Genomic DNA, 72,089 nt, shown 5'->3' with positions numbered 1-72,089 from the left:
AAAATTAACGTTTTGTTGGTTTCAATTACATTTATTTTGGAACAGAACTAAAAAAATCACCGACTAATACGGTGCCGCCAAGTGGCCTAGGCCACTTACGGCACCAAACTCTTTAATTATATATAGTAATAATAATTTTTTATGACTTTAATAAATAATAACTAGTTTCAGTATTTATGTGTCCAACTAAACTTTATGTTGTTGCTTGTGAAGTTTGGATCAAATACTAACAAAATTAGCATGCTAATTGTGATAATTAAGTAGAGTAATTATATATACAAACACAATAATTATGTAATTACATCTGTAAGGCCCCGTTACCGGTAGCCCTACTTTGGTGTTTGATTTACTCATAAACACAGTTTATAATATTAGAGTTAATTAAAACTTTCGCGGAATAATAAAACATTCATAAAACATTACATATAAATCCATAACTTGTCATAGTAACATATTGTCTTTCCATTCAAATATAAATACTAAAACGTCTTTAAGTCTTCAGATGCCAAACTCTTATTCTTCTGTCATGTGCCCCGCTCAAGCCAGCTGCTTCATTCTACTCACCTGCGTGCATACTAAAAGTCAGCTACGCTGAGTGAGTTCTAGTTAATCACATAACTTACTTTACATACACATACGTGTGCCCGTAGGTACGCATTACATACTTAACATGTCCATCAATCTTTCATACACATACATATCTAACCTTACGCTATAACATCCTCGGATATTATTAGGGTCCGGTACCCTTCATCCTCGGATATTATTAGGGTCCGGTACCCTTCATCCTCAGATATTATTAGGGTCCGGTACCCTTTCTTTCATACCTTTTTAACATACTTTTCTATACACATAATCGTAAGTTTCATACATACATCATTTATTCTTCATCTCACAACATACATATAACTTCATACCATTTCCTGGCAATACATGCAATTCCGAAGATCGTTCATGTACCGACAAGAAACCATTCATACATTTCCTATAATACACATATGGCATACACTTATCACTTAGGATAAGTGTATTAACTATTCACATCGAGTATGCACACAGCCCCGAAAACATAACAAGGAATGAGGCTAGAAACTCACCTGAATGCGGTTACGTTCACCGTTTATCGTAATTCCTTTCTTGAGTTGTGCATGACTAACTGTATAACAATTACACGTATCAATTATCTATCACTACGTATGTCGCATTTCTATCTTTATATAACCCACAACGAACGGGGGTCCGGGGGTAGCGCCCCTGGCAGCGGGGTCTAGGGGCGGCAGCCCCTGGCAGCGGGGTCTAGGGGCGGCAGCCCCTAGCAGTGTCCAAGGGGCAGAGCCCCTGGCTGGGGTCGAGCTGCCAGGTCAGCTTGGAAAAATTTTATGTCCATTAACTGTCGTAACACATTTTCCATTAGGATTTTAAATAATTATTTAATTTGCTAACTCAAAGTTTAAGGGCTGATTTGTAATTAATTCATTCTTTTCTAAGTTAAGGGACCATTCTGTCATTCTTTCAAAGTTCTGATTCGTTATTGAGTCCTTAACGAATAGGAGCTCATAACGAATTAACTATTATAGCGAATCTGTCTTGGTAACGAATCAGGCCTTATAGCGAACTGGACCTTATTCGTTTGGTCTGGTTAACGAATTGAACTGCTTAGCGAATTGAACCCTTATAACGAACCAGTCTACATAGCGAATTGGACCTTTTAGTTCGTTATCTCCTTTAACGAATGGCTATAACGAAATGAGGATTAATTCGTTATCTTTTCTTTAACGAATCAGGACACGAACTAAGGCTAGTTCGATATCTTTCCTTAGCGAATCAACTTAACGAATCACCATTAATTCGCTAAATTCCCGTTAGCGAACTAGGGTTAGGTCAGAGAATGTCGGAACATTCTCTGACATCCCCTTAACCTCGTACCACTTTCCGGAGCCGCCTTTCCGGCGCCGCCATTGCCGGAAAGCCGCCGGAAAACCGCGAACTCGTTGGAAAAACGCATTTTTGCTCGTTTTTCACCTTTTTTCATCCCGTTTGATCCAGATCTGAGCTAGGGTGACCCCTAAGCTCATCATAGGTTCGGTTTATACCCGATTCCACCCGGATCTCGTGACTTAAACGGTTTAACGGTGTCGGCTCGTCGTTTCGTGACTATATCTAACGGTTTAAGTTAATAAATCATCATACTAGTATTACCTTGGGTCGGTGTTCGGATTCTTTCTTGTTTTCCTCCTTGGTTTCGGTTTAGATAGGTAGAGAACTAGAGAGAAATCTTAAGTGTGTGTTTTGGGTGGTGTATGGAATATGTGTAAATGAGGGATTAATGGGTATTAATGACTTATATAATTATGGATCATGGGCTTAAGCCCATGGTCTTTGCTTCTTTCATTCAAGCCCAAGTCCATAGCACATATCCAATTAACCCAACACTAGCCCAACTCACATTCTATTATCTAAACCGATAACGGCCCGCTATAAAATAGACGAAATTTATTTTATTAATATAATCGAAAATAGGATGTTACAACATCATAGAGTAATTATATAATTACTCTACTTGATTCTCATAATTAGCATGTTAATTTTATTTGTACGTTAACTTTTCATGTTGTTTGTGATATTAAAACTTACATATAAATCAAATGACATAACTTACATGTTGTCACATAATTTACATGTTAAATCTAATACTTGTCAGAAAAACGAGCATTCGAAAACATGGGACATACACGGAATCAAATTAAGTAAAAGTCGCATAATAACACAATGTGTGATAATCAAGAAAACCTAGCATGCAATATCAAGTTTGGAATCGGTTAACATCTAGGTTGCTCGTTAATAAAGTTTTTAAACTTAGACTTGAAGACTCGAGCTTGTTTAAACTAGTCTTTACACACTTGATTAGTAACAGTTGTATAGTTTTTTTAGTTGTTATTTTTAATTATTTTTTGTTGAACATAACCTATCGGCAATCGGTATATTATTTTATGTAGATTCTCAAGCCGATTTAAATACTAATAAGGCATGTGAGACACCCATCAACAAACACGAAATGTGGATGCATAAGAAAACAAATAGTGGAAATTTTCTATAAATAGTAAATGATGTCATCTTGACTTTTGGGTATCAACTTATTATGATTTTGTAACGCTAATGAGATTAATTTTCTCTAATTAATAAATCAATATTATTTATTTAACTACTTCAATAACTCATTTTCTTATCTTCTTTTCTAATTTTCATCTCTTAATCTTGTAACTATGAAGATGTATGGGTGTGGAGGGCGTTCTCGGGTTAGAGCTCCAGGTAGCTTGGTAAAACATTGACACTAATGTTTCGGCTTGGGAGATTAGGTTGAGAAATCAGTTTCGTAAAGCCAGGGAGAACTTAGGCGTTAGGGAGGGGCAACGGTCATACAATCGTTTGACTGAATATTTTTAAAATCAAATTAAGTAATTTTATTTATAACACTATGTTCATCATTTTCTCTACAATTTTTAAACAAAAATACGATTTTTTCTCTTATATTTCTACCAACAATATTATACTATAAACACTAAAAAGGAATCGAGCAAAATAACGAGAACTGGTTAAAAAGAAGCCTCTAGACTAAGAGGCAATTCTCGCCAAAATGATCCAAATTTTCAACAATCACCATCGGGTTATGCTCCCCAACAATCGTATCAATTTTCATATCACTCACATCACCCTACACAACCGAACGCGTCCACTCAACTTTCATCCGATCGATTTATGTATTCCTTACAAGATGATAACCCACCCATATTTTAATCGGCTCTATTTAAAAAAAATTAATACCAATTTTGAAAGAAAATAAAATAAAATCTAGTGACATCGAGATTAATAAGTTCCAATCCTCACGTCAGCATTTGACTAATTTAAGCGTGTTTATTTCCGTAAAATTGATGTTATTTCCAAGATAATTTATAGCCAATGCTGGCTGCATTAATCAAATATCAGTTTTTTCATGGCACGTGCAATTTTATTAAACGTACAATAGATTTCTACCGTCTATTTATATATATGTTGTTGTGTATAACATCAAGATATTCCTTGTAAAATAACGAGTAACAAAAAGATATGCATATTAATCACACGTACGCGCGATAACTTTAGCGGTCATCAAAAGACGCAAATCCCACAATTTGAGTGTCGCTACTAGAAGATATTTATACATGTTGTCGAAACTAATCTCCGAAGTTTATCGTTAGTTTTCATGTATTTTGTAAAAATATATTTTTTTATTTTAAACAATAAATTTTTATTTCTAAGATTAACTATAGTTTTAACAAAAAGTTTGTCAAAAAAAATATGTTTTAACAATAAGGAGAGTACATATTTTAAGAATATTACATAAATTTGTCATATTTATATGTTTGAGTTTATTGCCACCCTCAAAGTTTTCTCATAGTTAGGTCACCTTTATTTATTTTACTCGTAACTCATTGGACAACCTTCAACCAAAAACTCATTTGAGGATTTGTTGAACAATTAATTTAACCTCGCTTTTAATTAAAACATTCTTAATATGCTAAACAACCGATTATAACCAAAGCCACCCTCCTCACCGCCATATCCATATATCACCGGTCATAGTGCACCTATCTTGCCTTCCCGGCCTACGGCTATGGATGTCAATGGGTGAGTATGGGAAGTGTTTTGATAATCCAGTCATATCTGTGATGTGTAACTTCATTTATACATTAGATTCATGAGCAACTGGATGTGTATAGAATATCTTTGTTGATTATTTTGTGTGTGGTTAAAATATATCTCTTGGGATGTCTATTACCCGAAACCTAATCTTAATCTCACCATAAAATCGATTTAAATTTTAAGTAGTCGACTACACTTATAATAATTATTTAAAATTTAAAGATTTCAAACTTTTAACAACGTCAAATGATTTCTATGTTTTTCAAGACTATATAATATATTTGGTTTGATACGGGTAAACGAATTCAAGTAAATAAACTAAAAAGACACATGTATTATTATAACTACTCCAATACACAATCTCATTTTCGAATACTTCTCCCATTAGCCATATTGAATACTTGTTATATGTTTGGTTACACCTCTTAATGGTTCATCGATCCTCTTAATGGATAAGTTTTAGAAACATGTTGACTAATTAAGATGCTACCTCGTAATCATTCAAAACTTTTAATAGCTACACAATGTTGCCAAACAACCCCATAAGAGATTCTCTAAGAAAACCGGAAGCTTTCAGGACAACAGTCAAAGACCTAGGTTCGGCATACACAAATCTAAGATCAATTGTTATAACCACCAAAAACTTGGGCACTTTACAAGAGAGTGTAGATTACCAAAGGTTGCCTAATTACTTACCGAACAACAATTGTTACAACAATAATAAACAAGGTGGTGGTGTACTAATGGATTTGAAAATGCCCAGACCAACAATAATATAACTCTCATGGCAGACGCTCGAACTAAAATTCATGTTGATAAATTAGTTACACTTGACAATTTCAAAAGTTGCTAAGTGTTCAATTTCGGAAGTAGCTAGTGTTCACTTTTTGATAAAAACTAGTATTCACTTTTCGTACGTGAAGGCGGCTTGGTTTTGAATAAAGTTTACTCTAAAATGTAGGTAGAGATAAGCACGCCGCAACGTTACTATCAAATTTTCAGAAAACAAACTTTTTGAAAAAAGATTAAAATATTTTTATTTGACCAAGACAGTTTTGAATAAAAATGATATTTTAAATTATTTTAAACATTATATTATATTTGAAAGTTTACCAAAATTATATTTTAAAGGTTACAAGAGAATAAATGAAATTAGATAATTATAATATGAAAAATATTGTAGTTTTGTGAAGCTTTACTCTTGTTATTATTGGAAAGCATGTATCCAGATCAATTTTGAAACATATTTATATTGTAACATAGATTAAATAAACATGTCATAGTGAGGTATTCGAAATTTTTAAAACATTACATTTTAAAGGTTAAAAAAGAAAAATAAAATATGTTCAAAAGTAATTATAATACTAAAGCTACAATAGCTGTAAAGAGTTGTACCTTGTAATGGGAGAACTTGCACATAATGTGTATATTTATATTTATATTTATATAATATCTATTTATAAAATAAAAACAATCAAAACATTTGTTGCTAAACAAAGTATCAAGACTTGTTCATTTCTTCTGCTTAAACTTTAACGACTTGTAACTCGTATACATTTGTGTGGTGTATGTATATATTTTATACGTTGTGTGTAAGTGTGTTAATATTCAACATAAGTACTATATTAGAGCATATATAAATGTAAAAAGTAGATAAGTGTCATGAAGTTTATTTTTTTTATAGATATATAAAGACACTCATTTTCGACTTATAAAATTAATTGAATAAACATAAAGATTTCTTAAATAATAACCGTTCTATGTTTAGATACTAGCGAGTACGTATTTCATGATCACATTCACATATAATCCTGTTTCATTTTCCAATATCAGTAGTTTATGACATGAACACATGGTTCATGTTATGGAAGAAAGAACATGATGTCACATTTGTTGTTGACATCCTAACAAACTTGTACAAAATTTATGAGCCTCAAACCTCAAAACATGAAACAATATTTCCTTGTAATCACACACGTGAAGTCATGGTTAAACAATTTAACTGGATGATGAAATTTAATGTTGTAAACTTGTGATTTTGTTTTAACGACTAAATATTTATACACTATGAGGGTTGAACCACTAATTGTGATCTTATTTAAAAAAAAATAAGATTTTTCTTGGGTTGTTATTTCTTTCTTTTAACAAATTAAATTTAAGGTTGTCCTCTTCTCATGAAAAAATTGTATAAAAATTAAACGTTTTATAAATGATCTTACTTATTAAATGACAATTCTCGCAATAAACTAGTAAAGATGCTAAACCACGCGATAAACGACATTTAAACCCATCCTTTACAGTGCGATGTAGTGGTAGGAATCATAAGTTTCTCAATGGAGACTCAAGTTCAATCCCCACTTTAGAGGGGACATGGACGGCTCAATGAAACAGTTTGATCCTGATGGCATCCGAGTTTTACCACCAGTGTGCTTTCGGACGAGTGAGTTTTCTTCGGAGTTAAATATAACTTAGAGACGCTTAAGGGCTCCGTACGGCTGAGTTAGTTAGGCCAACAACCTTTTGCCACTAGGTCACCCCGTACGGAGTACCTAGGCATATGCCAACGAACTCCTAGCATCTTCGTAAATCCCTATGAGCCCGAGGAATAGATTTCTTTTACCTTTCATCGATTGTTCTTGTTGAAGTGATTTCGAGTTTTCAGAGTAGGGTTGACGCATTGCTTACAAAAAATAAGCAAGAGACTTCATTACCGTGTACATACATGTTTTGTTTGTTTTTTCACTGAAATAAATGAATGCTAAAGAGAGATGCATATATATTTTATCAGTGAGTCAATGTACTGATAATTTAAGACTAGGACTATATAGTCGCTAGTACTAGTAGCATCAAAATGTTATATTCAAATAGCACGCGGTTTTTTTTTTCTTTTCTTTTTACGTTATGGTTTAGCTATTATGATGCGTTTTGATAGTACATGTACCGGATATTCTAAGTGATACGGAAAAACTTACGTTAGGATTTAATTTCCGAAACCTTATGACCTACAAAATACGTAGATACTAGAATTCGATATTCAAGGTTTTTGAACACTTTTTACTAGGATCCTCATAGGTTCAGTTTAAAATTTTTTGGTCGAAACCAAAATCAAACCCAACCCTTCTCGTATTCGGTACAGTTTTGGATTTTTTTACTAAATAACTCTTTTTGATTTTCTATTTTTTATACCATTATTCTTCATTGGATCGGGTTGGGCTATAATAAGATCAAGCTAGAGTTGTAATCGACTGGGCTAATGAGTAAATGACACAACTTAAAAGAAAACCATTGTTTGATATTTGATTTGTACTGAATCCGGATTTCATACCAAAAACCCAATTCGGCTTCAACCAAAACCGGAACTGAAATTCCGACATGTTAATCGATTTGTTTTAAACGGTTTCCATTTGTTTTGTTTTCGGTTCAATCGATTTGAAACTGAATAGTGAACATCACTCGGGATCTTAGGCTTAGAAATGGGTTTATGTGAAATATTGGGCAAAATTCAACGTGGGCTTGTCATCCATAGGCTCAAACATTTGGTCCGTTAAAAGACAACAAGTCAACAAGAACACTCATTTGTTTTTGACATATATTAAATTAATCGAACTCTTTTGTTTAATAAATCCGAATAATATATAACTCACTAATTTAAATATTATTTAATTTATATAAACTTATTTATTAATCAAATATATACAATTAATCAATCAACCGTTTGTTAAACGAATAAATGTATATTCTAAATAACGTTTCTCTGTTGTTGAATTTATCATTAATAATAATTTTTGAATCAATAATAATCAATTGTTATTCTAGGAGCAAAACTCCTAAACGTGATTCGCTTGGACGTTTTAACTTTTAACTCTTTTAAACTATCCAATCATTTGTGTAATTCGTTGTATAAACTTAAAGATATAAACCTACTAGATATTTATGAAATACATTTGGTATAATAACCTTTTTCTAGTTATGTAAAATTTAAAAATATTTTACTATTTTTAACTTTGTAATATTTGAATGTACTTATATACTTATCAATTTGGAAAATCGATGGAAGTTGCACAAATGACGAAGACGGTAATTAGTATTTTTTAAGAGTGTCATATATTTTATCAATCTCACGTTAAAAAGTTTGTTTTGTCTTAAATCTGTAAAAGTCCCATAACGTCCAGTTAACATTAAAGTTAGGACTTAGGACTAACTATACAATAAGAAAATAAAATATAAAAAATTGTGGATTTCATTATATTTCGTAGTGTCCGAAAAAATATCTTATCAGCCCATGTCACCAATATCCTAATTCACCGATACTAAAAATCTAAAACAACTTTAAAAAGTTAAATAAATCTTCTTTAGTGGGTTAACTCATTTATGTCATTGGAAACTTTTATGTTTCTTGAATTTACTAGACACTTCATACATGTTATTATACATTTGTTGACATATGCTTAGTCGTTAAAATGATATTTAATTCTATATTATCATGAGGTTGAATTTCTGTGTTTACCATAGTATAATAAAAAGTTTTTTAAAGTACAAGTGAAGTTATGAAACATCCTATAGTGATACAAACATAGGAAATTAATATACGTAAATAAGTTGTTTGATGAATTTGAGTCATCATAATTATCTAAAACAAATCCAATAAAAATATATAATTATACACCGGTCCTCGTTTAAACGTATGATCTACTACTAACTTGAACATAACCGAGTAATCACTAGGCCAACGTAATAATTTTGTTTCATTTTGATAGCCAGGCTTTTTATAGTGTCATCATCCAGAAATCCAGAAGTATACAGTGTCACTCGTTTTCGTATAGAAAAAAATTTCCACCGATGTCACACATCTACTAGAAATAAATAAATAATAAAATAATAACTAAAAATTCTTAAAACATTAAACAAATAAATAAGAATCTTCTCATCATATAATATTATTGCTAAATCCAAACACACAAAGTTAGGCAATAAAAGAAACACAAGCTCCTACTATTTGGCAGGCCTTCAAATAGACACAAAACATAGCACATTTGTTGACCCTTATATAGGATAGACAACATGATGACTTTTAAAAAGTCAAAATTAACTAACACCCACTTCATTTGACCAAATTCCTTCTTTTTAAATCTTGATCATGGCCTGCAACTTCTTCAAACTTCATCAATCATCAACCTTTGACTTTTATCTTTGACCAAGTTCATAACTTTTTGAAGAAACACTAAGTGACCCGGGGCAGATTATGGATAATCTGGGGGTTAAGTAATGTTTCCCACGAGGATGAGGTCCAGCAGAGAAGGTTGTTCTTCAGGGGACCTGCAAAACAGACACCGTAAGCTCGTCACTGAGAAGGGGGGGTTCCTCCTTGTGACCACCCTCCGGCGTGAGAATCAGACTAGATTGCTCTGAATATAAGTGTATATTAAGAGATTGCTAGATAAGAGTGAGATATCAGATGATGTCCTTACCATTCCAAGGTGTTGGAGTATTTATAGCCGAAGGTAGGTTTCCTAGAAGGTACAGCCGGCTGAATAGTATTCCTGTTCCACCAACAGTGGACTACGCACAGGCCATGCTGGTTGGTGGATAGGCTACGGCCGACAGTAACAAGGTCGGCTGTACACTGTTCCTTTACTGCCGGCTATGCACTGTTCCACCAACTGTAGGCTGCGCACGTCCCCATCGTAAGGGTTGGTGAGTAGGCAGCGGCTAATAGTGACAAACAGTACTAGAGGGTGCTCCTCATCGTACTGTTGTCTGTGAGCTGTCACCCTGTGATTGGTTCATGGGCTGTTCTGGTCAAATCGTCTGTTCTGCCCATACCTTAGTAGGTATAGTACAAAAGATCTTCCAGAAGCATACGGACTGGCTCATTTAGGCGGGAGTATTCCCGCCTTGCTCATTCCTTCATGTGACTACTGAAGTAGCTAGTGCCTTGTGCGTGTAGCCTTGCTGTTAGTGCGGGTAGCCTTCCCTGATGGCTTGTATCCGCAACTGCGGGAACAGGCGGGGTACTTCACCATTGGGAGGCTTTCCCTGCGGGTACAGCTGGCGTACTGTGCGTAAGGTTTTCTCTGAGCATGGTGGGTCCTGCGGGAGCAGTTGGTCGTTGCGCAGACGTCCCTGTTCAAGGTGAGTCTTGCGGGTCCAACTGGGCTCTGCTGGGACCTACCTCTTCAAGTCCCCCCAGTCCAATGTTCTTCTCATGAATTATTAATAAGTGAGGTGAACTTTTGGACTTAGCAAGGGGTTTTGAAAAGGGTTTAGTTTTTAGGTTTTCAGTGGTGATTCTTCCCGCGGTTTTCCTGATGTCACGCATAAATTCTCGACTTTTCTGCTTGATCTTTGGGCATGAAGCGGGTAGGTTTGTAACCTCGCAAGTCAGGAGCGTTGAGTCCCACTTGTGTGGATTCTCCATGGGGTTTTGGTAGTTTTCAACATACTGATCAACTATGCTAAAACCACCAATTCCATCTTGGAGTTTCAAACAATATAGTTCTCGACGTTCCCGTCACGCGGGGATGTTATTCCCGTTTCCGTAAGCATGGCCCAGAAGATCCTTCTTGGTTTGAATTCCCTGCAGAGTGCTAAGTATGTGAAGGGTTTTGCCTTGACACTGTACCCGCACTCGTCTTATGGTTACTTTACTTCCAAGGTATTCCTGGCGTCAATTCCCTGCGGGTGCTAAGTATGTGAAGGGTTTTGCCTTGACACTGTACCAGCACCCGTCTTATGGTTACTTGGTTGCCAAGGTAAGGGGTATTTTCCCGCTTACTTTTGAATCTTTTTGAATTTTGAAATTCGAAGAGTTGGTGAAAGGATAAGAACAGTCCAAACCTCTGAAACGTCGTGCGACGGTTTCTTCTGACTGTGTCAGGACGTGCAGGAAGTTATGGTGACGTGACAGTACCTGGTCATTCCAGACGCTTTTTCAGGCGCGTGGGCGCGATTTTTCGGGCGCGTGGCCGCGAAATTAATGGTACGCGTCCTTTCAACAGCTGGTGCCAGCTTGCTTTTTGCCACGTGTCATAGTTTCATTGCACCTTCGATTTCTCTCTCTTCCGCATTAAATTCATCGCATTAATTGCGATTAGTATATAAAGGGGGAGAGGGTCCTTTGCAATTCACACTTTCACTTCTCTCTTCATCTTTAACGATTTCCGGCGAATACTCACCTTTTCAGTCGATCATTCTCTTGAAATCGTTTTCTTCTTTCATCTGCAAGATGTCTTCTCACGATGTCGAAGCTACAGCCGATGACAAGAGTACTGCTGGCGAGTGCCAGTGTGCTCTGCCTGTCGATCTGTATCAGTACGTCGTCAGGAAGTTCATGCTCGAGTCTCTCGAGCCTGAGTTTCCTGAACCCCATCAGACGGTGTACGATGCCCCCAGAGGCAAGATCGGGGTATATGCTGCATTCTTTGTTTATGGGAATCTTAGGTTCCCATTGACAAAGTTTGTGTACCGTGTCCTGGAGAGGCACGGTGTGCACCTGACCGAGGTGCACCCGATGGCGATTGCTAAGATTCGGCACTTCGAGTGGGTGTGCCGGATTCTGGGCATTGAGCCCTATGTTGACCGCTTGATGACCTTCTACTCTTGGAGGTGCATCCAGGGGTGGTATACCCTGATAACCCGGATCAAGGGTTTGAAGATTTGCGCAACCGAGCGCAGTCTTCGTTCGTGGAAGCGGGAGTTCTTCTACATCTCCGCTCGTGCCATCCCCCTTGCCATGAAATTCAAGAATGGGCAAGCACTTCCCAGCCTTCACGCCTCCAACTATCAGGAGGCGGAATGGTTCTCGAAGATATCCCGAGTCCAATCTCCGGTTTACCGGTTTGCGGAGTCCGGGATGGTGATGCTGGGGATGAGCCGGGTGTGGAAGGATGCGGATGCGCAAAAGATCCCAATCGTCCTTGAATACGGTTCGAACTCTGTTCCTTACGGTATGCTCTGTTTCTTTTTGTTAATTTAGAATCTCTTCTAACTTCTTTCCTGTTTATTTCAGAGGGGAACGACTTGCAGTCGCTCATGTACCCGCGGGAAGCTGACGGTCCCGCTAGGATGGGTACTCGCGCTCTAGACGAGAACGAGTTGCCCATCCTAGAACAAACGGCGGATCGGTTCGTGGAGGTCTACCCGCTAGGCCACGAGATCCTGAGCGCCAGGCGGCCAGGTAAGGCGCTATTCAACCCTCGACCCCTCAATGTTGAAACCTCTGCTGGAATTCCTCTAATCGTATGTTCTGATGAGGAATCCGCAGATGGTCCTCCGTTGGTGCGGAAGAAGAAGGCTGCCGGCGGAAAGGGGAAGGAGAAGGTGGCCTCCACTGCCGATCCGGTGCCTCGGTCTGATTCGGAGACCGAGAGCGAAGAGGTGGCGGGGAATCCCGGTGGTGATAAGACCACCGCTCCGGAGGCTGCGACGATTGTTACCTCCGGAGGGCCCAGGATGACAATGGTGACCGGCGTGAAGAGGCCGGCTCCATCGGGTTCATCCCCGCCCGTCCGCACTTTCAGGCTCAAGAAAACCCGTAAGTACAAACTTCCTTTTTCTTTAACTTCATAGTCTTCCATCATTAATACTTATCCTCTTTGTGCAGGCGTGGATGTTGACGCATTCCAGGGTGGAGCGCAGAGTACCCCTCCGCCTATGACGGTAGGCTTGGTCAGCCTACCTGAGGCGACGACCCAGGCGCCTGCGCCTGCTTCCGCTGGTTCAGTTGCTCACTTCTTTGAGCCGACTGTTCCAGCTGTGATGACGTCACCGCCGGCTGTGAGTGCCATTTTTACCGCATCTTTCACCGAGCCGGCGGTTACTTTTGCTACGGACTCCGCAGCGGCGACCGCGGCGGACTTCACCATGCCTCCTCCGTCATCGGCCTCGACGGCCGATCCTTCAGGTATGCATGGGGCTTCTCGCCAACCTCTGCCTCCTTCCCATCTACCTGACCTCTTGGACGGATTTCCCTTGGGTTCAGGTGACGGGTTTGGCGACTATCGGCCTGTTATTGACCCTACAGGTGCGTAGGGTCCTTTTGGCCTATTATTATATATATATATATTTTTTTTATATATCATCTTTTCCTAACTGCTTTTTGTTTTTTGCAGTGTCGGATTCCAATGAAGTGTATGTTCCACTATGGAACATCCGCCGAGGAACAACCCTTCGCACCCCTGTGGAGTGCGTGGATTGGGCTCGTCACGCAGCTCCCAGTGGTGCGTTGGGGGAAGCCATGGCTAGCTACCAGGAGGGTAGGCTAACCAATGAGCTTCGGGTTCTCCTGGCCCGGATGCAGCCGCGCGTCGAGCTGCTTTGTCATGAAAACGACAAGTTAAAAGCAGCTCGCATTCAAGAGGTGGCTCAGGCGCGGGCTGTCCGGGAGGAGAATAGGAGGCTCTCCGCCGCGGCTGCAGAGAAGGAGAAGGCGTTCAAGGCCCTTGAAGTTGAGGTTTAGGCCCGTCTCGAGGCCCGTTCCAAGGCTGCCCAAGCTGTTAACGAACAGCTTCGGCTGGCTAAGGAAACTACTAGGAACGCAACTGAAAGGGCCACCAAGGCTGAAGCTGTTGCTGAGCCTCTACGCCTCGAGAATGAGGAACTTAAAGCTAAATTAGAGGCGCTTCAACAGGCTCATGATTCCTTGGCGATGGAGGACGCGAAGAAGCTCCAAGAGATCCTGGACCAGAGGGGCGTGCTTGACCACACTGAGCGGAAGCTAAAGGGCGTCGAAGAGGCTGCTGCAAAGGAAGTGTTGCTTGCCAACCTTAATAAAAGTGAAGCCGAACGCGCCTGTACCCAAGCTCAAGCCGCCCTCCAAGAAGCTCTGGTTGCCAAGGAATGGCTTCTTCGAGAAGCGTTGTCTCAGGTAAGCTTTTCATGTCTTTACGCTTTTCTTTGTAAATAGAAAAGGTTCTGATATTTGTATTTTTTCTTTGTAGGTTGTGCATCGGGTCTTCTCAGAGACGTCTTATAACGATGCTATGAGCGCAGCCCTCAACGCTTCTCATGAGGATGGGGAAAAGGCCGGCTTCCTGCTTGGTCTAGGGTTCGTTGAGAAAGGCATCCCGCCTTCCAACTTCCCTTTGTATGATGTGGATACTGAAGCTGTTTATGACCAAGCAGTGAACCAGTATGCCGCCTTCCCGCATCCGGTGGTGGAGAAGGTGAACGAAGTCGCTGCTGCTGATGATGGGCTAGCTATCCTTAAAGCTTTTCTTGAACCACCACGCTCTACTGATGGAGCGGGACCAAGTGGAAGTGGTCCTGAAGCTTGATTCTGAAGATCCCTTTCCACCATTAGCGTAGATTTTTGCTTTTGTATAGCTATCTTTGTAATATTTGAATTTGATGGAATAAAGATTGTGTTAGTTCTTTGCCTTGTTTATTTTACGCATGTTTTGATCTAACTTAGCAATTTCTTTAGTACTTAGATAAGTTAACTTTTTAACGTGGCAAATTATAAGTTTGTTTCGCTTCCTCTTTCATGATTGTGCGGGTATGACCGTCACCTACACTTAGTAGGATGGCTTAACTTTACTTATATCCGACCTGCGTGGAAGTTTTCCTCATCTTTTCCTTTGAAATTTTCTAAGTGTTCAGAATAAGTTAACCTTTGGACGTGGTAGATGATAGGTTGAAGTTTTGCCTCCTTGTTCGTGATTGTGCGGGTAAGACCGTCACTTGCACTTACAAGGATGGCTAAACTTTACTTACATCTGACCTGCGTGTAGGTTTTCCTTAAAACTTGAAATTTTTACCGTGTGTTTATGCGGGTTTTGCCGCCTTCCACACGTAACGACTTACTTCTTCCCCTATTTATGCGGTGAATACCGGCACATTAGTGTGGGAAGTTCATAAGTATAAAGGTAAGGCTATTAACACACTGTGAAAGGAGAATCATTTCCATTAGAAGTGGCTCTAGGCCTTTTCTTTACAAGTTTGGAATTGATCTACATATAACATTTGCGTAATTGAGCTCCATTCCATGTTCTTGGGATGGGAGTGCCATCGAGCCTTTCGAGCCGGTACGCGCCCTTTCCCAGAACTTCTTTGATAAGGTATGGCCCTTCCCAGACCGGGGCCAGCTTTCCTGGGCGTTCTTGGTTCGAAGCCTCGTTGTTACGCAGTATGTAGTCTCCTACATTGAAGTTGCAGAGTTTTACCCGCGTGTTGTAGTACTTTTGCATTTGTCGCTTGTAGTTCTCTTCACGCACTGCGGCTAAGTCTCTGCGTTCCTCGGTTAGCATAAGATCTAACCGTCTTTCCGCATCATTGTCTTCTGGCTGAATCAAGACCCTTGGTGAGGGTAAACCAATTTCGACCGGGACCATGGCTTCAGTGCCATAAGTGAGGCTGAACGGGGTTTCTCCCGTACTGGCCTTTTTCAGCGTTCTGTTTGCCCAAAGGACGTGCGGAAGCTCGTCCACCCAGCCGGATCTGTGTTCCAAGAGTCTTTTCTTTATGCCTTCAACGATGCTCTTATTTGCTCTTTCCACCTCACCATTACCTTGCGGGTGTGCCACTGAGGTAAAGGTGTGGGTGATTTGAAGTTCTTTCAGCCACTGTTGTTGCTTCTTGTCAGCAAAGTTGGTGCCGTTATCGCTCACCAAATTCTGTGGAAGTCCAAAACGATAAATAATAAATTCCCAAATAAATTTTTTGATATGTTTCGCGGTTGTTTGGGCTAAGGGTTTTGCTTCTATCCACTTGGTGAAGTAGTCGATGGCTACCACTAGGAACTGAACATTTCCTGCTGCTGTAGGAAATGGGCCTGTCACATCGATGGCCCACTTCTGAAATGGCCATGAAGAGGTGACTGGAACAAGTTCATTCTTCGGGCGGTGCGTGTTGGGTGCGTAAAGCTGGCAAGACCTGCATTTTCTGATGTATGCCAGCGCATCCGTATGCATCCCCGGCCAAAAGTATCCCGCGTTGTTTAGCTTAACTACAACAGCGCGGGGACCTGCGTGTACTCCACAGATGCCTTCGTGTACTTCCCTTAGGAGGTAGTCAGCATCTTGGTTGTCCACGCATCTTAAGAGTGGGCCAAGAAAGTTACGTCTGTAAAGGATGTCATCGATGAGTTGATAATTCAGTGCTTTACAGCGTAGTTTTCTTGCCTTTGTTTTTGACTCTGGCAGTGTACCTGCCGCAAGGTATTTTATTATTGGTGTCATCCATGTTTCTGTGCCGGTTTGGATGACACAAATTTCCTTGTGCGGGACCGAAGGTGTCTCGAGGAGTTCAATGCGGATGTCCTTTCCTAAGTGGGTGAAGGCTAACGATGCAAGCTTGCTTAACGCATCCGCAGATTTGTTTTCACTTCGCTTGACGTGTATGACTTTGCAGTCGTTGAAATCGCGCATAAGGGATTTTGCTTATGCGAGGTACAGGGCCATTGTGTCGTTCACGGCCGTGTACGTCCCATTGATTTGATTGGCTACTAACATTGAATCCACGTGGGCTTCCAAGTGTTTCACTCCCATCTTACGCGCAATTCTCAGCCCAGCCAAGAATGCCTCATACTCGGCTTCGTTATTCGTACTTGGAAAATCCAGTCGAATAGCGTAAGTGTATTCTTGGCCTGCTGGGTTGGTTAGTTTCAGCCCTGCGCCTGAACCCTCGTTACTGGCTGCTCCATCAGTGTAGAGTCGCCAGACATCATTGATGTCTTGTGCTGGAGAGGGTTGAGCCTCTTCCTGGCACTCTTTTTCCCGCGATGCAGGCACTTCTGCAATAAAGTCGGCCAAAACCTGGCCTTTTATGGCTGGTCTTGGCTTATACTTTATCGCGTACTCCCCCAACTCAATTGCCCATTTGGCTAGGCGTCCCGATAACTCGGGTTTGCCTAGAACGTTTGCAAGTTTGAAGTTGGAGAGAATGGTGATTGGGTGACCCTGGAAATATCGTCTTAGCCTGCGTGAAGCGTGTATAAGTGCTAAGACTAATTTTTCGAGGGTAGAGTACCGGGTTTCTACGTCTGTTAGGATACGACTGACATAATAGATTGGCATCTGGATGCCTTTTCGCTCTACTAGCAGGACTGCCCCGGTTGCTCTATCTGTTGCGGAAAGGTATAGGATTAACTCCTCTCCCGCTTTTGGTGCTGTGAGCGTTGGGAGTTCGATCAAGCGTGACCGAATCTCCTGAAAAGCTGCTTCCGCTTCTGGTGTCCAGCGGAAGTGCGTTTTCTTTAAACAGTTTCTCAACGTTGACACGAAGGGAAACGACTTATCCGCGTGGTTTGCCAAAAAGCGATTAAGTGCCACTAGTCGTCCATTCAGTGTCTGATCCTGTTTGATGGTGGTAGGTGATTCCATTTTGATAATGGCTTCGACCTTTTCAGGGTTCGCTCTGAAGCCATCTTTAGTGACGATGACCCCCAAGAACTTCCCTTCTTCCATTCCAAAGGCACACTTGCTCGGGTTGAGCTTCATGTTTATCTTCCTGAGCGTGTTGAAAGTTTCTTCGATGTCTTTCAACATCGCTTCTGGGTCAGGGCTTTTGATGACCAAGTCATCCATGTAGACTTCCAAGTTCCTCCCAATTTGGGCATGAAACTGGTTGTCCATTAGGCGTTGGTATGTGGACCCGGCATTCTTAAGTCCGAATGGCATCATTTGATAACAAAATGTGCCATCGGGCGTCCGAAAAGCGGTTTTGTCCTGATCATCAACTGCCATGTGGATTTGATGGTACCCCTTATACGCGTCCAGGAAGCATTTAAGGCGGAACGGTGCCAACGAATCCACCTTAAGATCAATTTCAGGTAACGGATAACAATCTTTGGGGCATGCTTTGTTCAAGTCCTAGAAATCTATGCACATGCGCCATTGTTTGTTATTCTTCGGTACCATAACGGGATTTGCAACCCAAGTTTGATATCTACTAACGCGTACGATGCCCGCGTCAAAGAGTTCCTTGACTTGGGTTCTACACGCGTTAGTTTGTTCTGGTCCCATTACTCTGCGCTTTTGTACGATTGGCGTAACAGCCGGATCGCATTTGAGCTTATGCTCTGCCTTACTTCGGGGTACACCAGTCATGTCAGCTGGTGTCCACGTGAAGATGTCAGCGTTTTTTTGTAATAAGCGCTTGAGTAAGGTGCGTGTGGGATCAACAACTGTTGGGCCAATGGAAACGGCCTGGTCAGGGTATTTGCCGTTGAAGGCCCATCTTTCTGGTTCGGTGATGGTTGGTTTAGCCATCTTTGGTTTGGGTTTAGATGAGACAGATGCGATGCATACCTGGGGAATGCCGGTGATCATCGCTACACCCTCAGCTGTTGGCCATCCCATCATGCCGTGGACTGAGGATACCACGGCGTTGAATCTTGCCATCCCGTCTCTTCCGAAGAGAATGTCGTATGTGTGGTGTGGCTTCCTCATTACGACAAAATCCACGTCTTCTGTGCGTGAGTGATTCCCGTCCGTAAGAGTGACGGGGAAAGATAGGATACCCAGGGGGTGTTTGTGCTGCCATCGAACCCTTCCATCGAGGCGCAGATCGTTTCCAGGCGTTCCTTGTCTTCGTCATCTAGCTTGTCGAAGAACTGCCTGTACATCACCGTTAACGAGGCGTCGTTGTCAGCAAGAGTGCGAGAAGTGATGTAGTGCCCCAGCTGGCTTTTGATGACGATAGGGCCTTCTTTGCTGGGTCCTCCTGGCACTCGCTGGAAGCGCACCTCAGCTTCCTTCCACGCGCATGGTTCTGTCGTTCGCCTTTTTCTTTCTCTGATCTTACCATGAACCATGTTGATGCTGATGTCAACAGGCTTTCGTCCGTTGCCTCGGTACCGGTTATCGTTCCTTCCTCCCTTCTTGATTGATGCCACCAGGTGTGCCAGTCTTCCATCCTTGACGAATGCTTCAACAATATCCTTCAAGGATGTACACTCTTCCGTACTATGACCTTTTGTCCCGTGGAAGTCACAGGATTTGCTCTGATCTGCATTAGGTCGCTGCCGGATCATTGGAGCTTTTGGCCATGGTAGCTTTTCAGTGGCAAATATCTCCGTGACGCTTTTGGTGAGTGGCGTCCACCGGTGTTTTTGGCTTGAAGGGTGTGTGTTATTTCTTCCGCCAACAAGAGGGTGAGAGCTGGATGAGGTGTCAAAGTTTACCCTTGACTGCCAAATACCTAGCTTCCTCTTTTTGTTCTGCCGGGCGATCCGAACATTGTTTTCTCTGGTCCTTTGCGTGTAGAGGTGTATACTCTGGGAAGATCCCTTCCCAGTTGCTTCTCCGTCTCGGCAAAGCGCTTGGCTGCCGTCATGATGGCATCCCATGTGGATGGCATGCCGTCTTTACCCGTCAATGTGCGGATAAGCTCTGGGTATTCGGCGCCCTGGATGAAAGCGGCGGGAACAAGATCTTCACTTATGTTGCCCAGACTTAGCTTTTTGGAGTTGAAGCGAGTGATGAAGTCTAGTAAAGATTCATCCTCCTCTCTGACGCAGTTGAGGATCGTCCACTGTTCTTCAGTATATTTCCTTTGTTGGCTGAAGTGTTGGCTGAACTTGTTTTGAAAGTCCGCCCAATCATATATGTGGTGGACCGGTAAACGATCGAACCATGCCCTGGCCGCTCCAACCAGAGTCATCTGGAACATATAACACCACGTGGGTTCCGTCCAGTTACTGACGGTTGCCCCCGCAATGAATCTGTTCAAGTGGTCGTCTGGGTCGGATAGGCCATCATAAGTGCCAATGTTGGACATTTGTTTGGCACTCTCGGGGCGATTGCTTCCGCAATGTCCCTTGCAAACTTTGACTTTCCTGCATTTGTAGCAGTTGGTCTAAAGGTTTTGGAGAAGTCACGCGGGTTTCTCTCCGCATTCGTTGGTTTAAAGGCTTCCCCAAAATTCCTTTTCGGTTGGAAGTCCGTTTCCTTACGCTTCCCTTTCGCCTTATGGCGATGGTTTGCGTCGGTATCGGATTCTTCCCTCTCATCGTCTGAGTACTCGCACTCACTGTTCATATTGAGATGTTGGCGAGTACTGCCGAATTCGTCAGCCTGTTGAACTGAACGCAAGCGTTCATCCAATTCAGCTTGGAATTCTTTTTGACGTGCTTCGGCCCACGCCTTAACTTGATCTAGTGTTTGGCGAGGGACCCTCGTTCGTTTTTCCAACTGGGCATCAGTGAACCCCAGTGGAATATTTACTGCACTTGCCTCGGCTTGGGTAACCGGGGTAGTGTTCGTAAGATTTGTATAACCGCCGGTGTTCCCCCCAGTTGCTGGGGTTGTGGTTACCGGGGTTTCTTGGTCGATTACTGGCCTTGGGACCGGAGTAACGTTAACCATTTCTTCAGAAATTTGGAAAAAACTAAGAATTAGTTCTAGCTTTTATGCACAGATGGCGCCAATGAAGAAACACTAAGTGACCCGGGGCAGATTATGGATAATCTGGGGGTTAAGTAATGTTTCCCACGAGGATGAGGTCCAGCAGAGAAGGTTGTTCTTCAGGGGACCTGCAAAACAGACACCGTAAGCTCGTCACTGAGAAGGGGGGGTTCCTCCTTATGACCACCCTCCGGTGTGAGAATCAGACTAGATTGCTCTGAATATAAGTGTATATTAAGAGATTACAAGATAAGAGTGAGATATCAGATGATGTCCTTACCATTCCAAGGTGTTGGAGTATTTATAGCCGAAGGTAGGTTTCCTAGAAGGTACAGCCGACTGAATAGTATTCCTGTTCCACCAACAGTGGACTACGCACAGGCCATGCTGGTTGGTGGATAGGCTACGGCCGACAGTAACAAGGTCGGCTGTACACTGTTCCTTTACTGCTGGCTATGCACTGTTCCACCAACTGTAGGCTGCGCACGTCCCATCGTAAGGGTTGGTGAGTAGGCAGCGGCTAATAGTGAAACAGTACTAGAGGGTGCTCCTCCTCGTACTGTTGTCGGTGAGCTGTCACCCTGTGATTGGTTCATGGGCTGTTCTGGTCAAATCGTCTGTTCTGCCCATACCTTAGTAGGTATAGTACAAAAGATCTTCCAGAAGCATACGGACTGGCTCATTTAGGCGGGAGTATTCCCGCCTTGCTCATTCCTTCATGTGACTACTGAAGTAGCTAGTGCCTTGTGCGTGTAGCCTTGCTGTTAGTGCGGGTAGCCTTCCCTGATGGCTTGTATCCGCAACTGCGGGAACAGGCGGGGTACTTCACCATTGGGAGGCTTTCCCTGCGGGTACAGCTGGCGTACTGCGCGTAAGGTTTTCTCTGAGCATGGTGGGTCCTGCGGGAGCAGTTGGTCGTTGCGCAGACGTCCCTGTTCAAGGTGAGTCTTGCGGGTCCAACTGGGCTCTGCTGGGACCTACCTCTTCACTTTTTAACACCCTTTTGAAATCTTGATCCAAGTTTGACTTTTTTGGGTCAAATCAAGAAATCAAGAAATGGGTTTGTGTAGTAGCAAAAGGCAAGAGTGGTGGAGTAAACAATAATGCACATAGATCAAGATTTGATGAACCCAATATTATTTACACCAAATCATCACCTCCAGAAGCTCAAGCAGCCCGAATGCCTCCCAGCGCGAAACGGGCTATCAAAACCGATACAATTCTTGGAAAACCATTTGAAGATGTGAAGGAGTATTACACAATGGGGAAAGAATTGGGTAGGGGTCAGTTTGGTGTCACATATCTTTGCATAGAGAAGTTGACCGGTCAAAAGTACGCGTGTAAGTCGATATCGAAGAAGAAACTTGTGACGAAGAGCGATAAAGAAGATATGCGAAAGGAGGTTCATATAATGCAGCATTTGAGTGGGCATGCTAATATTGTGGAGTTTAAGGGGGCTTATGAAGATAAGCAATCTGTGCATTTGGTTATGGAGGTGTGTGAAGGCGGCGAGCTTTTTGATCGGATTATTGCCAAGGGACATTATAGTGAACGGGCTGCAGCGTCTATTTGTCGGTCCATTGTGAATGTGGTTCATGTTTGTCATTTTATGGGTGTGATGCATCGCGATTTGAAGCCTGAGAATTTTTTGCTTTCGGATGGTAGTGAGAAGGCGATTTTGAGGGCTACTGATTTCGGGCTGTCGGTGTTTATGCAAGAAGGTATTGTTAAAATTTTTGTCTTTGATGTTAGTTAGTGAGCCTTGGTTATATATTTATGGACCTTTAAGCAAAACTGATAAACATAAGATGGTTAATCATGCAAGTTTGTGTGAATTAGACGTTGAAAAGCTGCAGGGTTGACGGTTACTTGTGAATAAGTTATGGCAAGGCAGTGTCACCCGGTCTAGATTGTTAGGACCCGTGTATAAAATGACCCGTTTCAGCCCATACAAAAATAGACCAGAAGATTGAAATCGGGTTGTAGCCCTATACTTTGAAACGTTTTAAACCCGGTCAAACCAAGCCGAACCAGTTGAATCCCTTTTTCAAACTGGTTAAAATCGATTTGACTTTTGGCCACACATCGGTACCATACCTAGCCGGTTTGACCAGAACTTGGTTTTCACTTTCCTTGACCCAACCCGGCCCAGCTTCAACCTAAACCGGTTTGGGCCCGGAACCCGATTTGTGCAACTCTAGTTTTCGGGTTGACAGGCTGAACATGACATGAATCAGAAATTTAATTAAATTTTTATATTAACACTACATATTACCTACAAACTTGCAACCAAAAATGCAAATGTATATAAGTTACTTTCAGTCTTTCATTTTAACTAACAGACTTCATGAATCTTTCTTTTTAATCCTTTTAATTTTGGCATAAAAGTGCTCGGTCAACTTAACGATGACATAGAGCGAATTTCATTTCTTAGAAGAAACGGGTCAAAGGTTGATCGGGCAGGACCTGTTTAGCTAAACGTGTTCACAGGTTTGACCTGAAACTGACCAGACAACCCGCAAATTTGGTGTACTAATCTTTATAATGACAATGTGAACAAACATTTGCAGGAAAATCATACTGTGATGTTGTTGGCAGTGCGTATTATGTCGCACCAGAAGTGTTAAAACGGAAATACGGGAAGGAAATAGACATATGGAGTGCAGGGGTGATGCTATATATCTTACTTAGTGGTGTGCCTCCCTTTTGGGCAGGTAATAATGCTTTTTTAACCATCTTTATAAGTATTTATGAATTTTATATAGTCAGTTATATTATAAGTTAAAACACAAAAACCGATTGCAGAGACGGAGAAAGGAATATTTAATGCTGTACTAGAAGGATACATTGACTTCGAAAGTGACCCGTGGCCATCTATTTCCCCAAGTGCCAAAAACCTTGTCCGAAGAATGCTCACACAGGACCCCAAGAAGCGTATAACTTCTGCTCAAGTTCTCTGTATGATCACAAAAAATAAACACTAATTATTATAATGATAAAATTTTAAACATAACCCGAACGGTGTCAAATGGGTACAGAGCATCCATGGATAAGAGAAGACGGTGAAGCATCAGACAAACCGATCGATAGTGCGGTTCTGTCTCGAATGAAGCAATTCCGGGCTATGAACAAGCTCAAGAAACTTGCTCTGAAAGTCATTGCAGAAAATTTATCAGCTGAGGAAATTCAAGGACTGAAGTCAATGTTTGCAAACATGGATACCGATAACAGCGGGACGATTACGTATGAAGAGCTTAAAACGGGTTTGGCCTGATTAGGGTCAAAGCTCACGGAGGCTGAAGTAAAACAACTCATGGAAGCTGTAAGATGTTTAGAATGTTGAAAACTTCAAGATTCTTGTATTTTAAAGAGTTTTTGTATGTTTCAGGCTGATGTTGATGGAAACGGGTCGATTGATTACATCGAGTTCATTACAGCAACAATGCATCGACATAAGCTGGAAAGAGAAGAACACTTGTACAAAGCGTTTCAGCATTTTGATACTGATAATAGCGGGTATGTAAATTATTAAGCACCCGAATTTACTACCATTAAATATTAACGAAAACCACGAACGGGTAAATATGATTGTGATACTTTGGAATCAGGTTTATTACAAGAGATGAACTAGAAACAGCAATGAAGAACTATGGAATGGGAGATGAAGCCACCATTAAAGACATAATAGCAGAAGTGGATACCGATAATGTCAGTTCTTTGTTTTCATTGTTGAAGAGGTAGGTCCCAGCAGAACCCAGTTGGACCCGCAAGACTCACCTTAAAGAGGGACGTCTGCGCAGTTGGACCCGCAAGACTCACCTTAGAGGGACGTCTGCGCAAAGACCAACTGGATCCGCAGGACCCACCATGCTCAGAGAGATGACGTCCTTACGCGCAGTACGCAAGCTGTTCCCGCAGGAAAAGCCTCCCAATGGTGAAGTACCCCGCCTGTTCCCGCAGCTGCGGATACAAGCCATCAGGGAAGGCTACCCGCACTAATAGCAAGGCTACACGCACAAGGCGCTAACTCTCAATAATTCAGTAATGTCACCTGAAGAAGGAATGAGCAAGGCGGGAATACTCCCGCCCAAACGAGCCAGTCCATACGCTTCTGGAGGATCTTTTGTACTATACCTGCCAAGGTATGGACAAAATAGACAAGATCTGACCAAAGCAGCCCATGAACCAATCACAGGGTGACAGCTCACTGACAACAGTACAACGAGCAGCACGCTCTAGTACTTAATGTCACTATCAGCCGCTGCCTACTCACCAACCCTCATCGTGGCACGTACATAGCCTGCAGTTGGTGGAAAAGGAATAGTACACAGCCGGCCATGTCACTATCAGCCGCTGCCTACCCACCAACCACCAGCATGGCACGTGCGTAGCCCACAGTTGGTAGAAAAGGAATATTATACAGCTGGTTGTACCTGCTTGGAAACCTACCTTCGGCTATAAATACTCCAACACCTTGGAACGGTATCATATCTTATCTTACATCATATATTATCTGATATCTGCTCTAGCAATTTCTCTTAATATACACTTATATTCAAGAGCAATCTAGTCTGATTCTCACGCCGGAGGGTGGTCACAAGGAGGTACCCGCCCCTTCTCAGTGACGAGCTCACGGTGTCTGTTTTGCAGGTCATCAGAGGAATAACCATCTTTGCCGAACCTAACCCTCGTGGGAAACATCTATTTAACCCCCAGATTATCCGTAATCTACCCGGGGTCACTTAGTGTTTCTTCATTGGCGCCATCCGTGGGACAAAACTAGAACTTATTCTTTCAGTTTTTTCAAAACTTCTGGAAAGATGGTTAAGCTTACTCCGTTGCCAAGGCCAACGAGTGACCAAGAAACTCCAGTAACCACAACCCCAACTACTGGGGGGAACACCGGCGAGTACACAAATTTTACGAACACTACCCCGATTACCCAAGCCGGCGCAAGTGCAGTAAATTTTACGAACACTACCCCGGTTACCCAAGCCGGGGAAAGTGCAGTAAACAATCCACCCCTGGGATTCATTGATACCCAGGTGGAAAGACGACAGACGAAACTCCCCCGCCAAACACTTGATCAAGTTAAAGCGTGGGCGGAAGCACGTCAGAAGGAATTCCAAGCTGAGTTGGATGAACGCTTACGTCCACTCCAACAGGATGACGAATTCGGAAGCACTCGACAACAGCTCAACATGAGCAATGAGTGCGAGTACTGGGACGATGATTCGGAGGAGTCCGACAGCGACGCAAACCCTCGCCATAGGGCGAAAGGGAAGCGTAAGGAAACGGACTTCCAACGAAGAAGGAATTTTGGAGAAACCTTCAAACAAAGGAACGCGGGGGGAAACCCACGTGACTTCTCCAAAACCTTTAGACCGACTGTTGCAAATGCGGGAAATTCCAAGTTTGCAAGGGACATTGCGGAAACAATCGCCCCGAAAAGTGATAAACAGATGTCCAACATCGGCACTTATGATGGTATATCTGACCCAGACGATCATTTGAACAGATTCATAGCGGGGGCAACCGTCAGCAATTGGACGGAACCCACGTGGTGTTATATGTTCCAAATGACGCTTGTTGGGGCAGCCAGAGCGTGGTTCGACCGTCTACCGGTCCACCACATCTAAGATTGGGCTGACTTCCAGCAAAAGTTCAACCAACACTTCAGTCAACAAAGAAAGTATACTGAAGAGCAATGGACGATCCTCAACTGCATCCGAGAAGAAGATGAGTCTTTACTAGACTTCATCACGCGCTTCAATTCAAAGAAACTGAGTCTGGGCACCATAAGCGAAGATCTTGTTCGCGCAGCTTTCATCCAAGGCGCCGAATACCCAGAGCTTATCCGCACATTGACGGGTAAAGACGGCATGCCATCCACATGGGATGCCATCATGACAGCAGCTAAACGCTTCGCGGAAACGAAAAAGCAACTGGGTAGAGATCTTCCCAGAGCACAAACCTCTACACTCAGAAAATAAGAGAAAACAACGTCCTTACCGCCCGACTAAACAAAAAGAGGAAGCTAGGCATTTGGCAGTCAAGGGTTAACTTTGACACCTCATCCGGCTCACACCCTCGGTTAGGCGGAAGGGATAACATGCAGTTGTCGAACCAGAACTACAGATGGACGCCACTCACCAAAAGCGTCACCGAGATATTCGCCACCGAGAGGCTCCCATGGCCAGAGGCTCCAATTATCCGACAGCGTCCAAACGCTGATCAAAGCAAATCCTGTGACTTCCACAGGACAAAAGGCCACACCACCGAGGAATGCTTAGACTTGAAGGACGTCATCGAAGCATTTGTCAGAGATGGGAAACTCACGCACCTCGTGGCGCAATGAACGCTGAGCAGGCTAATGCGTGTAGAACCCCAGTTGGGGAAAACACGAATGAAACTGCAGCTTCAATGTTGGAGACTACATACTGCGTAAACAACGAGATTCCGAACCAGGTGCATATCGGCTCGAAAGGCTCGATGACACCCCCATCCCAAGAACATGGTAGGGAGCTCAATTACACAGGTTGCATGTACATCAATTCCAAACTTGTAAAGAAAAGGCCCAGAGCCAATTCTAATAGAAATGATTCTCCTTATTACATTGACGCTGATGGTCTTACATTTATACTTATGAACTTTCCACACTGATGCCGGTATTCACCGCATAAATAAGTGGGGAAGTAAGTCGTTGCGTGTGGACGGCGGCAAAACCCGCATAAACACAAAAAACGGCAAAAATTTCTAAGAGATGAGGACAACCTTCACGCAGGTCAGTTATAGGTAAAGTTTGGTCATCCCACTAAATGAAAGTGACGGTCCTACCCGCACAATCATGATAGAGGAAACTGAACATTAACCTATTGACAACTGCGCGTCGAAAGGTTTAACTTATTCAAAACACTGATATGCCGGTATTCACCGCATAAATAAGTGGGGAAGTCGTTGTGTGTGGACGGCGGCAAAACCCGCATAAACAAAAAACGGAAAAAATTTCTAAGGAAAAGATGAGGAAAACCTTCACGCATGTCAGTTATAGGTGAAGATTGGTCATCCCACTAAATGAAAGTGAAGGTCCTACCCGCACACTCATGATAGAGGAAACTGAACACTAACCTATTGACAACCACGCGTCAAAAGGTTAACTTATCCAAAACACTTGGAAAATTGCTAAGTTAAACTAACGTATGCACGAGCGAATCATATATTGTTTGAGGCACAAGTGCCAAATTAAACTATAATATGCATGAGCAAGTCATATAACGTTTATAAAGCAAGTCATTAAGTGAAAGTGACGGTCCTACCCGCACAAACATTTATATTTCATAAAAAATTCAAACATTACAAGAATGGCCAGGTATCTACCCGCCTACAATAATGTAAATCTATCCTAACGGTGGGAAGGGATCTCAAGGTTCAAACTTCAGGACCACTCCCTCCAAACCCACTCGAACCCGCACCATCAGTTGGCTGTGGCGGTTCAAGGAAAGTCTTGAGAATGGTTAGCCCATCATCAGCAGCAGCAATTTCGTTCACCTTCTCCACCACTGGATGCGGGAAGGCAGCATACTGGTTCACTGCTTGGTCATAGGCAGCTTCAGTGTCCACGTCATAAAGAGGGAAGTTGGAAGGCGGGATGCCCTTCTCAACAAACCCCAGTCCAAGCAGGAAACCAGCCTTTTCCCCATCCTCATGAGAAGCGTTGAGGACTGCGCTCATGGCATCGTCATAAGATGTGTTCGTGAAGATCCGATGCACAACCTACAAAAAGAAAAAAAAATATATCAACTTTTCTAAGTATAAAGAAAAGCGTAAAGACATTATGAAGCTACGCATACCTGCGACCACGCTTCTCGTAGAAGCCATTCCTTGGTGATCTGAGCTTCCTGGAGTGCAGCTTGAGCTTGGTCACGGGCGCGTTCGGCTTCACTTTTGTTAAGGTTGGCAAGCAACACTTCCTTAGCAGCAGCTTCTTCAACGCCCTTCAGCTTACGCTCAGTGTGGTCAAGCATACCCCTCTGGTCCAAGATCTCTTGGAGCTTCTTGGCGTCTTCCATGGCCAAGGCATCATGAGCCTGCTGGAGCCTTTCTAGTTTGGCTTTAAGCTCCTCATTCTCGGCGCGCAGAGGCTCAGCAACAGCTTCAGCTTTGGTAGCCCTCTCGGTCGCATTCCGCGCAGTTTCCTTAGCCAACCTAGCTGTTCGTTAACAGCTTGGGTAGCCTTGGAACGGGCCTCGAGCCGGGCCTGAACTTTAACCTCAAGGGCCTTGAAGGCCTTTTCCTTCTCCGCAGCAATGGCGGAAAGTCTCCTGTTCTCCTCCCGGATAGCCCGCGCCTGGGCCACTTCCTGGCTACGCGCCGCCTTTAACTTGTCGTTTTCACGACAAAGCAACTCGACGCGCGGCTGCATCTGGGCAAGGAGAATCCGAAGCTCGTTCGTCAGCCTACCCTCCTGGTAGCTAGACATAGCTTCCCCCAACGCACCACTTGGGCTGCGTGACGCGCCCACTCGACGCAGTCCACAGCCGTCCGAAGGGTTGTTCCCCGGCGGATGTTCCACCGCGGAACATACACCTCATTGGAATCCGAAACTGCAAAAACAAAAAGCAGTTAGGAAAAGATGATAAAAAAAAAATAGGCCAAAATAACCCTACGCACCTGTAGGGTCGACAACAGGCCGGTAGCCGCCAAACCCATCACCCGAACCTAAGGGATATACATCCAAGAGGTCAGGCAGATGGGAAGAAGGCAGAGATTGGCTAGAAGCCCCAACGCCGAACATACCTGATGAACCGGCCGGGGGCACGATTGAAGTCGCCGCGGTAGAGACCATCAGAGGTGAACTCACTGGAGGTGAACTCACAACCGTGGCCGCCGCTGCGGAGGATCCCGCAGAGAAAATCACCGCCGGCTCAGTGAAGGATGCAGTAAAGATGGCACTAACAGCTGGCGGAGATGACGTCACAATTGGAACAGTTGCCTCAACGGGATGAGCAACTGAACCAACACTACAAACAGGCGCAGCTGCCTGGGTCATCGCCTCGGGTAGGTTGACCAAACCTACCTTCGTGGGTCCAGAACTGCTCCTTCCCGCATCACTTTGGAATGCGGTTACATCCACGCCTGCATGAAGACAAGATATTAAAAACAATGGCGGAAAGAATTGCGGGTAAGATAAATAAAAAGTACTTACGAGTTTTCTTAATCTTGAAGGTTCTGACGGGCGGGGACGAACCCGATGGAACTGGCCTCTTCACGCCAGTCACCGTCGTAGAACTTGGTCGCGCGGAGGTGGCAGCTGTCTCAACCTCCAAGACAGTTGCCTCACCACCACCAGGGTTCCCCGCCGCCTCCTCACTTTCGGTCTCCGAGTCAGACCGGTTCCCCTGATCGGCAGTGGAGGCAACCTTCGCCTTGCCTTTCACGCCGGCAGCTTTCTTCTTCCTCACGAAGAAAGGACCGTCTGCGGATTCCTCATTAGAAGATGACAAAATTAGAGAAACTCCAGCAGAGGTTTGAGCATGAAGAGGGCGAGGGTTAATGAAACCCTTACCTGGCCGCGTGGCGCTCAGAATTTCGTGGCCTGGCGGGTAGACCTCCACAAACCGATCCGCCGTTTGCTCCAAGATGGACAACTCGTTCTCATCGAGAGCACGAGTACCCAACCGAGCGGGACCACCGCTCTCACGCGGTTGCAGAAGCGACTGCAAATTGTTCCCCTCTGAAAATAAACAGAAAAGCAGTTTGAAGAAAAACCCTAAATCAGCAAAAAGAGATGGAACATACCATAGGGAATAGAATTCGAACCGTATTCAAGAACGATGGGAATCTGTGGCGCCTCTGCCCCAGCATCCTTCCATACCCGGCTCATCCCAAGCATCACCATCCCAGACTCCGCAAAGCGATAAACCGGAGTCTGTATCCGGGAGATCTTGGTAAACCATTCCGCCTACTGGTAGTTGGAGGCGTGAAGGTTCGGGAGTGCTCTCCCGTTCTTGAATGTCATCGCTATGGGGACGACACGGGCAGAGATATAGAAGAACTCCCGCTTCCAAGACCGAAGACTGCGCTCGGTAGCACAGATCTTCAAACCCGTGATCCGAGTTATCAGGGTATACCAGCCCTGGATGCACCTCCAAGAGTAGAAGGTCATCAGGCGGTCGACGCGAGGCTCAACGCTCAGAATGTGGCACACCCATTCAAAGTGGCGAACCTTTGCGATCGCCATCGGGTGCACCTCCGTCAAATGTACACCGTGTTTCTCCAGAACACGGTACACAAACTTCGTCAATGGGAACCTGAGATTCCCATAGATGAAGAATGCAGGATACACCCCTATCTTGCCCTTGGGGGCATCGTACACCATCTGGTGAGGCTCAGGAAACTCAGGCTCGAAAGGCTCGAGCATGAACTTCTTGACAATGTAGTGATACAGGTCGACGGAAAGAGCACACTAGCACTCGCCAGCAGTACTCTTATCGTCCTTGTCAGACGCTGACATCGGGTTCTCCGTGTACACGTCAGACTCCTCGGCAGTAGCCTCAGGATCATGAGTAGAAGACATCTTGGAGGTATGAAAGAACGATTTCAGGAGAATGCTCGACGGAAAAGTTAGAGTATTCGCCGGAAATCGCTTAGAAGAAGAAGTGAAACTGTGAGTTGAGATGCATCCTCTCCTCCCTTTATATACTCATCGCAATGAATGCGATGAATTTAATGCGGAGGAGAGAGGAAAGCGCAGGTGCAATGAAACTATGACATGTGGAAAGAGCACGCTGGCAACAGCTGTTGACAGGACGCGTGCCGTAAACTTCGCGCCCACGCGCCCGAAAACTCGCGCCCACGCGCCTGAAAAAGCGTCTGGAATGACCATATACTGTCACGTCGCCATAACTTCATGCACGTCCTGAAACTGTCAGAAGAAACCGTCACACCACGCTGACGTCCCTTCAACAGTTGGACTGTTCTTATCCTTTCACCAACTCTTCGAATTTCAAAAAGATTCAAAAAGATTCAAAAATAAGAGGGGATACACCCCCTTACCTTGGCAACCAAGTAACTATAAGACGGGTGCGGGTACAGTGTCAAGGCAAAACCCTTCACATACTTAGCACCCGCAGGGAATTGAAGCCAAGAATACCTTGGCAACCAAGTAACTATAAGACGGGTGCGGGTACAATGTCAAGGCAAAACCCTTCACATACTTAGCACCCGCAGGGAATTGAAGCCAAGAATACCTTGGAAGTAAAGTAACTATAAGACGAGTGCGGGTACAGTGTCAAAGCGAAACCCTTCACATACTTAGCACTCGCAGAGAATTGAAACCAAGAAGGATCTTCTGGGCCATGCTTGTGGAAAGGGATATAACATCCCCGCATAGCGGGAACATTGAGAACTAGATTGTTTGATGCTCCAAGATGGAATTGGTTGTTTAAACATAATTGATCACTATGTCTAAAACTACCAAAACCTCGTGGAGAACCTATACAACTGAAACTCAACGCTCCTGACTTGCGAGGAGGTTACACACCTACCCGCATCATACCCAAAGATCAAGCAGAAAAGTGGGAAATTCTGCGTGACATTAGGAAACCCGCGGGAAGAATCCCCACGGAGAACCTTAAAACTAAACCCTTTTCGAAACCCCTTGCTTAAGTCCAAAAGTTCACCTCACTTATTAACAATTCATGAGAAGAACATTGGACTGGGGGGACTTGAAGAGGTAGGTCCCAGCAGAACCCAGTTGGACCCGCAAGACTCACCTTAAAGAGGGACGTCTGCGCAGTTGGACCCGCAAGACTCAACTTAGAGGGACGTCTGCGCAAAGACCAACTGGATCCGCAGGACCCACCATGCTCAGAGAGATGACGTCCTTACGCGCAGTACGCAAGCTGTTCCCGCAGGAAAAGCCTCCCAATGGTGAAGTACCCCGCCTGTTCCCGCAGCTGCGGATACAAGCCATCAGGGAAGGCTACCCACACTAATAGCAAGGCTACACGCACAAGGCGCTAACTCTCAATAATTCAGTAATGTCATCTGAAGAAAGAATGAGCAAGGCGGGAATACTCCCGCCCAAATGAGCCAGTCCATACGCTTCTGGAGGATCTTTTGTACTATACCTGCCAGGGTATGGACAAAATAGACAAGATCTGACCAAAGCAGCCCATGAACCAATCACAGGGTGACAGCTCACTGACAACAGTACGACGAGCAGCACGCTCTAGTACTTAATGTCACTATCAGCCGCTGCCTACTCACCAACCCTCATCGTGGCACGTACATAGCCTGCAGTTGGTGGAAAAGGAATAGTACACAGCCGGCCATGTCAGTATCAGCCGCTGCCTACCCACCAACCACCAGCATGGCACGTGCGTAGCCCACAGTTGGTAGAAAAGGAATATTATACAGCTGGCTGTACCTGCTTGGAAACCTACCCTCGGCTATAAATACTCCAACACCTTGGAACGGTATCATATCTTATCTTACATCATATATTACCTGATATCTGCTCTAGCAATTTCTCTTAATATACACTTATATTCAAGAGCAATCTAGTCTGATTCTCACGCCGGAGGGTAGTCACAAGGAGGTACCCCCCCCCCCCTCTCAGTGACGAGCTCACGGTGTCTGTTTTGCAGGTCATCAGAGGAATAACCATCTTTGCCAGACCTAACCCTCGTGGGAAACATCTATTTAACCCCCAGATTATCCGTAATCTGCCCGGGGTCACTTAGTGTTTCTTCAATTGTTCTCTTAAAGTGTCACTCGATTTGTTAAAGACTAAAAGTTACAAAGGTTGGTTGTTTCATTACAGGATGGGAATATAAACTACGAAGAATTCAGTACGATGATGAGAAGCGGGACCCAACCGGGGAAGCTGTTCTAATGTCTTCTAGCATCGAATCAAAGCTTCGAGAAACTTAAACGGCAAGTAGGCAACTAGATGGTTACAAAACCAGAACATCAGATCATATTCAGAGTCAAATAATCCGCAAGAATTCAAAGTCTTGTGGTTACAGGCTAAGTTTTCCATAATTTTTCGAGTACTAAAATCCTAAAGAATGTTTGTATAACCATTTTAAACATCATTTGTACCATATTCACATACTGTCTTGTTGTACCAACTCAACTCTATAAGAATTTTGAAATCATTACTTGCCACAGTAAGACTCCAATCTCACCAATGAAAACCTGGCCTGACAATCGTGTCGATTAAACAGGTTGGAAACCACATAACCCGAACACAACTCGTGTAACTCGTTTCCATTTATCAAACACAACCCAAACACAACATATTTATCAAAAATTGGGGCAGATAAATATAGTCATTGAATTGAACAACAGCTCAAGACCCATTAATTATACTGCAATACTTATTTAAGACATAAGTATTTATGATCAAAATTTTCAAGTAAGCCCTACAGAACGTTTGATTTATATAATAATATGTCTATGTGTCATTATGCATGCAGAACATATTAAGAGACATACAAAATCAAAATTAGGGAGTAAAAATTAATAGTTAATCATTCACGGTATAATAGTTAATCGGCTTTTGTTCATAATCAAGAAAATAGAAAGAATCCAGAGAAATTGAAATAAGAACTGTTTGCATAAAAATGAAAATCTTAAAGGGGTTCCCGATCCATATATATCTAACGTCCAAAAACAAATCAAAAGAAATTTATATCATATAATTTTTACTGATCAAGTGAAAGTTAGCATAACCACTTCTTCCTTTATTCCAACACACTCACACATGAACTTGAAAAGTAAAGTAACTCCAATAACATACAGTAGATACTGAAGAAACGTGGATCGACTCACTGGTAGACGATCTACTTTCCTCGGGTGTGATTATGCTATTTCACCGATGGTTCTCTGGGATCTGGGTTCTTCCACCTACAAAATGAACAGCACCGTAAACTTACCCCTCAGAAAGGGACAGAGGGGTCCTCTTTGGGGTAACCCTCCGGTGTGAGAATAAGAGTTTCTAGGAGAAGATAATAATATGAGAGTAAGGAAAATGGAGTGTATTGCTTAATATAGCTGAATACTGTGTAATTGGGAGTCCCTCTCCTTGTGGAGTTGATGTGGTATTTATAGTGCTAGGGTTTCCAATGATTGGGCTCAGACCCAATCAGGGCCTTTTTGGCCTCCTCCTATAGCTTTGCGCCACGTGTCCTTGAGACACCTGGTGCTTTTTCATTGGTTATAATCACGTGGTAGCACATGGGTTTTGCTGAGTTGTCCACCTTTCATTGGCAGCTGTCAACATCAGCATATTCTTATTCCTTAAAAAGATACCTTCTGGAAGGTTGTCTGACGTGCACAATCAAGGTTGCCCTAATCCTGATTTGGATAAGGACGAGGTTGATTATGTGCATGTGTGATATGCGCCTATCCTGAGGATGCACGAGGTCTTCTCTTTATTCTCACGCGCAGATGTTTCATGCGCAGATGTGATATGCACAAGCATGTGATATGCGTCACGCGCCGATACGTCACGCGCAGATGTGATATGCGTGAGCATATATGGTGCGTGAGCATGTGGTACGCGTGAGCATATGTGATGCGTGAGCATATGTGATGCTTGAGCATATGTGATGCATGAGCATATGTGATGCCTGAGCATGTGATGCATGAGCATATGTGATATGCGCCATGCGCATAGGTTTTGGCTTTGTGCCTTCATAATATCTTGATTTCAAGCCTCTTGTCTATATCTTGTGGGTTTACCCGCCTCGCTCGGTGTTGAGGCGGGTACATACCTCTTCAAGCCCCCCCAGTCTAATGTGTGTCTTGTCTCGCGCGAGCGAGGTAAGATAGATATTAGACTTAATAGTTTGCTCTTTTAGTAGGGTTTTGTCTTTTTCTTCTTATTACTCATCGTTGCGCGAAATTCTATCCTTTTGGTTGAAACGAATCGTCCCTGTACGTGGTTGGTTGTTGCTGACATGCGTCAGTGATGGAGACGTGTCAGACCTTTCGTGTGCTCGAGGTGCTACAGTTGCCTTTCATGTCCCCTCACATAGTGTCAGGAACACGTGTCGCGCTCGCATTGGTCCGTACCTGCGAGTGGTGGCGCGTGAACTCTGGCAGCACCTGTATAGTTTCTTTTCGTGTCCCCTCACACAGTGTCAGGGACACGTGTCGCGCTCGCGTTGGCTTACACCTGCGAGTGGGGGCGCGTGAAGTCCGATCAGTACCAATTTTTCTCTCTCCTGGGCCTATAAAAGCTAGCCCTTTTGAGTTTTTTATCCTTCATCTTCTTGTTTATTCAGAGCTTTTTCCTTTCATTCTATTCCGATTGCCTGTCTTCTGCTTCCAGGTCTCTGTTCTTCAGAAGCATCCTTTGTCCGATTTTACAGTTGTATGTCTGATAGCTCAGACAACACAATCTCCCCTAGCCATCGCCGTGTGAAATCGTTAGTAATGTCTATGTTGAAGAAGACCAGCAAGGGGAAGAGGGCTGCTGAGGCCTCATCGGAGGAGGTAGGGAAGACCAAGGCAGTAAAGAAGTGGGATGAGATCCCCTGTAAGCTGAGGCAGTCCGATTTTGACAGCCTTATCGCCTCTCAGGGTTTTCTCCCTGATTATGGCTGCATGCTGCCGGCGGCCGGGCAAACGGCGGCGGACCCGCCCACCGGCTATATATCCCTTTATTGCCATTTTTTCACTCACTGCAACCTTCGTCTCCCGATGACAAGCTTTGTGGGTGCGCTGCTTAGGTTTTATGGGATTCATATATCCCAAGTCCATCCGTTTGGACTCGTGCGCATGACTCACTTTGAGTTCATGTGCAAATCTCAGCGCGAGGAGCCCACCCCTCGGCGCTTGCAGTTTTTTTATAAGCCCAAGATCCAAGATTCTTGGTTCTCATTTATTCCTCGCAGTCAGAAGGTCAAGTGCTGCACTGTTTCATTCAAGAGCCTTCATGACTGGTCCGAGAGATTTTTCTATATCAGGGCTGGTGTGATCCCCATCCGCATGACCATGCGCGCGATCTCTTCTGCGCCTGCGGATGTGGGTGTCTTCAAGAACCCAACTGGCGCCTGGGTTAAAAAGTTGACTGTCGAACCATCCCCCGCCAAGAACATTTGGGAGGAGGCGCTGGTGGGGGTTGGTATGAGCAGGAGGTGGGCTGACAGCGCGACTGAGCCCGTTATCCAAGTTGACGGCTTGTGTAAGTTAACTCATTGCATTACTTCCGCGCGAATATAATTCGTTTTGCTGATATCATTTGACTTGTTTTGTGCAGTCAGCAAGGAGTATGTCCACGCCGCCTATGACGAGCATATGGAGGGTGGCTCCGTCGCGCTGGGCGCTGGGGAGGTTGGCTTTCCCGATCGCTTCGATGACATGTTCATCCCTGTTGATCTGGGATTTCTCTTTGACAGCGATGCGCCTGGTAAGCCTTTGTACTTATGCTTATGCCTTTATAATACCAAATTTGGCTAACATTTCTGTTGCAAGTATTGTAGACGCGCTTGAGAACTACGAGCTTGAGCTCGCGGAAGAGGAGGAGGAGGAGGTTGAGGTGCCCCAACTAAAGCGTAAGGCTAAAGGCAAAACTGGCGCAGGGGCCAGTAAGAAACAGAAGAAAAATGATGCCCCTGTTGTTCAGGATCCTCCTACTCAGGCGAAGGGACTTGAGAAAACCCAGGTGTTTACCACCAAGTTTTCCTTGTCTTCCCTGCCTCAAAAAGTGGGCAGACCTCCTGTCCACACGAGGTATGGTGCCACTACCTCCTCCCTTCGCGCGGCGGAAAAGGGGAGCGGCGTTGCGCCTGCCGTTTCCTCTTCGACAGGTATACTTTGCTTATCCTTTATGGTTCTATGAGCGCGATTCTGATAGAGTTACTAATGAATCTTTGCTCACTCAAATGTTTGTAGAGCCGGCGACTTTGGTGGACCAACCTCAGGGGCAACCAGGTGCCGAGCCTGCGCCTGAGGTCGCTTCGAAGTCCCCTGTTTTACCCTCAAAAAAGGGGAGAATGGACTTCATGGCGATGTTTGACTCGCGAACTGAGTTGCGCTAAGGTATGTATTGCGCTTTTATTTTCTGACTTTTTTCTTTTAGATCAAATCATGAACCATATCTTTTTGTTGATTTTTTCATAGGAGTCATAGCTGGCCTACAAGCTGCTGGCGGCACTCCTGGCGCCGGTGCCAGCGCCGTTGGTTCTGCTCCTGCTCCTGCAAGCGCTGAATCTCCCCTCATCGGGATTACTAAGGAGCAGGAGGCCGTTTTACGCGCCGATCTGGCGACGTCGAGACCTCCCTCACCTCCTCCTGCGCGCAGCCCTCCTCGCGAGACTGATTTTGATTCTCGGTCGCAGGAGAAAAGGCCTGTTTCAGAGGAGGATGAGGAGGTTCAAGTTGAAGGCTCCGACAGCGGCCGCGCCAGCCCTGTAGCGCCACGAGGTTTCGTGGCGCAGTCTTCTCGTGGGGCTGGCGCTGACTTTTCTGCTTCATCCCCGCAGGTATAGGTTCGTTTTTGCTCCGCTGCGCGGACTTCCATATTAGTGTTTTGATGACTTAGATCATTACTTTGTGTTTGCAGGAAGCCGATCACATTTACCGCCCGAGATGGAATATTACTGAGGACAGCTCATTTCAGTCCATGGGTATGTGTGCGGACTTCTGGGCTCATTCTGTGCCTCCAGCTGAAAGGAGGTTTCAGGAGGACCGCGCTCGCGATGACTTGCTCAACGATCATCTGTTTGCTGGGTCGGCTTTCTTTGCTGCCTCCCAAGAGCTTCGCTATGATTACATAAAGGTACGTGATGCTCTTGCGGAAGCCAAGCAAGAGGCTAAAGTGTCTGCTTGGCATCTTTCTGATGCTCGAGAGAGAGCTGAGAAACTCCAAGCAGAGCTCAGCGAGAACAGAGCAAGTGCCAACACCGCCTTCGTGAAGCGCGGGCATGAGCTACAGTCTGCGCGGGAGAAGCTACAGGCGGCCGAGGTGGACGCGGCCAAGTACGCGCGTAGAGTGCGCGACTTGGAGCTTGACGCGGAGGCGCGTGACCAAGCTCTTGTCCAGTCTATAACTGAAAAATCATCATTGGAGAGTGAGGTTGCGCGCCTGAGGAAGGAGCTGGCGGCCGCGCGGGCCGAGAAAGATGAAGCCTTGGTGACGGCAGCGTCTAGCCAGGAAGCACTCGAGCTTGCGCGAGCGGAAAAGGAAGAAGCCTTGGCGGCAGCAGCGTCCGACAAAGAGGAGCTGAAACAGACTAAGGAAACTGTTGAGTTGTTAAACTCTCAGATTCCTGCTCTTGAGACGTCTGTTGCTTCCCTCGCGCAGGATCGCCAATGGCTAATCTCACAGGGTATGACTCGTTGCGCTTACGCGATGAAATACTCAGACGAGTTTCAGGCCCTTGTGATGGATTGCAACGCTGCCGCGCGCTTGGTGGGTCGAGCTGAAGGGTTTAAGGATGGCTATGAATATGGCATGCTGAAGAAGAACCCATCCGACTACCCTTATCAGAGCGACGTTGCCTGCGCGGACATGGCCGCGATGGGGGAGAAGTATTTGAATACTCCCATTCCCATCCTTGCGCAGGTATTTTAACCTTAATGAGATTACCTTGACTTATTTTCCAAGTCTTTTTGTACTCATATTTTTCCTTATGATTTGCAGATATCCGCGCTTGCTGACCAGCCCGATCTCGGCACGCTAAAGAAATTACTTGACGAGTGCGAAGGGGCTGGTGGCGGCGATGATGGCGCGGGGAATGCTGCCCCTGCTAGCGGCTCTGGCGTGGCCAAAGGACCCGCTCCTGACACTATTGTGACAGAAGGCGACTCCATTCAGGACGAACATCTTGACTATGGTCAGTTTGGAGATGACGAGGAGTGGGCTGCGCTAGATGCTGAGGGCGGTGATGAGGACGATGAAGAGGTTGACGTCGACGTGGAGACTTGAGAAACCCTTCATGTTTTTTGTTTTTTATTTGTAGTTTTGTATCTCATCATCTTGTAAACTTGTAAATTTCAATGCTTTGGAATGAAATTTTGTTTTTCCCTTATTCGCATCTTGCGCATTCCCCATTCATCTCTTTATATTGCATGTTTGCTTGTTGAATATAAGATATGCTTGCACGTTGAAATAAGAACAAGGTTGTAAGGAAATTATTATACTTAATCCTTGTCATATTGTAAGTGATTTTGCAATATCCTGACTATGTTGACACGTGCTTTGGCGCTTCATTATTCCTCTTTTGCGCGACGTTATCGCGCATTTATTATAGGTAATTATGAGTTTTTTAGCCTTTACGTGTCAGTATGTGTTACTCTGATATCCATTACAATTTCATGCACGACCTTGACCTGAGACCTTAACAACTATGTTTTGGCATTTGCTTTGCCTTAGTTGTGCTTAGGTATTTTTATGGTCAGGCTACGCAGTATGTAGGATGGATGTTGTGAGTGATTTGAGCTAAGGCTCACATTATTGGGCTAAGGCCCTGAGCTAAGGCTCATATTATTGGGCTAAGGCCCTGACGTTTTAGAGTTAAGACTCGTTAACGCGTTTGAGCTTGAAGCTCCCGCATGTATGTTTTACTTCGTTTTATTTTTGTTTTGATGTCAATACAATGTTGTCATATTGCTCAAAATTAATAAAGGGAAGTGTGAAACATGTATGCAAAAGGTAATAGAATCCATATTAAGAGAAGATAGCGCGTATCATTATTCATAATGGCTTAAAGAGCCTTGATTACAAATTTGACAATTTTTACATGAAACATTTTCTAAGCTGTGCCGCGTTCCATGCGCGCGGGATCTTCTTTCCATTCAAATCTTTCAAAGCGTATGCGCCTTTTCCCAATTCTTCCGAGACTTGATAAGGTCCCTCCCAATTGGGGGACATCTTTCCTGGGGGTATCGCGCGGCTAGCTTCATTGTTTCGAAGGACAAAATCATTCTTCTTGAAGTGGCATTCTTTCACGCGTTGATTGTAATATTTTTCCAGTTTTTTCTTGTACTTGGCTTCACTGATGATAGCCGCCTCTCTGCGCCCTTCAAGTAAGTTGAGATCCAACCTCCTTTCGCGCTCGTTATCAATCTTGTTCATCATGAGCACTCTATGGGATGGGCATCCAATTTCTGCTGGAATCATAGCCTCCGTTCCATAGGTTAGGCTAAACGGGGATTCGCCATTGCTGGTTTTGCTTAATGTCCTGTGTGCCCACAGGACATTAGGTAGCTCTTCGACCCAAGAATGGGATTCTCCCTCCAACCTTTTCTTCAGCCCATTTAACAAGCTTTGATTCGCGCGCTCCACTTGGCCATTCCCCTGAGGGTGGTATACCGAAGTGAAGATTTGGTTGATGCGCAATTCCTTGAGCCAGTTAGATATCTTCCTGTCAGTGAATTGTTTGCCATTATCGCTCACAATTTCCATGGGCAAGCCAAAACGGCATATGATGTGGCTCCAGATAAACTGCTTCATCGCTTCGGCTGTGATTTTTGCTAGTGGCTTGGCTTCAACCCATTTTGTAAAATAGTCTACTGCCACTACCAAAAATTTTACTCGCCCTTGCGCTTGCGGTAGGGGACCCACAATATCGATTGCCCATTTGTGGAAAGGCCATGCGGAGGTCACCGGAATCAAGTTGTTCTTTGGCCGCATGGTGTTTGGCGCATAGCTCTGACATGCTTTGCATTTTTGGATCTCTTTTAAAGCGTCCAAGTACATGCCTGGCCAATAGTAACCTGCGCTCATTGCCTTGGCAACCACCATGCGCGGGCCAGCATGTATTCCACAGATTCCTTCGTGTATCTCTCTGATCACATAGCTTGCTTCCTCAGCATCTAGGCATTTCATGAGCGGTCCAAGATAAGAGCGTCGATATAATGTACCATCAAGCAGTTCATAGTTCTGCGACTTGTGTCTTATCTTCCTCGCCTGTGCGCGATCGTCCGGTACTTTTCCTTCCTTCAAGAATTCCATTACTGGAGTTATCCATGATGAAGGGGTTGTATGAGTTACAAGGACAGACTTCGCTCCCACCGACGGGTTGCTCATTACTTCTACCCTGACATCTTTGCCAAAGTGATCGAAGCTGGTTGATGCCATCTTGCTCAGCGCGTCAGCAGATTTGTTTTCACTGCGCGGAATATGAATGATTCTGAAGCAGTCAAATTGCTCGATGAGCTTTTTTGCCTGCTCTAGATACAGAGGCATGGTGTTCTCCTTGGCATCATAAAGGCCATTGACCTGTGCTGCTACCAAGTATGAATCAACATGGGCCTCTAGCTTTTTAACTCTGAATTTGTGCGCGATGCGCAGGCCAGCCAGCAGGGCTTCATACTCAGCTTCATTGTTGGTGCTCTTGAAGTCCAACCTGATGGCGTAAGTATATTCCTGATTCTCTGGATCCACCAGCTTGAGGCCTGCGCCGGATCCTTCGTTGTTTGAAGCTCCGTCGGTGAATAATCTCCACACATTTTCTTCATCATTGGCTCGCGGAGGGTCTACCTCGCGCTGAGCCTCTTCAATTTTTCCTTCGGGGACTTCTGCAATGAAATCAGCCAAGACTTGTCCCTTGATTGCTGGACGGGGCTTATAGGCGATCGTGTGCTCTCCTAATTCCAGCGCCCATTTTGTTAGCCTTCCCGAGAGCGCGGGGCGCCGCAAGACTTACTGGATGTTGTAACCAGTCAGAACTTCAATGGGATGACCATTGAAATATCTATGAAGCTTGCGCGACGCGTGTGTTAGTGACAAAACTAACTTTTCCATGATGGAGTAGCGCGTCTCAGGATCTGTCAGCACCCGACTCACATAGTATATTGGCGTTTGGATTCCCTTGCGATCCACCAACAATACTGCGCCGATGGCGCGCTCTCCTGCTGATAGGTACAATGTCAAAATTTCACCAGGAAGTGGAGCTGTGAGCGCGGGCAGATTTATCAAACATTCTTTTATCTCACTGAAAGCTTGCTCGGCCTCAGGAGTCCATTTGAATTGGCTTTTCTTTAAGCAATTCCTCAATGTGTTGACAAATGGGGTAGATTTGCTTGCATGGTTCGCTAGGAACCTGTTGATTGAAACCAATCTACCATTCAGCTTCCGGACTTCTTTCATGGTGGATGGCGAGGGCATGTCAAGGATGGCCTCCACCTTTTCTGGGTTCACCTTGAAACCATCCTTGGTGACCATTACACCTAGAAATTTTCCCTCCTGTACGCCGAAAGTGCATTTGCTCGGATTGAGCTTCATGTTAACTTCCACCTACAAAATGAACAGCACCGTAAACTTACCCCTCAGAAAGGGACAGAGGGGTCCTCTTTGGGGTAACCCTCCGGTGTGAGAATAAGAGTTTGTAGGAGAAGATAATAATATGAGAGTAAGGAAAATGGAGTGTATTGCTTAATATAGCTGAATACTGTGTAATTGGGTGTCCCTCTCCTTGTGGAGTTGATGTGGTATTTATAGTGCTAGGGTTTCCAATGATTGGGCTCAGACCCAATCAGGGCCTTTTTGGCCTCCTCCTATAGCTTTGCGCCACGTGTCCTTGAGACACCTGGTGCTTTTTCATTGGTTATAATCACGTGGTAGCAAATGGGTTTTGCTGAGTTGTCCACCTTTCATTGGCAGCTGTCAACATCAGCATATTCTTATTCCTTAAAAAGATACCTTCTGGAAGGTCTTACCTGATCCATGACGATGTTTCCACGGATTTTCAAGATGAACGAACCACGTCTTGATCTTCCTCTTCTTCTGCGGCTGGCCGGCGACCTGCAATGTCGAGACCTGCAATGGTTTCGGGGGTATGGAGGCGACTGCTAAGATATCCTGAGGATTTCTTGTTCACAGACACAAAAAGTGGTGGTGGCTCTTACTGAGCATCACCCATGATAAGGAGGTGGAGACCTCCTTATATAGAGTCTCATGGCCACCATCATGGTACCCTAATGGGCCTAGCCCAGTTAGGGTTACCTCCACAAAACCCCCTCGGCCATATAGGGTCGTAGAACCGGGTTTTAGTACCATACCCCTACAAGCCCCCCCAAGTCCAGTGTTGCTCCTGGGCGCGCAAGCGTCTAGGTGGAGCGCTGGACTTTATAAGGTGTGAGGCGGTTTTTTCCCTTTTCTTTGGCCTTGTCTTTATTGTCTGAGTTTTGAGAGGCTTTCTTCATGATGGTGACATGTTGTAATAAAAGCCTGCGCGCGAGGCGAATTACAAGCTATAATAATAATGGAGCTGGCGCGAGAAGCGACTTACGAGTTATAATAATAATGGAGCTGGCGCGAGAAGCGACTTACGAGCTAAAATAATAATGGAGCTGGCGCGAGAAGCGACTTACGAGCTAAAATAATAATAATGCCTGCGCGCGAGAGGCGTCTTACGAGCTTAGAATAATAAAAGCCTGCGCGCGAGAGGCGTCTTATGAGCTTTGAGAATAATAATTGAGCTGGCGCGTGAGGCGGCTTACAAGCTGTAAAATAATAAAGAAGCTGGCGCGCGAGGCGACTTACGAGCTTGTAGAATAATGAAGCTGGCGCGCAAGGCGACTTACAAGCTGTAAAATAATAAAGAAGCTGGCGCGCGAGGCGACTTACGAGCTTGTAGAATAATGAAGCGGCGCGCAAGGCGACTTACGAGCTTGTAGAATAATGAAGCTGGCGCGCAAGGCGACTTACGAGCTATAATAATAGAGGCTGCGCGAGTGGCGACTTACGAGATAAGAATAATAAAGCCTGCGCGCGAGAGGCGTCTTACGAGCTGAGAATAATAAAAGGCCTGCGCGTAAGGCGACTTACGGGCTGTAAGAATAACAGCTTGCACGCGAGGCGTCTTATGAGCTGTGTGAATAATAAAGGCTTGCGCGTGAGGCGACTTACGGGCTGTAAGAATAACAACAGCTTGCGCGCGAGGCGTCTTATGAGCTGTGTGAATAATAAAGGCCTGCGCGTGAGGCGACTTACGGGCCATAAGAATAATAACAGCTTGCGCGCGAGGCGTCTTATGAGCTGTGAATAATAAAGCCAGCGCGTGAGGCGACTTACGGGCTGTAAGAACAATAACAGCTTGCGCGCGAGACGTCTTATGAGCTGTGAATAATAAAGCCAGCGCGTGAGGCGACTTACGGGCTGTAAGAACAATAACAGCTTGCGCGCGAGACGTCTTATGAGCTGTGAATAATAAAGCCAGCGCGTGAGGCGACTTACGGGCTGTAAGAACAATAACAGCTTGCGCGCGAGGCGTCTTATGAGCTGTGAATAATAAAGCCAGCGCGTGAGGCGACTTACGGGCTGTAAGAATAACAGCTTGCGCGCGAGGCGTCTTATGAGCTGTGAATAATAAAGCCAGCGCGTGAGGCGACTTACGGGCTGTAAGAATAACAGCTTGCGCGCGAGGCGTCTTATGAGCTGTGAATAATAAAGCCAGCGCGTGAGGCGACTTACGGGCTGTAAGAATAACAACAGCTTGCGCGCGAGGCGTCTTATGAGCTGTGTGAATAATAAAGTCCTGCGCGTGAGGCGACTTACGGGCCATAAGAATAATAACAGCTTGCGCGCGAGGCGTCTTATGAGCTGTGAATAATAAAGCCAGCGCGTGAGGCGACTTACGGGCTGTAAGAACAATAACAGCTTGCGCGCGAGGCGTCTTATGAGCTGTGAATAATAAAGCCAGCGCGTGAGGCGACTTACGGGCTGTAAGAATAACAGCTTGCGCGCGAGGCGTCTTATGAGCTGTGAAAAATAAAGCCAGCGCGTGAGGCGACTTACGGGCTGTAAGAATAACAGCTTGCGCGCGAGGCGTCTTATGAGCTGTGAATAATAAAGCCTGCGCGTGAGGCAACTTACGGGCTACTTTATGTCACGCGCCACGTGTAGATGTTGCATGCACGTGCGCGTAGACTTTGGTTTTGTGTTATGTGCCACGCGCAGATGTTGCGTGCGCGTGCGTGTAGACTGTAACATGTGCGAGCATGTGATGCGTAAGCATGTGATGCGTAAGCATGTGTAATATGCGTGAGCATATGTGATGCGTGAACATATGGTATGAGGATTCCCACCCCTAAGTTTGGCGTGTAGCCATATGGGATCTTAGGAGGATTCCCAACCTTGCAGTTTGGCGCGTAGCCATATGGGATATTAGGGGGATTCCCAACCTTGACGTTTTGGCGCGTAGCCATATGGGATATTAGGAGGATTCCCAACCTTGAAGTTTGGCGCGTAGCCATATGGGATATTAGGAGGATTCCCAACCTGGAAGTTTGGCGCGTAGCCATATGGGATATTAGGAGGATTCCCAACCTTGGCGCGTAGCCATATGGGATATTAGGAGGATTCCCAACCTTGAAGTTTGGCGCGTAGCCATATGGGATATTAGGAGGATTCCCAACCTTGAAGTTTTGGCGCGTAGCCATATGGGATATTAGGAGGATTCCCAACCTTGAAGTTTGGCGCGTAGCCATATGGGATATTAGGAGGATTCCCAACCTGGAAGTTTGGCGCGTAGCCATATGGGATATTAGGAGGATTCCCAACCTTGGCGCGTAGCCATATGGGATATTAGGAGGATTCCCAACCTTGAAGTTTGGCGCGTAGCCATATGGGATATTAGAAGGCGCGTAGCCATATGGGATATTAGGAGGATTCCCAACCTTGAAGTTTGGCGCGTAGCCATATGGGATATTAGGAGGATTCCCAACCTTGAAGTTTGGCGCGTAGCCATATGGGATATTAGGAGGATTCCCAACCTTGAAGTTTGGCGCGTAGCCATATGGGATATTAGGAGGATTCCCAACCTTGAAGTTTTGGCGCGTCGCCTGATGCGCGCATGCACGGCGATAGAGTGGTGACTCGCAAGTGCGTGTGCATGGCGGAGGTCTCTTGCGCAAAACCCAGATGGTGTTTTCCGCGGCGGCACATGCACGGCTGCGGAGTGAGAACCCCCGGGCGTGCGTATATGGCGGCGGAAGTCTAGTAACTTCTGGATCTGCAATTTAAGAGTCAGATCTGCAACTTTAGACCTAAAATCCAGGTCTGTAATCTAGACCTAGATCTGTAAATCAGATCTGGACAGATCTGAAGATTCGAAGCAGATTTAAAACCATCACAGATTCGGAGATCCTGAATCACAGATTCACAGATTCGGAGATCTGATCATTCGAATCACGGATTTTCCTTCTTGCCCAGATCTGGAAGCCTCTTTTTAGATCTATGGATCTTTTTGAGCTTTAAATAGAACAAGCTTTGAAGCCTTTTTCTGTAAACTTCCAGATCTGCGTTTTTCTTGGGAGAGATCTGACAGCCGAGATGAAGATCGAAGGGCAGTTCGTTGTTGTCCCACGGATGGCGCCAATGTCGAAGCACGAAATGAATCTTACCTGATCCATGACGATGTTTCCACGGATTTTCGAGATGAACGAACCACGTCTTGATCTTCCTCTTCTTCTGCGGCTGCGCCGGCGACCTGCAATGTCGAGACCTGCAATGGTTTCGGGGGTATGGAGGCGACTGCTAAGATATCCTGAGGATTTCTTGTTCACAGACACAAAAAGTGGTGGTGGCTCTTACTGAGCATCACCCATGATAAGGAGGTGGAGACCTCCTTATATAGAGTCTCATGGCCACCATCATGGTACCCTAATGGGCCTAGCCCAGTTAGGGTTACCTCCACAAAACCCCCTCGGCCATATAGGGTCGTAGAACCGGGTTTTAGTACCATACCCTACAGATACGTTGGAACTTGCGACGATATGGACTCATTTATTAGTCTGCATGGGTCTTTAAGCAACTAAGCTCACTTCTTTCATGAAAGTATCCATGACCATATGTTGAAGAGATGAGATTAGCAAGTAGCGGTAATTGCAATGTCACGAATGAAGCAATTGGAAGACATGTTAATGCCCCAATTGGGACCAATATCCACAGGTTCTCTTGCCCAGACATAATATATAATGTTGAACCAAAGGCTATCAACATGGTTGTCACTGATAAGAATAACATGACAAGGCCAAATATTAATCTCTTAGGCAACTTGTAGAGGAAGTCGTCATATGAATAACGTGCTGTGAGGATAGATAAAAACAACAGCAAGGAGGTGGTGGATGTGAACAATGAGATTGCATCCGAGACAATAAATATGATGAAGCTCGAATTTGTTTTATAGATTGCTTTTCCGGTATCCTGATTGTTTCCACCTGGCACAGTAATGGCCGCAGCAAAAACAATTGTAATAATAAGTGCAGCTGTGATTGTATATGAATCAGCTGCTTTTTTCATCCAATCTTCACCTTTTTGTCTCAAATCCTTGTGTTCTCTTGTAAACACCATACTTGGTGTTTCGTTTTCATCGTTCTTCTTTGTCCTCTCACTTGGTCGCAATATTTTGCTTACTTTCTGTACATTGATAGATGTTACGACACATAAATTCAAAATAATTTCATTTTTTTTCAAGACTAGCGAACAGCAATGTCTGCAATAGTTTGCTTACTTCCTGTATGTTGATATATGTTTGAACACATAAATTCAAGGTAATTTCATTTTTTCAAGTATTAAGGAACAACATTTTCACCTTAAACCACTTTAGCTCCCTTTGCATTTGTAATGCTGCACCGGTAACCATATTGAGTGTGTCTGGAGGTGCTAATTTTCCAGCCAAGTGCAAAATGTTGTTAAAATCGTGCCAGGAAACGAATTTTATTCCACTGTTATACGTTAATTCGGGCTCCAAAAATTTGTAGACATTTTCACAACGGTTGATTACTGAGAGTTGTAAAAGTGTATACCTTTTATCGTTCAAGGTCTGAATTGATTCTGGAAACACTTGGGTGATCTGTTCTATTACCTCAGGAATATTATTTTCCACGGCCAAAATAAGTGCATCTTCATAAACTTTATAACCATCATATTCTAACTTTCCAGCTTCCTCACATATAAACTTCAGTATGGTAAGACATGAACTGTGTTCCACTTTTTCCTTGTGGATGCGGCACTGTAGACAATTAATGGCAACTAAAAATTTCATTGTGAAGTTACATGAAAGTTATTCGGTGTTTTGCTGGATATTAAAACAATTCATTTATGAACTATTGCAATGGGAGGAGAAATTAGAGTCCTAATTACCATGTAGAAGTGTAACATCCCAAAATCTGACAAAAATCTTCTTAGCGACTACACAAGAAACCAAATTATGTTATATGAATATAAAGAATTAAAATTACAATAATCTTGAATAAAAACCCAACAACATTAATGGCAAAAGCAATAAGGCCACATACGGTTACGGCGCCTCAAATAGTTAAAAAAAGGTAGCTTGAATATTCTTCCAAAGAGTGCAACTTTGACCATGAGTTGTGTGTTGAAAACTTGAAATAACAGGTTAAGTGAATTTCAATCATCTTTTTATAGTGGAATTGAATTCGGTTTGCTAAAAGTTAAGCATGAATGCGATGTTTTATGTTGAGAGATATAGATGTGTAATCTCACTAAAATATCGGAAGCTATGACGAAGAGGGTTTAAATGGTGACGTCGGTCTAATTCGACTTACAGCGACAACATGTCGTCAGCATATGCTTCTTCATATTTTTGAGTTTTTGTTACTTTTCTCGACGACATTGCCATGTGCTAATTATTTACTTTTGTACTTCTTTAAATAGCATTAAACAATAAGCGGAACAGTATTATCAGGCTAACCCTATGGCGAAGGCACGTCATTGATATGGATTTAGATTTTTTTTCTTTCTTACTTTTCCTATATTTCAGGAATATATAAAAGAAAGAACAACGTCGTGATCTTTGGTCATATGCATGCGACATGTCATCACCCCCTGTTTAAATAATATCTTTTTCTTTTCTTATAACCTGGAATAAATAAAAAGTAATAACAATGCCGTTTTCTTTGACCCTATACCGATGACATCTCATCGTCATTGGGTAGATGATAACATGAATAACAAAACACGGCTTATGTTTTCATTCTTGCCCATCCCACTCTCATAATCAATCTAAGTCTCCATCTCACCCAATCAAAAATGGATCTTTGATAAGTCAAGCTTTAAAATAAAACTCAAATTATGACGGGCTCTTTGTTACCATGTTTGAATTTTTGATCTACCGTTAACTTTTTGGTAAGGTATGACTCATGTACGTAAGTTAGTAATGAAGCTAGAAAACTTAAAACACCATAGCAAGTGATTATTCTTTTAACTCATCTCTTTGGGGTTCTTGGTAATTTAGTGGATAGGTGCTAAGATTCGAGTTTAATTAGGGTAATTTAGTGGGTTGGTGTGCCAACTTTTGCCACCAATGGTGACAAACCTTTATGGTGATGGCATGTCATAACAAGAACCATGACACGACAACATATGTGCTATATAGTGACGACTTATGAGTCAGTTTATCAGTATATCCGCAAAATAAATTACACCAGACATTTATGATTAAATTTGTTCTAAACCCTGTTTTGACTCGAAACCAAACTGGTCACTACCTGTTTTAATGGTTACCCAACCCGACCAGACTGTTTTACTAGGTTTACGATAAAATCAAAATATTTAAAATAGGATTTTTATGGTATATTTTATCAGACTTTTGTGGGCACAAACCAATGTAGATGTAGCTCTTCCATTTGACATGATTGACTTTGTTTCTCTTGGTTCTCAATATCCGGGAACTTACATGTGTCACCTAAGCTGCAATTATTTGCCGAACACCTTCAAAATGAAAATAAAATGCTAATAAGATGGTGAAGCAAATACACATTCTAATAATTATTTCAAAAGCCAGCATTATATTCCTAAACCAGTTTTTTTTCTATTTTATTTTTTATATAGTTGTGGATATGGATAAATTAGTTCTAGACCCATTTATGGTTGTAAACGAACCGAACGAACACGAACAAGGCCGTGTTCATGTTCGTTCGTTAAGGAAATAACTTGTTCATGAACACTTACCAGAACGAGATTGTATGTTCGTGTTCATTCATTAAGGAAATGAATGTGTTCACGAACACAAACGAACACAAATAAAATCTGTAGAGCTTAGAAACTGAGACCAATATATTCATCTATGTGAATAATAAAAGTATGTAAACGAATCAAAGGAACACGAACAAGGGCATATACATTCGTGTTCTTTCATTTAACTTTAAACGGACACAAACACTTAAATGAACATATATTTATATTCATGTTCGTTTATGTTTGTTTGTTTAAAATCTAAACGAGCATAACTGAACGAAGATAAACGAACATAAATGAACAAATGTAAATGAACAAAAACAAACATAAATGAAAACACTTAAATGAACAGGAGTTAACAAATATACAACCTTTGATGACTGATCCAGATAAAATATAATTATTTTCCATTAATATATAAATGAACATAAATAAGCAGACATAAAGAACATAATCGAACGTTTATGAACATAAATGAAATTAAACGAATGAAAATTTTTTGTTCACGTTCGTTTATTTACTAAATAAACGAACTTTAGAACGGTTCAGTTTGGTTACGGGTCTACCCATAAATTTTATTGTTGTTTGCATGGTTTAGAAAAAGAGGAAAATAGCTAGGTGGTGACAACTAGGCAAAGATTCTAACATGGCATTCCATATCATCGGATCTGTTTGACCGGACAAAATATAGGTCTACCATCTCAATGACGATTAATTAGCCCTGGACGCCATTGTTTCATATAGGGAGGAAGAATGATATTACAAACAACCCCGGAAAAAAAAAACAAATAGCAAGAGTCTTGTGATCTTGGTAATGCAAATGAATTTTTTTATTCACTTCGTTTGTTGTGATATACACGTGCAATAATAACAAGTACCAACAAAAATATAAAATAACCTTTAACTGTACTTTCTTTGAAAGGCCCGAATCCCTATATCACTTACCGAGTTACCGAAACAAATTGACCCAATTACAAATTTTGTCCTTTAAAAAAAGCCAAACTACGGTTCGTGTCCTTTTTTTAGTTTCCTTGCAGGCGGTGTACTTTAAACATTTTTTTCCTACAAGTTTTGTCCTTTACGCTAACTGGGTTAGAAAAAGTCAGTTAAATCCCATCACGTGAGGCACATGTGAGGGCATTTTTGTCTTTTCGTCTATACATAATAAAAAAAGATAAAAACTCTTTCTTTCTCTTCTATCAAACTCTACTCTCTCTCCCTATTTCTTTTTCTTTCTTAATAACCCACCACCACCACCCCCACACCTGCCCCCATCCAACCTCCGGCAACCACTACCAGCGAGCCAGAGATCTTGATTTTCCGGAGAGCACAAAGCAGATCTGAAACCACCATTCCACCACTGTCCACCCAATCTCTGTCCTCTTACAACACAACTCATGTTCATCGATCGACTAATCTCCGCCGCCGCCTCCTACTTACCATCAGCCATCATCACCCCCACCTGCCCCCACCGTCAGGCCCACTGGTTCATCACCACACTTACCAACATCCTCATCCCCAAATCTAAACCCTACACCCACCGTCACCATTGTCATAGACTTAACAACCGCCGCTACAACCACACTTAACAACGACGACACAAGATCTGGATTCCCATGACAACGCCAATCACAATTCCCTTTCCGGCACTCAGATCTGGGTTACGTCACATGTTATCATGTGGCTGCATCGCCGTTTTCGGTTTCCTTTATCGTCGGAACCCTATATCCACTCTCAAGACCACTGATTACCCACGGCGGTTTCCTTTATCGCCGGAAAATCGTGGTGGTGGTGGATCTGAGTCATGGCCTTAAACCCTAACTTCATCTTCATCTAATCCAATATCCGATCACAATGGTTGAAGAACAGCCGCCGATTGATCAAATCAAACTCATCCACAAGCTCGGTATCTTCAAAATTTGGGTACTGTACAAGTGAGAGGAGTAGAAAGAGTAGAGAGCGAGAAAGAAGACGAGAAGAGAGAGAGAAAATATATCTTTAATATATATTATTTTTTTTACAATAATATATTTGAACCATCTCGTTGAAAAGACCAATATACCCTCACATGCGCCTCACGTGAGGGTATTTAACTGACTTTTTCTAACCCACTTAGCGTAAAGGACAAAACTTGTAGGAAAAAAATGTTTAAAGTACACCGTCTGCAAGGAAACTAAAAAAAGGACACGAACCGTAATTTGGCTTTTTTTAAAGGACAAAATTTGTAATTGGGTCAAACAAACTATTGACAATTTGACGAACAACTTCAGAGGCGGCTACATACCTTTTTCTCGAAATTTTGGAATCACGACAAAATGTAAACCAAACTCACGAATCAAAATCAAGAGCATATTCAATTATTCATATATATATATATATACATGTGTGTGTGAGAGAGAGAAAGTTAATGTACAAATGAAATTAACGTATTAAACGTGATAATCAAGTAGTAGATTAATTATGTAATTATTCTATGATGTAATTACATAATTACTCTACATGTATATATATTTACTCTACTTGATTCTCACGTTTAGCACATTAATTTCATTTATATTTGGTTCAAACCATATATATATATATAGGGGAAGGTTCATGTGCATTTTAATCTTAATTTGAGAGCGTAGGAAATAATATAAATTTAAAAAAAATAAGAGCGTAAGAAACAATGCCACTCTACATAAACAATGATTTATAACAACAAAGAAAAGTACCTAAAAATACAATAAATAATCAAAATCAAGAACAAAATAATAACAGTAAATACCAGCAAATAGTACTTATAACAACAAAAGAATACAAATATAATAACAACAACAAAATATAAAGGAACAAATACTTATAACGTCTCATAATTGAAAACTAGCAAATACGAACAAAAAATAACATCAAACACTTATAAAAATAAACCTAATAATAACAGCAAGTTGGTTCTCAATGTTTTCATTTTAAGGATAAAATGTATCTAATTTGTTTTCAAATAAAAATAAAGAGTTTCTAAAGAATGGTAAGAGCCAACAGATTTGTGACATGTGGCATTACAAATTGTTGTCAGTTTATGGTAATTTTAAATCTCAACAATTGTTTAACATGATCCAATGACTATGATTTATTTTTAGTTTTCTTATGAAACTACTTACTTTTAGGATAACTCTCTCTCTCTCTCTCTCTCTCTCTCACACACACACATACATATATATATATATGGTAAGGATCCTAAGAGAACCTTTTGCAAATTGAGAACTTTGAGAACCATTTTGGACCGCTAAAAACACCTTTAAAAAATCATAAAACAAAAAATAACAAAAATTTTAAAAAAGTAAAAAAAAAATCAAAATTCTTATATTTCATTCCGGTTTCATTTAAAAAAACGTCGTATTATACACATATGTATAATTTTATATAATCTTTAGTTACGTAATATACCCATATGTACAATATCATTTATCTTAAATTATACATATGTGTATACAAAAAACATGTAAATGTATATATATGTATATATTATACATATGTGTATATAATTTAACTAAACCGAGTTTTTTTTATGAAACCGGGATGATAAAATAAGAATTTTGGTTTTTTTACTTTTTTGATTTTTGTGTTTTTTTTTATTTTATGATTTTTTTTTATTTTTGGGTTTTTTGTAGTTCAAAATGGTTCTCATAGTTCTCAATTTCAAAAGAGTTATCTCATTATCCTGATCCTATATATATATATATATATATATATATATAAGGTTAGGATCATGTGAGAACCATTTTAGAACAAAAAAATTTTCTTTTCAAGAAAAACAAAAAAATTATAAAAAAACGTGAAAATAAAAAAATTAAAAGAACCAAAATTTTTTATTTTCATCCCGGTTTCATAAAAAAATTTCGGTTGAGCAAAATTATACATATATGTATTTTTTTAATTTTATACATATTATTCGTTATGCACATGTATACAATTAAAATAAATGGTAATGTACATATGTGTACATTATGTAAATAATTAGTTTTTTTATGAAATCGGGATGAAAAATAAAAATTAGTGGTTTATTTACTTTTAAAACTTTTTGATTTTTTTGATTTTTATAATTTTTTAATAACTTCTTAAAGGATTTTTTTGTGACCCAAAACGGTTCTCAAAGTTCCAATTTCAAAAAGTTTTCTTAGGATCTCACCTTATATATATATATATATATATATATATATATATATTAGGGTAAGGATCCTAAGAGAATCCTTTGCAAATTGAGAACTTTGAGAACCATTTTAGACCACTAAAAACACCTTTAAAAAAATTTTAAAAAATCATAAAACAAAAAATAAAAAAAAATTTAAAAAAGTAAAAAAACCAAAATTCTTATATTTCATTCCGGTTTCATTAAAAAAATAAAAAAAATTAAAAAAATAATAAAAAAACGTTGTATTATACACATATGTATAATTTTATTTAATCTCTAGTTACGTAATATACACATATGTACAGTATCATTTATCTTAAACTATACACACGTGTATAAAAAAACATGTAAATGTACATATATGTATATATTATACATATGTGTATATAATTTGGCTAAACCGAGTTTTTTTTATTTTTTTTTATTTTTTAAGAAACCGGGATGTTAAAATAAGAATTTTGATTTTTTTACTTTTTTTCATTTTTTTGTTTTTTTTTTATTTTTGAGTTTTTTGTTATCCAAAATGGTTCTCAAATTCAAAAAGGTTTTCTTATGATCCTGATCCTATATATATATATATATGTATATATGTATGACAAATTAAACAATCAGTTCAAACGAACACGTGATAATTGAGATGATAACCCTTGACTCTTTTCATATAATCAAACGAACTTCATGAACATACAAAGAAAGATATTTCTTTTGACACACATAAACACACACACAAAAGTAACAATAACCTAGACCCATATTTATAAATCTACTAAACTTGATATTCCAGACAAGTACTATATTTTCCCTCTAAGACGAAACCTTTCATAAATCTATTATAATTCAAATAACTAAAATAAAACGTTACAAACTAAACCCTTAACTTAATTAATAATTCAAGATTAACCTTCAATTTTGGTTTGAGAATCTATATCCGATATAAAAAAATTGAATATAGAGCGACTGAAGAAACTTACGAGAATAAACAAATTTTTGGTAGAAGTTGTATCTTTTGGCACTTGGATATGCGTCCGACTTTTGTGCAAAAGAATGTAAGATACTCCCAAAATGATAGTGACTGTCTCCAACCAATTTAGGGTAGTCCTTTAGCAACTCATATGCAACATCTACAAGTAGAGTTTAGAATACCAAAATAAATTTAGTATAATTTTTTAAATTTATTTGAGGCTTGGTTTATTTATCAAAACAAAATAATTGGAGAATATAGTAGTATATATGCTAGATACGTGTTAACTTAAATCTACTATATATGTTACATGGATAAAATAGCTCACCAATATACCCGAACGTGATTGCAAGATCGAGAATTACATGACCATAAGGTCCCTCAAAGGGATTCTGGTCTCCCTCCTTGATGAGGTTAATATGTTCTTTGCACTTTCGAACTAAATAAAGACAAGTGGTCCTGTCTGACCACAAAGTAGCATATTCGAGAGGCGAAGCATCATAAGGATGGAATAATAAACGTGGGTTTTTCTCCACCAACTTCTATACTGCGTGGCTGTTGTTAACAGTTATAGCATAATGCAACACATTATTGCCGTAACTGTTAACAGTTGGAAGTAACTCTGGATTTATCTGATTGAGGAGATTCTCAAGAAACGGAATATTTTTAAGATCTCTGATTGCAAAATGAAGGGTTGTGCGTCCGTCATTATTGAGTTCAGCGGTCAATGCATCTTTGTCCCGGTTGAAAAATTCTTGAGCTTGCTTCCAGTCTCCTTGTTTAATAGCTCTGCGTAGCGGGATGTACTGGTCGAATTCTATTCCTTAAACCCTTCAGCTCGACCCACCAAGCGCGACGCAGCGTTGCAATCCATCACAAGGGTCTGAAACTCGTCTGAGTATTTCATCGCATAAGCGCAACGAGTCATACCCTGTGAGACTAGCCATTGGCGATCCTGCGCGAGGGAAGAAACAGACGTCTCAAGAGCAGGAATCTGAGAGTTTAACAACTCAACAGTTTCCTTGGTCTGTTTTAGCTCTTCTCTGTCGGACGCTGCTGCCGCCAAGGCCTCATTCCTTTCCGCTCGCGCAGCATCGAGCTCTTCTCTGTTAGACGCTGCTGTCGCCAGGGCTTCATCCTTTTCTGCCCGCGCAGCTTCGAGCTCTTTCTTCAGGCGCGCAACCTCACTCTCTAATAAAGATTTGTCAGTGATAGCCTGCACAAGAGTTTGATCACGCGCCTCTGCCTCTAACTCCAAATCGCGCGCTCGCCGCGCGTACTTGGCTGCATCCGCCTCTGCCGCCTGCAGCTTCTCCCGCGCAGCCTGCAGCTCATGCCCGCGCTTCACAAAGGCAGCGTTGGCACTTGCTCGGTTCTCGCTGAGTTCTGCTTGGAGTTTCTCAGCTCTCTCTCGAGCGTCAGAAAGATTCCAAGCAGAAACCTTAGCCTCTTGCTTGGCCTCCGCAAGAGCATCACGCACTTTCACATAATCATAGCGAAGCTCTTGGGAGGCAGCAAAGAACGCAGACCCAGCAAAAAGATGGTCGTTGAGCAAGTCCACGCGGGCGCGGTCCTCCTGAAACCTCCTTTCAGCTGGAGGCACAGAGTGAGCCCAAAAGTCTTCACACACACCCATGGATTGAAATGACCTATCCTCAGTAATATTCCATCTCGGGCGGTATATGTGATCGGCTTCCTGCAAACACAAAGCAACGCCAAAGCAACGTTTTAGTCATCTAAACACTAATATGGAAGTCCGTACAGCGGAGCAAAACGAACTTATACCTGCGGAGAGCAAGCAGAAAAGTCAGCGCCAGCCCCATGAGAAGGCTGCGCCACGAAATCTCGTGGCGCTACAGGGCTTGCGCGGCCGCCATCGGAGTCTTCAAAATTGACCTCCTCATCATCCTCTGTAACAGGCCTTTTCTCCTGCGACTTGGAAAAATCAAAACCAGTCTCGCGAGGAGGGCTGCACGCAGGAGGAGGTGAGGGAGGTCTCGACGCCGCTAGATCAGCGCGTAAAATAGTCTCCTGCTCCTTAGTAATCCCAATAAGAGGAGATTCAGTGCTTGTCGGAGCAGGAGCAGAACTAACGGCGCCGGCGCCAGCAGTGCCGCCAGCAGCTTGTGTGCCAGCTATAATTCCTATGAAAAAACCAAAGAGAAATGATTCATGACTTGATCTAAAGGAAAAAGTCAGAAAATTAAAGCGCAATATATACCTTGGCGCACCGCCGTCCGCGAGTTGAACATCGCCATGAAGTTCATTTTCCCCCTTTTCGAGGGTAAAACAGGGGACTTCAAAGCAACCTTCGGCGCAGCCTCGGTACCTTGCTGCGCCTGAGGTTGATCCACCAAGGTCGCCGGCTCTACAAACATTTGAGTGAGCAAAGATTCATTAATAACTCTATCGGATTCACGCTCATAAAACCACAAAATATAAACAAAGTATACCTGTTGGAGAAGAGGAAACAGCAGGCGCAGCGCCGCTTCCCTTGTCCGCCGCGCGAAGAGATGAGGTGGCGGCACCATACCTCGTGTGGACAGGAGGACTGCCCACACCTCGAGGCAAAGAAGACAAAGAAAACTTGGAGGTAAACCCCTTGGTTTTCTCAAGTCCCTTCGCTTGAGTAGGAGGATCCTGAGCAACAGGGGCATCATTTTTCTTCTGTTTTTTACTGGCCCCTGCGCCAGTTTTGCCTTTAGCTTTGCGCTTGAGTTGTGGCGCCTCAGCTTCTTCCTCCACCTCTTCTTCCGCGAGCTCCAGCTCATAGTTCTCGAGCGCATCTACAATACGTGCAACAGAAATGTTAACCAAATTTGGTATTCTAAAGGCATAAGCATAAGTACAAAGGGCTTACCAGGCGCATCGCTGTCAAAGCAAAATCCCAAATCAACAGGGATGAACATATCATCGAAGCGATCGGGGAAAGCAACTTCCCCAGCGCCCAGCGCGACAGAGCCACCCTCCATATGCTCATCATAGGCGGCGTGGACGTATTCCTTGCTGACTGCATAATACAAGACAAATGATATCAGTAAAACAAATTATATTCGCGCAGAAATAATACAATGAGCTAATAACTCACATAAGCCATCAACTTGAATGACAGGCTCAGTCGCGCTGTCGGTCCACCTCCTGCTCATACCAACCCCCACCAGCACCTCCTCGCAAATATTCTTGGCGGGGGATGGTTCAGCAGTCAACTTATTAACCCACGCGCCAGTTGGGTTCTTAAGAACATTCTCATCCGCGGGCGCAGAAGTGATCGCGCGCATGGTCATGCGGATGGGAATCACACCAGCCTTAATATAAAAAAATTTCTCAGACCAGTCATGAAGGCTTTTGAAGGAAACAGTGCAGCACTTAACCTTCTGATTGCGAGGAATGAATGAGAACCAAGAATCTTGGATTTTTGGCTTGTAAAAATATTGAAAGCGCCGAGGGGTGGGCTCCTCGCGCTGAGCTTTGCACATGAACTCAAAATGAGTCATGCGCACAAGTCCACAAGGATGGACTTGGGATATGTGAATCCCATGAAACTGAAGCAGCGCACCCATAAACCTTGTCATCGGGAGACGAAGGTTACAGTGAGTGAAAAAATGGCAGTATAAGGAGATATAGCCGGTGGGCGGATCTGCCGCCGTTTGCCCGGCCGCCGGGAGCATACAGCCGTACTCAGGGAGAAAACCCTGAGAGGCGATGAGACTGTCGAAATCAGACCGTTTCAGTTTGCAGGGAATCTCATCCCATCTTTTCACTGTTTTGCCCTTCCCCACCTCCTCCGACGAGGCCTCGGCAGCCCGTTTTCCCTTGCCGGTCTTCTTCAAAGTGGACATGACTAATGATTTTACACGGCGTTTGCTGGGGGAGATTGTGGTGTCTGGGTTATCAGACATACAACTGTGAATCAAACAGCGGTTACTTCAAGAACGGAAGTCTGAAAGCAAAAGACAAGCTCTTAATCGGAATGAAAAGGGAAGGAAAGAAAAAGCTCTGAAATAACAATGAAGATGAAGAATAACAACTCAAAAGGCTTGCTTTTATAGGCCCAGGAGAGAGAAAGAAACAGGTATTGATTAGAGTTCACGCGCCCCCACTCGCAGGTGCAGGCCAACACGAGCGCGACACGTGTTCCTGACACTGTGTGAGGGGACATGAAAGGGAACGAAACAGATACTGATCAGAGTTCACGCGCCCCCACTCGCAGGTGCAGGCCAACACGAGCGCGACACGTGTTCCTGACACTGTGTGAGGAGACATGAAAGGCAACTGTAGCACCTCGAGCACACGAAAAGTCTGACACATGTCTCCATCTCTGACGCATGTCAGCACCAACCAACCACGTACATGGACGATTCATTTCAACCAAAAGGATAGAATTTCGCGCAACGATGAGAAATAAAAAAGAAAAGACAAACCCTATTAAAAGAGCAAACTATTAAGTCTAATATCTATCTTACCTCGCTCGCGCGAGACAAGACACACATTAGACTGGGGGGGGGCTTGAAGAGGTATGCACCCGCCTTAACATCGAGCGGGGCGGGTCAACCCACAAGATATAGACAAGAGGCTTGAAATCAAGGCGTCATGAAGGCACAAAGCCAAAACCTATGCGCATGGCGCATATCACATATGCTCACGCATCACATATGCTCACGCATCACATATGCTCACGCGTATCACATGCTCACGCACCATATATGCTCACGCATATCACATCTGCGCGTGGCGCATCTCACATATGCTCACGCATCATATATGCTCACGCATATCACATCTGCGCGTGGCGCATCTGCGTGTGGCGCATATCACATATGCTCACGCATATTACATATGCTTGCGCATATCACATCTACGCGTGAGAATAAAGAGAAGACCTCGCGCATCCTCAGGATAGGCGTATATCACACATGCACATAATCAACCTCGTCCTTATCCAAATCAGGATAAGGACAACCCTGATTGTGCTCATCAAACAACCTTCCAGAAGGTATCCTTTAAGGAATAAAGAATATGCTGATGTTGACAGCTGCCAATGAAAGGTGGACAACTCAGCAAAACCCATGTGCTACCACGTGATTGCACATGGGTCAGGTGAAATACCTTGGTCAGAGAATAATCAATGAAAAAGCACCAGGTGTCCTAAGGACACGTGGCGCGAAGCAATAGGAGGAGGCAAAAAAGGCCCTAATGGGATCTGAGCCCAATCATTGGAAACCCTAGCACTATAAATACCACACCACCTCCACAAGGGGAGGTAAGCAAGAAAATATACTCAAAATCCTTACTCACTCTCAGATTATTATTATCTTCTCCTACAATCTCTTATTCTCACACCGGAGGGTTACCCCAAAGAGGACCCCTCTGTCCCTTTCTGAGGGGTAAGTTCACGGTGCTGCTCGTTTTGTAGGTGGAAGAATTCATACTCCGGAGAACCATCGGTGATATAGCATACTCATACCCGAGGAAAATTGATCGTCTACCAGTGAGCCGATCCACGTTTCTTCACATATGAACATTCATGAAAAAAAATTAGCAAGAAACAAGAACCATTAATAACAGGGAATAAATATTACTGACAGCAGTAGTGGTGTAATTTGCCATGGTCTATATATATAATTGAGCCATACCTTTTATGCTGATGGTGTTAATGTAGCAGATGTCGCTATTTCTTTGAGGTTGATATTTCGTTTAGGTAATCCCAAACATAGGCAGCTGTGGATTGATCAACAACAGTTTTCATCACACCTTCACTCAACGAACCAAAGATCCATCCTTGCACTAGGGCATCCGACCTTTCCCACTCCAGATACTTGGTATTGGAACCATCAATAAATTCCTGAGGTTGCTTTATCGAGCCATCGATAAAACCCAACATATCATGGCTTAATATGAGGTTCCGCATCTGTCTCTTCCATGACACATAATTAGACATGCCGCAGAGCTCTATCGACACAAAGCTAGCCGCATTCACGTGAGAAGGGTGTGGATATTGTTGCAACCCTGTGGATGGATTATTATACAAACAAACACGCATTATTGGTACGTAGACCAATAATTATGAAATGTAATTTCAAAAGAATGAAAGTTGGTTTTTGTTTTTGTACCTTTCTTGTTGGAGTTGCTGCTTGAGCTAGCCATTATAATGGATTGTTATTAAGAGACTAGATGTGTTAGACCAATGTTTGATGATAGATATGTATCTATGCACCATATTTGCTGCTTAACATAAAAACAAGCGACCAAGTCAAGCCTCATTTTTAAAATAAACAAATTATAACACCTTCAAAATTTATTAATTTTTTTCTGGTGTTTGTTAGACTTATAAAATTCGTGTTCATACAAGTGGAATAACGCTTACATTGTAAAACTCGTACTAATTTAAATATGTATACTCACTAATAAATACTTATTTCCATATTAGTTATCACAATTTAAAACCAATACTAATTTGAACAAAATAACTAAATAGATACTTCAATTGTTCTAAACATTACTAGTACTGTAAAACGTCTGCCTGCAAAAAATGTATAATATATGTATTGTTTGTTGTATTTCGTTTAATTATTAAATGTATTACTTTTCATTATTATATATTCTTCTACCGGTGGAAATATGTCTTTATATTAATTAGTCCTTTTTTTTCGGAACGGCAATTTGTTATATATTTATTGAAATAAATTTATATTCGCATCTAAACAAGTTGTTATATATCTATTGAAATAAATATATATATTCACATCTATACAAGTTGACATTAAGACCACTTGGGTTATTTTATTACAACAGAGAAGTCGTACCTAGTGATAATAAACAACCACTTGCCGTTATATTAATCCTTCGTTGTCCATTTATTTTTGAACAGCCCGGAAACCCCCGGGTACTACTAGAAAATTGGTCGATTTCCTACTTCATTTTCCGTTGGAAATGTGTCGGAAACCATCGTTTCCAACGCATTTCCAACAAAAATGGGTTTGTGGGAAAAAGGCTCGTGGGAAATATTTTTCTACGCATTTCCAACACATTACCTACAAAAATATGTCGTTGGAAGTTTCCAACACATATAATTAAAACATTTGTTTTCACTTTCTTACGCATTTCTTACGTTATTTTGATATACTTTCTTACGCATTTCGGACACAATCTTCATATTATCTTTTTTAATTTTGTTATATTTTCCTTCGCATTTCTCACACATCTAAATAGTTTTTGTTTTTATTTTTCTACGCAACTCCAACGCATGTAATTAAGTTATATTTTTAATTTATTGCATTTTCTATGCATTTCAACTCATCGATCTAATATTACATTTAATTTTTCTGCACAATTAAAAAAAATACAAATATAAACCATAATTAAGATAACTTATAAGATAACGAAGAAAAAAGGTCAATATAACTCAAAACATGTTTTACAAACCAACCATAAATACAATAACTTCAATAAAAAGTCTCACAATATAACACTAGTCGTAAGAATGTTTGCTACAAAATCGCAATTTACATTTTGATATACTTTCTTACGCATTTCTGACACAATCTTCGTATTATCTTTTTTAATTTTGTTATATTTTCCTTCGCATTTCTTACACATCTAAATAGTTTTTGTTTTTATCTTTCTACGCAATTCCAACGCATGTAATTAATTTATATTTTTAATTTATTGCATTTTCTATGCATTTCAACTCATCGATCTAATATTACATTTAATTTTTCTGCACAATTAAAAGAAATTCAAATATAAACCATAATTAAGATAACTTGTAAGATAATGAAGAAAAAAGGTCAATATAACTCAAAACATGTTTTACAAACCAACCATAAATACAATAACTTCAATAAAAAGTCTCACAATATAACACTAGTCATAAGAATGTTTGCTACAAAATCACAATTTACATTTTGATATACTTTCTTACGCATTTCTGACACAATCTTCGTATTATCTTTTTTAATTTTGTTATATTTTCCTTCGCATTTCTTACACATCTAAATAGTTTTTGTTTTTATCTTTCTACGCAATTCCAACGCATGTAATTAATTTATAATTTTAATTTATTGCATTTTCTATGTATTTCAACTCATCGATCTAATATTACATTTAATTTTTCTGCACAATTAAAAGAAATTCAAATATAAACCATAATTAAGATAACTTATAAGATAATGAAGAAAAAAGGTCAATATAACTCAAAACATGTTTTACAAACCAACCATAAATACAATAACTTCAATAAAAAGTCTCACAATATAACACTAGTCGTAAGAATGTTTGCTACAAAATCACAATTTACATTTTTGATATACTTTCTTACGCATTTCTGACACAATCTTCGTATTATCTTTTTTAATTTTGTTATATTTTCCTTCGCATTTCTTACACATCTAAATAGTTTTTGTTTTTATATTTCTACGCAATTCCAACGCATGTAATTAATTTATATTTTTAATTTATTGCCTTTTCTATGCATTTCAACTCATCGATCTAATATTACATTTAATTTTTCTGCACAATTAAAAAAATCCAAATATAAACCATAATTAAGATAACTTATAAGATAATGAAGAAAAAGGTCAATATAACTCAAAACATGTTTTACAAACCAACCATAAATACAATAACTTCAATAAAAAGTCTCACAATATAACACTTCAATAAAAAGTCTCACAATATAACACTAGTCGTAAGAATGTTTGCTACAAAATCACAATTTACATTTTTGATATACTTTCTTATGCATTTCTGACACAATCTTCGTATTATCTTTTTTAATTTTGTTATATTTTCCTTCGCATTTCTTACACATCTAAATAGTTTTTGTTTTTATATTTCTACGCAATTCCAACGCATGTAATTAATTTATATTTTTAATTTATTGCATTTTCTATGCATTTCAACTCATCGATCTAATATTACATTTAATTTTTCTGCACAATTAAAAGAAATTCAAATATAAACCATAATTAAGATAACTTATAAGATAATGAAGAAAAAAGGTCAATATAACTCAAAACATGTTTTACAAACCAACCATAAATACAATAACTTCAATAAAAAGTCTCACAATATAACACTTCAATAAAAAGTCTCACAATATAACACTAGTCGTAAGATTGTTTGCTACAAAATCACAATTAGTAATTTGAAGGAGAGTGGAATTTTCTAACAAAAAATTTTCAAATTTTGTGCATCCCTCTTGATTTTCATAATGCTCATTTTCCATCTATTTCATTCGTTATTCCAATTCATCTAGTGCCTTCCGTTCCTTTTCAAGTTGCTTTTCCATTTGGGGTCGAATTAATTGTACCTGAAAATTTGTTAAATTAGTAATGCACTGTTCACCCATTGTGTGTGTATATATATAATTGGAGAAATTATTTTTGGAGCAACTCAAATCAAATCTATTAAAGCCTTGATGATGATAAACTCACTCAAGAATTTTCAGTTCCTTTCCTTGTTACTGGTTTAAGGGATATTAGGTATGACGATTTTAGGACCGCCTAGATATCGCCATAAGTAAATAAATGCATTTTAGAAGCATTTTGCACTAGTTCAATAACACAGTCTTCTAAAATATAAATGCATACAGTGTAACTATTAATTAAGAGGGATGTCACAAGGGGGGAATTTTAAATGATTTTAGACTTGATTTTCGGCACTTTTGAAAAATGAAAACGGCCCAAAATAAAATCATTTTTTGGCGGTTTAGGGGACCCACATCAAAATAAATTTTTTAGACGGTTTGGTTCTTTTATATTTTATATATGTATTGTTGTTATTTCCTTTTATTTTACCCCGGCATCGAAAATTTTGTATTCGTCATTGGAATTTTATTGGAAGGTTTCACAATTTCTTCCAACAAATATTTGTTTTAAATTTAATAAATGTATATTATGTTAACTGGTAAAAATGAGTTGCGCCACTTGCAAGCCAATCGTCAAATAAACGATCGAAATGAGCTGAGATCAAGCTGGGTCCAATCGTCAAATAAACTTCGTTTAGTTATTGAACCCAAGTTCGAACATTGTATGGGAATCTCGTTTAGACTCATCGAGCCTTAAAGAGCCTTATGTAATTATGTATTTCTAATTTTTAACATCTTTTGGAATCCTATGCATTAATCTGATACTGGAAAATTTTTTAAAATAGGAAAATTCTTTAAGTGTTAAATGATATTTAGGAGAAATAAAATATGTTAATGGTAACTATGAGATCCGCCATTTCAAATGGCGGATGTCACGCAAAACGTAGACCCTGTCAGATTTTGTCTGGTGAGTTGGACGACTACCAGGTGTTCCGTTAGGAATATTATATTCGTGTTTCGTCATTTGAAATCACGGATGTCAATTCATGTGAGCCGCCGGTTTGACTAGCAGGTCACAACTCCCAATATAGAATACCCCTATATGTCAAAATGTATTTTTTTTTTCAGACGTTCGCCATTTGAAATGGAAGATGTCGTCATTTCAAATGACAGATGTGAATAGTTTATTTGACTGACTGATTTAACATCACTACCTTTTCTTTTACCTATTTATTAATTTTCCTAAATAACAAATAAAATGTTTAATATTAAGAAATATTTTTTTATATTAGAAAATACATTAACTTTTTATTATTTATTATTTTTCGAAAAAACATTATTTAAAAAAAGATAAAAATTTAATTTTAAAAAGATTTTTTTTATTAAAAACACTAATATGTGTACTTTAAAAAATACATTTTTTCAGACATCCATCATTTAAAATGAAATATGTCTTCTTGACATCCGTCTTTTCAAATAGCATATGTGAATGGTGTAATTGACTGGCTGATTTGACAACACCACTAACTTTTCTTTTTATTATATATTATTTTCTTAAATAACATTTCAAATGGTGTATGTCTGAAAAAATGTATTTTTTAAATTACATATATTAGTGTTTTTAATAAAAAAATCATTTTAATATTTATTTTTTTATTTTTTTAAATAATGTTATTTCGAAAAATAATAAATAATAAAAAGTAAATGTATTTTCTAATATATAAAAATATTTCTTAACATTCAACTTTTTATTTGTTATTTAGGAAAATAATAAATAAGTAAAAGAAAAGGTCCAGGGTGCTGTCAAATACGCCATGCTTGCGGTGCGCGCATATAATGTATATATGTGTGAATCCTCGGGTGGGCAAAAGTGAAATTGCATTAATTTTGACGTTATTTTACTAATCTCGTGAAAATAACGTTAAAAGTGGCGGAAGGTTAATCATACATCATGTGGTGGCGTTGATAGCCGAAAGACAAGGGTACATGCACCAATCAGCCGGTGTCCCGTTGATTGAGTGTCATGTGTCTTATGTCCAAGACTTAATACAAAACCACTATCGAGCTAGGGTCTCACCAGAAGCAGCCTCTCTATCCCCATGGGGTAGAGGTAAGACTGTCTACATCTTACGTACCCTCCTCAGACCCTACCATAGCTTTGCTATCGGTGGGATATACTAAGTACGATGATTATGATGATGTTGTCAAATTAGTCTGTCAAGTACACTATTCACATCTGTCATTTGAAATGGAAGATGACATCTTCCATTTCAAATGGCGGATGTCTGAAAAAATACTTTTGACATATTGGGGTATCCTACATTGGAAATTGTGTCCCACCAGTCAAACTGGCGGCTCACATGAGTTGACATCCTCATTTCAAATGGCGGAACACGAATATAATATTCCAGATCCGCCATTTGAAATGGCGGAACACCTGGTAGTCGTCCAACTCACCAAACAAAATTTGAGGGGGTCTACGTTTTGGGTGACATCCGCCATTTCAAATGGCGGATCTCGTAGTTACCATTAACATCTTTTCTCTCTCCTAAAAACCATTTAACACTTAGAGATTTTCCTATTTTGAAAAAATTTTCATCTGATACTACACAGCCGAGCTCGAGCCAAGCTTTGACTCATTAAGGTACCACACAAGCTCGAGCCGAACTTAGGCTTGATTAAGGTTATTCTTAATATATTATAATAAAAATAAAATGTATGTAAATTAATAAATAATAAATGAGTTAAATCTGATTTTGAAAAAAAAACAACACATGAGCCTCAAGCTTTAATAAAAGAGCTTGGAACGAGCTAAGCTCGAGTCTAGTTAAGCTCGGACTCAAAATCGGCCAAAGTTGACTATCTATATCTTTAACTAGCTTAGGTTGACCTATTTTTTTATCGATTCTTAGTAACTATACGGAGTTAAATAAAGTCACATCGATGCCATAACTTGTAACAATTGGAGGGGGTGGGGCAGTCGAACTTGTAGATATGCTTTTACAACATTGGTACATATACTTACACATCCACACACACGTATTTACAAACACATTTGCACAACATACGTATACATACACATACACCGACACATATACATACATCAAATATACACAAACACACATGCATATACAAACGCGTATGCACACATATTATTATTTTTATTTTTTGTAATATTAATAATTTTTTTTTAAAAGTATAATAATAATATGAAAAATATAATTATTACCATTAACACATACATATAGTGATATACATGCATGCACATACACGCTAACGCTGGTTGTTGTGGACGGGCTTTAAGGCCCAAGTTAAAACATCATGCCACGTTAAAGTCTCGCCCCCCTTTAACATCGCATTATGCTTTAAAGCCTCTTAAAGCCCCACCCCTCAAGCATTTGGACCCCATAATATGCTGAAGCTTTTCCTTTACTGCCCGGTAATGCCTTGAAAGCCATGCCACATCAGCTTTTGAAACCCCCTTTCACGCCCATAACAGCTGGTCTAACACCTACACACTAACACACACACGCATGCATCTACACGTACATTGGTGCACACACATACACATTCATGTACATATACACACACATATATACATACACAGATACACATACACAAAGTTACATGTGTATATACATACGCAATTACGCACACATACACACATGCATCATCTTTTTTATTAGTTATTAATAGCTTTCCTGTAATAATAATTACTACGTTATTTATAATAATTTCCACAATTTCACTGTACTTTTTCTTCCTTCGCTTCACATATAAAATCTCCTATATTTAAGAATCAAAAACCTATTATTATTATATAGAAACATATATGCATACATACATACATACGTATGTACGTGCATACATACATGCATACGTTTGTATGTACGTGTATACATACATACACACATGCATACATACATATATACATACACAAATAATATAATAATAATAAAAATAATAATATATTACAATAATAGTTATATACATATATTTATTATTTATTTTTTTCAAGTTTACAACGCATTTCTAACATAAACATATTATTTATATATTTTTTTTTCCTATGTAATTATAACGAAAAATGTTACAAAAACTTAAAAAAAAAAATATATCAAACCCGCATAGTTAAAAATAAACATCAATAAGTATTGCGTTGGAATATTTCTTACACATTTCTTACGAAATCTATTATTTATTTTATTTGGTTCTTTTTGTTACACATTTCTTACGAAAATGTTAAATAAAAGTGTGCAACCATATTTTTGTTGGAATTGTGTTGGAATATTTGCTACGCATTTCCAACACAATTGTTTTTTGTTGCTATTTTGTCACAATTATGTTGCAAATTTACGGTTCTGTTTTCTCGTGGGAATTTCGTTGGAAATGTGTAGGAAATAGCGCTCGTAGGAAATGCGTTGGAAATTTTTGTAGGAAACATTACTTTTTTCTAGTAGTGTCATTGCAAGGGTCATTTCTAAAGATTTTAAGTGTTCAAGATGAAAATGGGTCTTATATAAATTTTTTTCCAAAAACTAATTATCCATTGTCGATTTATTTCATTACTCCGCTCAGACCTAATAACAATTTAGTAGATTGTTTAATGTGTTGGAAATTATGAAATAATAATTATATTTGTCACAAATATAATTGTTTTTTTAGTATAATGTTCAAATGAATGAGAGATCAAGTCTTTAAGTTTGTGTGGTAAAAATTAAATGGTGTAGGAAATTGTACTTGGTAATTTGGTATGAATAGTCTAGAAGAGACTCTTAAGATTTCTACATGACATAAACATTTATATCTTTGAAATTCAATAACATTGAATGAGAAATTCAATTATGTATTGAATTAGTCTAGACTCTTTACATGGCTTTTGAAACCTTATAAATAGAGGTTTGTGTTTATGATACATAAAACGAAAAACCTTATGAACAATACACCACACACAACTCCAAAGGAATTTCTAGACTTTTCTGTTTTACGCGCTCTTGTTTCAGGTATAGTTCAGGTGCTAGGAAAATCCCGGCAGTACAATCTGCTTAGGCTGTTGTACCCTGGAAAACAGACGGGTTCATCTGGGTGGCCCGAAAATCTGTTTTAAGGGAAGCGTATTTTACACGTGCCTCAGTCACCTTGTTTCTCGTTTTTGTAACATCCTACTTTCGGTTATAATAATAAAATAAATTTTGTCTATTTTGTAGTGGGTCGTTATCGGTTTAGATAAATAGAAAATGAGTTGGGCTAGTGTTGGGTAAATGGATATGGGTTATGGACTTGGGTTGTGAAAGAAAGAAGGAAAAGACCATGGGCTTAAGCCCATGATCCATAATTATATAAACCATTAATCACCCATTTAATTCATTTCTACACATATCCCTTACACCACCAAAACACACACTTAAGGTTTCTCTCTATTCCTCTCCTTACCTAAGCCGAAATCAAGAAGGAAACCGAGCACCGCCCCGAGGTAATGATAGTATGATATTGTATAAACCCAAACCCGTTAGATATGGTCACGAAACGACGAGCCGACACCGTTAAACCGTTTAAGTCACGAGATCTGGATGGAATAGGGTATAAACCGAACCTAAGTTGAGCTTAGGGATCACCCTAGCTCAGATCTGGATCAAACGGGACGAAAAACGGTGAAAACGGTGCTGAAACACGTTTTTCCGGCCACCGCCCGGTTTTCGGCACGACGGCGCCGGAAAGGCGGCTGGGTATTTTAAGGATGTCAGAGAATTTTTCTGACATTCTCTGACAAACCCTAACCCTAATTCGTTAACGGAGAGTTAACGAACTAGGGGTGATTCGTCAAGAGAATTCGCTGTTGGAATCCGGATAGTATCAATTCAATAACATTAACAGATCTCGGATCTGTATTAAACCGATTAATACTTTACTATAGATCTAGCTCATAATTACCTTAGATTAAGTGTTATATATGTTTATGTATTATCAGTATATGTATATAAGTAGTTGTATAATATTAGGATGAAGATCGAGAGAGGATTTGGACAGGGTTTCGTTAATTAACTCTCAAAACTTAACATTAAATGTGAACAGTGTTCACTATATATAGAAGATAGGTATGGTTCGCTAACATTCCCTAGCGAACCAGACACTACTTCGTTACATACATTAATAACTCAAATAGCTTAACGAATCACCCCCTGATTCGTTAACATCCCCAAACGAATCAGGAGGGAATAACCTTAAGTCTTAGTTCGCTACACAATTTTAGCGAACCAGACATTACATTGAACGAAATAGAGAATAACTTAAATATTTATTACATTAAACATAAAACAAAAACGTTAGCGATAATTACAAAGACTCAAGACGCAAAACCGTGCACTAACAGACACCCCCTCGTCTTGAGCTCTTTGTCTTTAAGTTACTTGAAGCGCTTGGACTGCAAGTCTCTGCAACTATGAATTCCATTTTCATGACAAACACGCACAACGCGCTGGAATTGCATAGCCAGGTCGTAGTCTTCATTGCGCTCGATCAGAATCTGTTTCCCGTGGAGCACGTCATTGTCTGTTTCAGATAAATTAACCAACCACATCGGATAGATTATCTTGACGATCTCAGTCTTCAGTCCTTTACCAAGGACAATGACGGCCTCGCCAGTACGATTGTCATAATACCAGCGGTTGAACGAGAGATGCAGCTGT

General features: G+C 41.5%; 1 protein-coding gene and 1 pseudogene across 3 annotated transcripts; one reads left to right on the top strand and one right to left on the bottom strand.

Moving 5' to 3' along the window:
* Positions 1-22,079: 22,079 nt before the first annotated feature.
* On the top strand, positions 22,080-34,027 carry LOC143629152 (calcium-dependent protein kinase 9-like; annotated as a pseudogene). Its single transcript, XR_013152890.1, has 7 exons — positions 22,080-22,744; positions 23,594-23,737; positions 23,829-23,981; positions 24,062-24,345; positions 24,412-24,539; positions 24,632-24,731; positions 33,850-34,027. The product of XR_013152890.1 is annotated as a calcium-dependent protein kinase 9-like (transcript).
* A 13,712-nt stretch (positions 34,028-47,739) lies between these two features.
* Positions 47,740-62,254, bottom strand: LOC143629151 (uncharacterized). Of its 2 annotated transcripts, XM_077098503.1 has the most exons (5): positions 62,207-62,254; positions 56,425-56,913; positions 56,107-56,256; positions 48,578-49,176; positions 47,740-48,402 (listed from the first exon to the last, which is right to left on the bottom strand). In XM_077098503.1, exons 4-5 carry the CDS (start codon positions 49,028-49,030, stop codon positions 47,773-47,775), a joined length of 1,083 nt encoding a protein of 360 aa, XP_076954618.1. In that variant the 5' UTR covers positions 49,031-49,176; positions 56,107-56,256; positions 56,425-56,913; positions 62,207-62,254; the 3' UTR covers positions 47,740-47,772. The 2 variants fall into 2 exon arrangements, with proteins under 2 accessions (XP_076954618.1, XP_076954619.1); XM_077098504.1 differs by lacking the exons at positions 56,107-56,256; positions 56,425-56,913; positions 62,207-62,254 and adding an exon at positions 50,611-50,778.
* Positions 62,255-72,089: the final 9,835 nt, after the last annotated feature.

The sequence above is a fragment of the Bidens hawaiensis genome, unplaced genomic scaffold (assembly GCF_021521415.1).
Source record: "Bidens hawaiensis isolate Kalapana, Puna unplaced genomic scaffold, B.hawaiensis_p1.1 tig00005162_1, whole genome shotgun sequence".
NCBI lineage: Eukaryota > Viridiplantae > Streptophyta > Magnoliopsida > Asterales > Asteraceae > Bidens > Bidens hawaiensis.
The sequence above is the reverse complement of the archived record's forward strand: the minus strand, read 5'-3'. Positions and strand labels throughout refer to the sequence as shown.

Bases quoted from the DNA above. Each gene is read 5' to 3' on its own strand.
- LOC143629151 (XM_077098503.1), bottom strand. From the start codon at position 49,030: ATGAAATTTTTAGTTGCCATTAATTGTCTACAGTGCCGCATCCACAAG. The intron at 48,403-48,577 runs GTGAAAATGTTG...ATCAATGTACAG, and splicing joins GGGAGCTAAAGTGGTTTAAG to AAAGTAAGCAAAATATTGCG.